General features: G+C 37.6%; 6 protein-coding genes, 1 long non-coding RNA gene and 1 other non-coding gene across 10 annotated transcripts; 5 read left to right on the plus strand and 3 right to left on the minus strand.

The window, feature by feature from the left end:
• The first annotated feature begins 1,252 nt into the window (after positions 1–1,252).
• On the plus strand, positions 1,253–7,120 carry LOC116113291 (ras-related protein Rab11D). Of its 2 annotated transcripts, none has more exons than XM_031399435.1 (2): positions 1,253–1,763; positions 6,442–7,120. In XM_031399435.1, exons 1-2 carry the CDS (start codon positions 1,543–1,545, stop codon positions 6,875–6,877), a joined length of 657 nt encoding a protein of 218 aa, XP_031255295.1. In that variant the 5' UTR covers positions 1,253–1,542; the 3' UTR covers positions 6,878–7,120. The 2 variants fall into 2 exon arrangements, with proteins under 2 accessions (XP_031255295.1, XP_031255294.1); XM_031399434.1 differs by lacking the exon at positions 1,253–1,763 and adding an exon at positions 4,027–4,537.
• Positions 7,121–10,073: 2,953 nt separating this feature from the next.
• LOC116113384 lies at positions 10,074–10,931 on the plus strand. The gene has a single exon (XM_031399536.1). The coding sequence runs from the start codon at positions 10,089–10,091 to the stop codon at positions 10,830–10,832; it is 744 nt and encodes a 247-aa protein (XP_031255396.1). The 5' UTR covers positions 10,074–10,088; the 3' UTR covers positions 10,833–10,931.
• Positions 10,932–16,887: 5,956 nt separating this feature from the next.
• LOC116113344 (secreted RxLR effector protein 161-like) lies at positions 16,888–17,292 on the plus strand. The gene has a single exon (XM_031399493.1). The coding sequence runs from the start codon at positions 16,888–16,890 to the stop codon at positions 17,290–17,292; it is 405 nt and encodes a 134-aa protein (XP_031255353.1).
• Positions 17,293–18,915: 1,623 nt separating this feature from the next.
• Positions 18,916–22,428, minus strand: LOC116113373 (chaperone protein dnaJ C76, chloroplastic-like). Its single transcript, XM_031399529.1, has 9 exons — positions 21,991–22,428; positions 21,595–21,723; positions 21,380–21,509; positions 21,113–21,233; positions 20,669–20,750; positions 20,214–20,267; positions 19,846–19,884; positions 19,425–19,524; positions 18,916–19,046 (listed from the first exon to the last, which is right to left on the minus strand). Exons 1-9 carry the CDS (start codon positions 22,243–22,245, stop codon positions 18,916–18,918), a joined length of 1,041 nt encoding a protein of 346 aa, XP_031255389.1. The 5' UTR covers positions 22,246–22,428.
• A 213-nt stretch (positions 22,429–22,641) lies between these two features.
• On the plus strand, positions 22,642–24,360 carry LOC116113379. 2 transcript variants are annotated; one of them, XR_004125397.1, is made up of 4 exons: positions 22,642–23,076; positions 23,198–23,302; positions 23,448–23,529; positions 23,826–24,360. It is a non-coding gene; the product is annotated as an uncharacterized LOC116113379 (long non-coding RNA). The 2 variants fall into 2 exon arrangements; XR_004125396.1 differs by lacking the exon at positions 23,826–24,360 and having other exon boundaries at positions 23,448–23,586.
• A 1,069-nt stretch (positions 24,361–25,429) lies between these two features.
• LOC116113375 (60S ribosomal protein L11-like) lies at positions 25,430–27,994 on the minus strand. Its single transcript, XM_031399531.1, has 5 exons — positions 27,906–27,994; positions 27,682–27,789; positions 27,562–27,604; positions 26,640–26,835; positions 25,430–25,865 (listed from the first exon to the last, which is right to left on the minus strand). Exons 1-5 carry the CDS (start codon positions 27,906–27,908, stop codon positions 25,670–25,672), a joined length of 546 nt encoding a protein of 181 aa, XP_031255391.1. The 5' UTR covers positions 27,909–27,994; the 3' UTR covers positions 25,430–25,669.
• A 21,261-nt stretch (positions 27,995–49,255) lies between these two features.
• Positions 49,256–49,362, minus strand: LOC116113385. The gene has a single exon (XR_004125398.1). It is a non-coding gene; the product is annotated as a small nucleolar RNA R71 (small nucleolar RNA).
• A 676-nt stretch (positions 49,363–50,038) lies between these two features.
• LOC116113346 lies at positions 50,039–51,343 on the plus strand. The gene has a single exon (XM_031399494.1). The coding sequence runs from the start codon at positions 50,039–50,041 to the stop codon at positions 51,341–51,343; it is 1,305 nt and encodes a 434-aa protein (XP_031255354.1).
• Positions 51,344–71,279: the final 19,936 nt, after the last annotated feature.

The raw sequence follows: 71,279 nt of genomic DNA on the forward strand, positions 1-71,279 counted from the left end.
GAGTATGTCTACCTTTCGTTTACTTAAAATTGGTGCAGGATAAGACAAGAGGAAGGGCGACTGACATTATGCACAATTCAGATAAAGATGAGAAATGCAAAATCATAGAGAAGAAATGGTAAGAATTATGAAAATTGGAGCCTGTTGTTTACAGGATGATCCTAGTAACACACCGGCCATCCATGTCAACTGTGATGAAAGTTCTTGAATCTTTGAGGGAGTAATATTGAAGGTAGATGAAAACATCAAGCATGGTCATGTATTGCCATTGCCATATGCTCCTTCTGCAAATCACCATCCATGTTTCTGCCCCACTTCCACCTGTGGAATCTATACTTCCTAATCCAAGATGACTTTTTTCTGGTAAATTCATCTTTTAAGTGTAGAAGAAATACGTTAAGTCTCTGATTTATTGTACAGTACAAAACTACTTGGATATTGTGTGGTGTAACCTCCTTGAACAGTGAACACATTGGTTTTTTTTTTTTTTTTTTTTTTTGGTGAAAAAAGGGGCCTAAGCCCAGAACACATTGGTTTATTTTAAGAAGCCTGATATGCTTCCAATTTCTTTTCTATCTGCTTATAACTTAATTGGAAGAAGAATCAATATGATTGCTTTCATAGTCATCCTTTTATGACTAGTCAAAATCTGCAACAATGAGAAAGAACGGATTGGGGGAAAGAAGCAAAAACTGAGAGAAAAGAGGAAAATTATGTACCTCCTTCGGAAAAATATAGTTAACAACAGTTGGAATCAGATTCTGCATTTATTGTGCATAAATAAATCAAGGGCCCTGCTTGTTGCAAGAAACACAGAACAAAAATAAATTAAGGAATAACAGAAAGGGAACTTTCTGCACCCCGCATAACAGAAAGATTTCATATATGTATAAAGTAATTAAACAAATAAGCTTAATTTTAAATATTTTCTCTGATTATCAATGATTCTAATACATTGTTATTTCTATTTTCTCAAAAGAAAATAATAGTATATTTAGAATTAATTTTTTGATATTCTTAAATAGGGGAAAATACCCAAAAGTCCATGTTTTCACAATACATTCTCGTACGGGCATATCATTCATTCAGCATAGGGATTTTGATAATCTCTATGCTAAGAATTAACAGTAGCACTAAATTCATTATTTTGAAATATAACATTATTATATATTTTTAATTATAGTGTAAAAAAAGAAGAAGAAAGAAAGAACAGATGGGGAATAAGGGGAGTTTGAAACTAATAATAGAGATTTGGTAGCTTTCTAGCTTGAGTTGGTTGGGACCAAGGAAGTTAAACAGTGTCATAAGTTTAGGCAAAACCTGTTGGGTTCCTAGATTCTTGTCAAAACCAGGCAAAGTTTTCACTCCAAAACGAAATAAAAGCTGGGAAAAGTTTCACTTTCAGACTCTTACATGAAACTTCGAGCCATATCTCTTTCACCGCTTTAGTTTATAGTCTCAAACACTTTTCTTTATATAACTGACACAACAAGAACAACAAAACTCCTGTCTCTTCACAACTCTTCTGTGTATAATATTAATATGTCTGGGTACAGGCCTGATGATGAGTATGATTACTTGTTCAAGCTGGTTTTGATTGGTGATTCAGGTGTGGGTAAGTCCAACTTGCTTTCCCGGTTTACCAAAAACGAGTTTAATCTCGAGTCTAAGTCTACTATTGGTGTTGAGTTTGCTACCAAAAGTTTGAATATCGATGGTAAGGTCGTCAAGGCTCAGATTTGGGACACTGCTGGCCAAGAAAGGTGACCTTTTTATGGTTTAACATTGTCGCCTCTTCTTTTTCTCCTACCCATTCTTCTTCTTCTCCTTTTTTCCTTTTTTCTTTCTTCTTCTCTTCCTCCTACTTTCTTTCTTCTTCCCTCTTCTCCCTGCTCGGAATAGGCTCCAAGGTAACTTGATTTGGCTATCGTAAGACCATCATGTTGAGGCCACCACCCATCTACCCCAAATCGCTAGCATACCTCGCTCCCCTAGACCGTTGTCGCTTTGTACGAACCCACTGCAAGCTGCCGCCGTCGTCCCTTAGAAACCCACCACAAACCATAATCATTGTTACCCCCTGCCTACGGTTGTAATTTCACATCACTTAACTTTTTCATTTTTCTTTGTTTAATCAATTAGGTGGTGTAATTAATAATCTAGGTTGTATGAAATGAAATGAGAGTAGGGTTTTGACGATCAAGTGCAAGCAAATTAAAAAGCAGAGGGAATGTTCCAATGTGTTTGTGGTTGTTTTTGGTTAGGTTTGTAGGCAGGTTTGTAGTTGAGTTTGTGTCGGTTTTTGGGTGGGTTTGTGGTTGAATTTGAGTGGTTGTTTGGTGGTGGCGGCTGGGTGACTTTAGGGTTTAGAGGGATAGCGATGATGGTGGTGGTGGTGACTTTGGATTTCGATCGTGGTGTTGAAAGGTGGTGGTGGGGGCTAGATGGTGGTGAAATCAAAAGTGAAGGGTAGTATAGTAATAGAATCCTCTACATCTGTGCCAAAGTTAAAATTTACTAACAAAGTTAATTTAAGGGTGAGAATTTGAAATAAATAAAATCAAGGGCAAAAACCTGCCATTTCACTAACCTTTGGGTGGGAACATGTCCTTTACTCTTTAAAAAAATATTTGATAAAACTTTATATCGCATTGAATCTCTTTTAAGATTGTGAACTGACAGGCAACATAGACGCAATTGTGTGCCGGCCAAAGCGTAATATAGTTTGTTTAATGCGTTGTTAGGTACGGATAACTTTGGATAGTTGGCGGTCCGAGTATGTCTACCTTTCGTTTACTTAAAATTGGTGCAGGATAAGACAAGAGGAAGGGCGACTGACATTATGCACAATTCAGATAAAGATGAGAAATGCAAAATCATAGAGAAGAAATGGTAAGAATTATGAAAATTGGAGCCTGTTGTTTACAGGATGATCCTAGTAACACACCGGCCATCCATGTCAACTGTGATGAAAGTTCTTGAATCTTTGAGGGAGTAATATTGAAGGTAGATGAAAACATCAAGCATGGTCATGTATTGCCATTGCCATATGCTCCTTCTGCAAATCACCATCCATGTTTCTGCCCCACTTCCACCTGTGGAATCTATACTTCCTAATCCAAGATGACTTTTTTCTGGTAAATTCATCTTTTAAGTGTAGAAGAAATACGTTAAGTCTCTGATTTATTGTACAGTACAAAACTACTTGGATATTGTGTGGTGTAACCTCCTTGAACAGTGAACACATTGGTTTTTTTTTTTTTTTTTTTTTTTGGTGAAAAAAGGGGCCTAAGCCCAGAACACATTGGTTTATTTTAAGAAGCCTGATATGCTTCCAATTTCTTTTCTATCTGCTTATAACTTAATTGGAAGAAGAATCAATATGATTGCTTTCATAGTCATCCTTTTATGACTAGTCAAAATCTGCAACAATGAGAAAGAACGGATTGGGGGAAAGAAGCAAAAACTGAGAGAAAAGAGGAAAATTATGTACCTCCTTCGGAAAAATATAGTTAACAACAGTTGGAATCAGATTCTGCATTTATTGTGCATAAATAAATCAAGGGCCCTGCTTGTTGCAAGAAACACAGAACAAAAATAAATTAAGGAATAACAGAAAGGGAACTTTCTGCACCCCGCATAACAGAAAGATTTCATATATGTATAAAGTAATTAAACAAATAAGCTTAATTTTAAATATTTTCTCTGATTATCAATGATTCTAATACATTGTTATTTCTATTTTCTCAAAAGAAAATAATAGTATATTTAGAATTAATTTTTTGATATTCTTAAATAGGGGAAAATACCCAAAAGTCCATGTTTTCACAATACATTCTCGTACGGGCATATCATTCATTCAGCATAGGGATTTTGATAATCTCTATGCTAAGAATTAACAGTAGCACTAAATTCATTATTTTGAAATATAACATTATTATATATTTTTAATTATAGTGTAAAAAAAGAAGAAGAAAGAAAGAACAGATGGGGAATAAGGGGAGTTTGAAACTAATAATAGAGATTTGGTAGCTTTCTAGCTTGAGTTGGTTGGGACCAAGGAAGTTAAACAGTGTCATAAGTTTAGGCAAAACCTGTTGGGTTCCTAGATTCTTGTCAAAACCAGGCAAAGTTTTCACTCCAAAACGAAATAAAAGCTGGGAAAAGTTTCACTTTCAGACTCTTACATGAAACTTCGAGCCATATCTCTTTCACCGCTTTAGTTTATAGTCTCAAACACTTTTCTTTATATAACTGACACAACAAGAACAACAAAACTCCTGTCTCTTCACAACTCTTCTGTGTATAATATTAATATGTCTGGGTACAGGCCTGATGATGAGTATGATTACTTGTTCAAGCTGGTTTTGATTGGTGATTCAGGTGTGGGTAAGTCCAACTTGCTTTCCCGGTTTACCAAAAACGAGTTTAATCTCGAGTCTAAGTCTACTATTGGTGTTGAGTTTGCTACCAAAAGTTTGAATATCGATGGTAAGGTCGTCAAGGCTCAGATTTGGGACACTGCTGGCCAAGAAAGGTGACCTTTTTATGGTTTCTTTCCTTTAAAGTTTTAAGCTTTTTGCTTAAATTTGGTGTTTTTGTTTATGAATTGGGTTTTGATATTTTTGTCTACAACTTGAATTGGGTTTTGATATTGTTGTCTATAGCTTGATGGGTTTGTGAAGTTTTCTTTGTTTAGCTGCAAATTTTTTGTTATGCGTTTCGATACGTTTGCTTTGGAACCTGGAATTCAAGGATCTGTGCTGATTTTCTTTTTCTTCATATTTTCGTTATTGAGATGAAAAAATTTAGTTATGTTATCTGGAATATTATGGGTTTCTGGATTTTTAGTTGTTTTTTTCCTTTTTTTGGGAGTTGTTTGTTGTTTGCTTTCTGAAGTGATTTGGATTTCGGTTCAAGGATCCTGGTATTTCCACTTGTTTGTTTTTCTTCTGTTTGAAGGAACTTGTGTTTGTGCTATTAAAAAAATCAATATTTGATTTGTATGCTCATACTTTCCTATGGATTTAAATGGTTGAAATGTCTTACATGGAGCTCGCAGCTGGCAGTGAGTCACAAAATAGTCGCCTACTGTTGGTTGTCAAGTGATGATTTTGACAACCTCATTGATATACCCGCAGATTTTTGGTTTACATGGATTTCTTATTATTGATGATATGGGCTGTGGCATTTCATTCTGATTAAGCTATATGCATGCCGCTACATGTTCCTTTTGCACAGAGACATAAAGCCTCAATTTTCTTTACTATGAGTTGCTCCGGGTTGTTGGGGTTTTTCCCAATCCAGATGGCTGGAACATTTCCTTGTATGTTGCTGGTAAACTTTTGAAATAGGAAGAATCATTGAAAGACAATTTGGCATATCTATACTTGTTTTCCATTGGTTGGGCAAAGTGTTTGGTTGTGTTTCATAATTACTGTGAAGTTGGAGTTTCAGAGTGGATATCAGTGGTGGACGCTACTGTCAATGATCATTAATGCATTTTCAACTCTAGAGTTGTCTGTGACATGCTTCGAAATCTAGTAAAATAAGTGTCCAGAGATAGTCTTGCCTGTCTTACATGGAGTCACAATTTGTTAACATTGCGAGCGTAATGTTATATAGAGAACCTAAGAAAAATGAGAAAAGAAATGTCTAGTTGTTTTTACCCCAATGAAGTGTCTGATTGTAAGATTTTGTGGAATGCAGTATTGGAAAGAATTCTACTTGTTATCCATAAAGCAGATGTCTTTAGAAAAAGAATCAGAATTTCTTCAGTCTGAACTTCACCTTGCTGAAGTGTGAAACTCTGTAGGACTCTTCTTCTCTTGTTTTTGTTTATTTCTTTTAATTATGTACTCTGTGAAAACATGTGCAATACTCTTAGCTTTCCTCTTATAACATTATAAGTTTATGCATATAATCATTGTTATTGGTTTCTATGAGAATGCATGAATTAATGAACACCATTAAGTGCAGATGCTGTTTCTCTTGGGCAATAGATAGCTTGGGATACTCTCTTGAAGTGGAAAGTGTTGTCAATGATTAATTTAAGAACCAATGAGGACTTGGTTTCTTGCCCTGCTTATGTAATTATTTTTTAGCACATGGCTTGCACATACAACCATCTTGGTTAGCTCTCTAATATCATGGCATCCTGTACTTGGTGTTTGATATTGACAATTGCTATAATAGTTTTCTCTTATTTTCTTGCATAGTTTTTGTAATATTTTTTATTATGATTATCTACAGTGCGTAGAGATGTCATCATAATGCTCCATTTCATGACCTAATTTTTAATTGGTAATGGTTGTCACAGTGATATCTTTAATCACTTGGCTGTTTTAGTACTATGCAAGCATTAATTAAAGGAGCTGGGGTCTTTAAATAAAAATAATACACAAGTTTCCAACCTCTCAGTTTGCTTCTTTGTTCATATAGGTACCGTGCCATTACAAGTGCTTATTACCGTGGTGCTGTTGGGGCTTTGCTTGTATATGATGTAACACAAGTTTCCACCTTTGGGAATGTTGGGAGGTGGTTGAAGGAGTTGAGAGAGCACACTGACCCCAATATTGTTGTCATGCTGATCGGCAACAAGTCAGATCTTCGACACCTTGTAGCCGTCTCTATTGAGGATGGTAAAGCTTTTGCTGAGAAGGAGTCTGTATATTTCATGGAAACATCAGCATTAGAAGCAACCAATGTGGAAAATGCTTTTATAGAAGTTATTAATCAGATATACAAGGTTGTTAGCAAGAGGGCAGTTGAGGCAGGCAGCGATGGACCTGCTTCCACACTTCCATCAAAAGGAGAGACGATAAACGTCAAAGAGGAAGCTTCCATTCTAAAGAGAATCGGATGCTGCTCGAACTAGGGACAATGTTGTTGTTACATTGCCAGATTTTACAGCATTGTGCAATTTCCTTGTACGTGATCAAGGTAATCTTCATGTAGAAAGAAAAACTAGTTTGTCTGGTACATGGTTTGAAAAATTTCCTGAGAACATGGTCCAAATTGTCTCAAAATAATCTAATATTTTGGTGGAATACATTTCCTACCTGAAACTTTTATACTGTAACTATTTTACTCAGGGTATTAAATTATGAAGTTTGCTTTAGTTGCTCTAGCTACACTGCCGCGTTGTATGAGTACTTGAACAAGTTTTATGTTTTAGTTCATTGGTTTCCTCTAATGAGTTTGTAATCTTACGTTGTTTACGTTGATGTATCGTTACAGAAGTATACTGTTACAGAGATATATTGCAGCGAAACCATTTCTGACAATATTATTCTTAAAAGATTAAACATTTTAACTATTTTATTTTTAGAAAATTTACTGGATTTTCTTTTTTCCCACAAAAGCAGAAGATGATATTTGTGAATGTGCAGCCCAGAAAGTGAAGAAATCCTTGCCCAGTACTATTATGAGCAAACGACAAGTTCCCACCCAATGTTTAGCAAACTAATAAGTGGATACCTCTGGTTTCATTTATTTTAGTTCTCATCCTTAAAGTAATATTGTTTCCTTTATTTTATTTATTTTAGTTCTCATCCTTAAAGTAATATTGTTTCCTTTATTTTAACTGTTGAAGGTTAAAATGATAATTTTATTATTTTTTTCTTTTCCCTCCCCATTTCTTCCAACTTTTCACTATAGTATGGCTCACGTTAGCATGCTAACATGGTGCTCATTTTGGCTAAAGTTGGGCTCACCTTAGTAAGAAGCGGCTCATGGAGCATCGCCCAAGCCGCTGGTTTTTTGCTTTTTTCCGATCGATCCCGAACTCTAAAATAACTTTCGAGACCATTGTTGGACTCCCCATAACCTCCTCTACAAAACCCATACCTCCAATTGTTGTCATCACTCACTTTTCCGGCTACTCCCAAAGTTGCCATCTTGCGATTTTGGGTATCTTCTCGATCGTTTTTTGTTCAATTGGAGAGCAACCGACATCATCAGACTACACCAACAGGCTCTCCTTGTGTTGTATTTTGCGTGGGTATGTTTTTTTGCCATTGCCGACTTCTCATTTGTCGAAAATTGAAGCCCGAAGTTGCGCTCACCACCTGCTCGATAAAAGGCCCAAGTTAGTATGTTTTTTGCAGTTTGTTTGGATTGAAAGAAAATCCAGAGGGTTGGGTGTGTTTGGATTGAAGAGAGTGTTGGGTGGATTTTCCTAGAATTTTATTAATTTGGTTGGGTGGCGGTGACGACAGTGACGCGATGGCAGCAGTGGCTAGGTTGTGGTGGTAGTGGTAATGACTGAGTGGTAGGAGATGGGGATGATGTGAATGATGAAGAAAAACGTGTTTTTGAAATAAATTTGGAAGGTAAATGGTTATTTTTCTAATTCTTTTAATTTAGGGGTAAAAAAAGTAATTTATTTATTTATTTATCAAGAGGAGTTTAATAATAATATCCTTTGTACCTTTGTCAAAACCTAAAAGTCATTGACGGTATTCAATTAAGAGTGAGAATCTAGAATAAATAAAATCAAAGATAACAAGATACTATTTCATTAAACTTCGGTTCGGAACATGTCACTCACTCGTGTCATTATTAGTGAATAGTGAATGACATATTTGGGTAAGAGTAATGCTATGTGTATTAATCAAATTATACTAATCTAAGTACTAAGAATTTTGAATTTTTTTTTTTATAGTTTTTGGGGGTAGTTGACGTGACAAAAAGAAAGGTCTACCACGTCAGTTAGTACTTGGGTTAATAAGATTTTTGTTAGTGCACCTAATATTATTAATTTGGATAGTTATTGGTGTGCATGGCCTTCAACTTGCAAATTTAATATTAATATCAATATAAAAAGAAAAAAGGAAAAAAAAAAGCCTAAACTGCGGATTTGGTGCTCCATACACATCATGATTTGATGTTGACCAGATGGACCTTATGTGGCTCCTTATTCAGGATAAGTTCTAACATTTTTATTTTCCTAAATCTAGGTTATTTAATATTCAATATCCAATAATGAAAGTAATTATTGTCAGAAAATTATTGCTAGAATTTGGTTGCCTTATTTTTTTGAAAAATATGTAGATAAAAATGTCTTCCAAAATGACAAGGTAGAAAGACAATTTTGTGCCGGCCATAGTTTGTGCAATTAATTAAATTGATGTCATTAATTAATAAAATTAAATAATGATAAGGGCGGTCCAACTGTCGAAGAAAAAAGCCAAATATCATGATGATTCGTCAACTTTAAGCATTGTGTTTGTAGCAAGCCCCCTCCAAATTATGAGTATCGGAACATTAGGCGCTATTACAATTCTATTTTTACCTAAAATACCCTCTTACCTTACATATTTTTACTTTGTCGGGACAATTTCCTATTTTCTTTCCAGACTACCCAACAATAAGAAAGGCAAGTTTGTCAGACTCCATAATTGGGCATGAAAAAGGTAAAAGGTGAACTAGCCATTAATGCATAATTGAATTTTATTATTTTTTATGTGAAATAATATCATACGAAATACATAGAAAATACACAAAAATCTATTTTTTTCTTTAATATTGATAGAGTTTATATTTGTGACATTTATTATGATAAGTATAATGTTTTATTTGGGATATCATAAAAAGGAAAAAAAAAATTAACCATAAAGAATTAGTTTGATGGTTAAAGAAATTTGCTCTTTTCGTTGAGACGTAGGTTCAAATCTTGGGATTACCTATTCCTTTGTGACTTATAATCTTTTGAGTTTATAAAGTGTTTAATAAACTTTATAAATTAATTGAGGTACATATGCAAAAATTGGGATACATGCAAATTCAGCTTAAGTACCTCCCTTAAAAAAATATATATGTTAAAAAATAGATAGATATGTGTGCATTAAATAGGCGAATTTGTTTGTTGACAATGATGATTCCTTATCAACTACTTTCTCGTTTCTAGCAAGTCTAAGACAACCATGAAACATATCACATGTGGTAATAGTTTACATCAATTCCGCAATATTGGCTTGAAACCAGGGGCATTATTGTCAAGTAACTACTATGTATATAATTTTAAATTTGGTAACTTTACACCTCTCACAGGCTCCAGTCTGCAGACTGAACTTTTTTTCACAGCAATGGCTGCAGAGGAAATTTTTGAGCTCTTGGATTCTTACTGGTTTGAACATGGAATCTTCTCCAAGAAGCCACTTTCGTCTCTCCACCAAACAAACCCAGTTCTTGAAATTCAGAAACAACCTCAAGAACCGATTGTTTCACGCTTACCAACTCTCCATATCAGATCTCTCAGTGACCAGGCTTTGAGCTCCAAAACGAGTTTGTCCCCTGATTCTTACTCTCCGGACTCCTTACTTAGAACAACGAAGCTCGAAACTATTCTATCTGGGAAAGAAGTTTTGAACTTTTCGAGTGAAGATGTTAAACAGGAAGAGGAGGTTGTGGAGGTAGGGAATCTAGAAACAGTTGTGAGGCCACAAGTATTGAGTGAAAAAAGAAAAAGGAGAAAAAAGGAAAACAGTAAGAGCTTATCAGACCTTGAGTTTAAGGAGCTAAAAGGGTTTATGGATCTGGGTTTTGTGTTCTCTGAGGAAGATAAAGATTCGAGTTTGGTCTCTATACTTCCTGGGCTGCAAAGATTGAGAAAAAGCAATGGAGAAAATGTAAATACTCATCAAGAAGAATGGAGTGACAAAACTATTGTGTCCAGGCCTTATTTATCCGAAGCATGGGATGTTTTGGGGCATCAAAGAAAGATAGAGAATCCATTGATGAATTGGAGAATTCCATCTCTTAGAAGTGAAGTCAACATGAAAGATCATCTCAAGTTTTGGGCTCATACTGTTGCATCAACAGTAAGATAACGAGTACAAATTTTGTTTCTTTTTTTTAAATGGTAATTCAGGGTTGCTTTTGTGACTTGTGATGTTTTTGTTAGGTCAATTTTGTGGCTTTCTCTGCACTGCAACATTTGTTAATGTAAATAATGAAACATTTATCTGAGTCAGGCTATATGATGATTTCACCAAATTTTGGCAACAGTTTCTCTTCTTCTTCCTCTTGAAAGATTCTGTAAAAGACGATTTGGGTTGATTATGCCAATCCGGTAATCATATTAACATTCATATGATAATATAAACAACGTATTACTGCATTGCCAAGTTCCATTATTGAATAGGTCAACAATATTAGCAGGCTCATTATATTAGTGGCACCTTTTAATTTATTACCCCCAGTTAAGAAATAGAAAAATATATAACAAAAGAAGCAATTATAATTTGATTTAAATACTTGAGTATTGGTTTGCCAATAATGAAAGTGGAACTCCAACGAGATAGGCACTTCTTTGCTGACAATACAGAATATTTAGGAGCTGCAAGAGAACCACTTTTGCAAAACACCCATTGACAAGGGAGATCACTCCGATGTCTTATTCACACCCACTTATTGTTAATTTTAAAAGACTTGCAATTATAATATTTTAAGTTTAAACTATTGATATTTGATAATCCATTCTAGTGTAAGCAGTGGCCCTTTGGCTCATTTTTTTCTTAGTTTAATTAAGTTTTAGTGATGTATTAGGGCTCTAAATACAGTATATACAAAGACATAATCTAATAAGATATTTAATAAATTTCAGTTAAATTCAAACTACTCCGTCACGTTGTAGTTTTTCATTTGTCAGAAGAAAAAAATATACTCAGTTATATGAAAAGACTTGTTAATTTAAATTTCATGATCATCCAAGCCAACTATCATGGGACTAAAATCATTCAAGTTTATTTACCAACTAAGAGAGAAAAAAGAAGAGTGTTCTAACAATGTTGAAAATCAGATGTTGACCATAGTGGTGGCGTCACGGCTGGCCTGTATGAATGAACCATGATATGCTGGCAAAGGTTGGGTATGGCAGAGAAGGAATGGCGTTCATGTTGCTTATCCTGACCTAGGTGTGGTATGACAAATGTTAAATGTGTGAATGAAGCCCCAAACGCTAACGTTTCTGCACATAGTTGTCAAATCGCGTATCGTATCGTGTATCGAAAACTTAATTTTTTGAATCATGTATCGCGTATCGTAGGATATGCTTTTTTTCAAAAAATTAATATAATAATAAATAAATAATCAAAATTTTCTAAAAATTAATATTATTCCCAAAATTAATTAAAGAATTTTGTGGTATTATTAGCTTTAAATTATGATATTACACAATCAAAATTAAGAATTTATATTATTTTCTCTCAACCATTTATATCATTTCTAAGATCAATGTCAATATCTATATCTCCACTTGTATTATTATTATCATGCAAAATGGACAACACATGTTCTTCTTCACTTTCTTCATGCAAAATGGGCAAATTTTAGTGAACTGGGTTGGGTGACCCGATTCTAACCCGAATTTTTTTTGGGCATTTGGCCCAAATTAATAAAGTCGTATCGATATTTTTAAAGATACGAACGGATACGTATCATATCGTAGGATACATATCAACGTATCAAAAAGTTTACACTCTTTGATACGTATCGTTGACGACCTATATCAAATCGTATCGTATAATACATAACGAGTATCGTAGGATACTAATAACCATGTTCTGCATACAACACTTAACAACATGCTACCGTTTTTTATACTCATATGAGACAATCCTAGCCGTTGAAGCAATCAACATCCAATGACCAGAATTTATCCAGCAAGTCAACCCTATATAAGCAAGCTTCTTTGCAGATTCTTAGAGCTCTCTCTCGTGTGTGCGAATTAGGATTCTTGGTGCTTTGGTTAGGGTTCTTCAATCTTGTCTCAAGTATGTGTAATCGGTGTTACAATCTGGAATTGTACTGTGAGGGTAGTATTTCTTTCAGGATTAGAAAGGCTGGTTCAGGTTTCTCTATAGATTAACGGTTTGGGGGGTTTGTTCAAGATTGAGAGTTGTGCATGTCTTTGAGAATTGTTGTAAGTTGTAAAGAACTCTTTATTCCTAGAGCAGTGAGCCCAAAAATTCTTGGAGCTCAAAGTAGACATAGTCTTTCCAGTTTTGGAAAGGTGAATCACGGTAAATTTGATTGTTCTTGTGTTCTTGATCTTGTATGTGTGTTGATATGTTAGTTTGTGTGTGATTTGCGGTTGATTGATCACAAATTGGTATAACAGTGGTATTAGAGCACAGTGAGGGTTGTCAATCCTTAGGGTTTCTTGATTTCGAAATCTAAGGTTTTGTCAAAATTGGGGATTTCTTGATTAATAGTCTCGATGGAGTCTAGGGTTAGAAATTCTCTCAATTCGTGTTGTCAATTCGGGAAAAAAATCAGAAATCAATCTTGATTTCTAGGGTTTCGTCTAGTAATCACCAAACACAATCACCTCGATCCAATCATGAGTACAACTAGGGTTGAGATCACCCAATATGACGGAAAGATCGATTTTACTAATTGGAAAAAGAAGATGAAGGCTTTGTTGTCCCACAACAAAGTGGCTATCGCACTAGAGAAGGACCCCACCAAATGGCCAGAGGAGAAGCTAAAGAAGAAGGTCGAAGTAGATGATGAGGCCTATAATTTGATCATTATGAATCTCTCCGACAATGTGCTATGTAAGGTTGATGGGTTTGAAATCCCAATCAGCCTCTAGGGTAAGCTTGAATCTCTTTACTCTTTACAATCAGCGCCTAATCTTGCATATTTAAAGGGTGCTCTTTTTTCTTATAAAATGGATAGTAATAGGACTATTAAGGAGAACCTTAATGAGTTCTTGAAAATGACCCTGGTTCTTAAGGGCATTGATCAAGAACTCAATGACTCCAACCTTGCCATAATTCTTTTAAATTCATTGACTGAGGAGTATCAGGTGGTAAAGAATGCTCTACAGTACACGGGTACTATACCTAGTGTAGAATTGATAGTTGCTAGGTTAAAAGCTAGGGAGTTAGAACTCAGGGCTCAAAAGAAGAGCAATAATAGTCTGTTTGTTAAGGGTAAGGGAGAAACAGGTCATGTGGGTAGTAACTCTTATCATGTTAATGGCCCTAGGAACAGGTCATGTGGGTAGTAACTCTTATCATGTTAATGGCCCTAGGAACAAAAAAAAAAAAAAAAAAAAAAGGGTAAAAACACACATAAGTCTAAAGGGGAAACCTGAAAATGTTTCAACTGTAATAAAACTGAACATCTAAAAAAGAATTGTTTTGAGTGGATTAAAAAACACAAGAATGCTAACACTGAGAGTAATCTAGCTACCACCAAACACAGTATTGAAGAATCAAAGGTCCTGACAATGTCTAAGTCTGACATTATAGGGGAATGGGTGTTGGATTCTAGTTGCTCATTCCATATGAGTCCGAATAAGAATTGGATCCAAGATTTTAAGCCTAGTGACCTTGAAACAGTGTTCATGGGTAACAATAATGCCTGTAGAGTTTAGGACGTTGTTAGTATAACTTTGAGGTTGGATAATGGAAAACTAGTCAAACTGACTAAGGTTAGATACATTTCAGAACTTATGAGAAATCTGATCTCACTAGGAACCCTAGATGAAATCGAGTGTTGTTATAAGGCTGAAAATGGATGCTTAAATGTCTATAAGTAGTATAACTTTGAGGTTGGATAATGGAAAATTAGTCAAACTGACTAAGGTTAGATACATTTCAGAACTTAAGAGAAATCTGATCTCACGAGAAACCCTAGATGAGTCCGAGTGTTGTTATAAGGCTGAAAATGGGTGCTTAAATGTCTATAAGGGCAACAACATAGTTCTAGTGGGGTAAAAAGGAATGGGCTGTAAATCTTGTGTGGGAATCATTATTCTGATTGTTTGAATATTGTACTGCTTACTACTAATTTGTCTGTTACTGAGAAATGACACTTAAGGTTAAGCCATATGAGCAAAAAAGGCATAGATACTCTAAGTAAACAGGGTCTGTTTGGCAGGGATGTCATTAGTTATATGAATTTTTGCAAAATTTGTATAATGGGAAAGCAACATAGGCTGAGCTTTCATAAGGGGACACACCAAGCCACTAATTGCCTAGAATACTTACATGCTAATCTTTGGAGGCCTGAAAGGGTAAAATCTCATGGGGTCAGTAGCTATTTTTTGTCTATAGTTGATGACTACAGTAAGAAAGTTTGGGTATTCTTATTTAGGACTAAAGATGAGGCCTTAGATAGGTTTAAGAGTTGGCAAACCCTTGTAGAGAATCAGGTGGACAGAAAAGTTAAAGCCCTTAGGACTGATAATGGGCTAGAGTTTTGCAATTCAGAGTTTGACAGATACTGTAGTGATCATGGCATATTGAGACATAGAACAGTAAGGGATACTCCTCAGCAAAATGGAGTGGTTGAGAGAATGAATATGACTCTGTTGGAGAAGATGAGATGTTTACTGTTCACATCAGGATTACCGAAGACCTTTTGGGGAGAAGCCCTCAACAAAGCAACCTATTTAGTTAACCGGAGTCCCTCTAGTGAAATAAGTTTCACCTATCTTGAAGAGAGATGGTCTAAAAGAAAGCCAAATTTAAGCCACCTTAGGGTCTTTTGGTGTGCAGCCTATGCACACACAAATGAAGGGAATCTTGAACCTAGGTCGCTCAAGTATGTATTTCTTGGATATTAGGAAGGGATTAAGGGGTGTAGGTTATAGGAGAGGAATGCACCAGGGGTTAAAACAATCATTAGTAGGGATGCTATTTTTAATGAAAATATATTTCCTTGCAAAATTACTAACCGTGATGCATGTACTTCTAGCATTGACTCTGAGTCAAGAACCAAGTGCAAGGACACAAATTCAGGTGGAGCCCTCAAGTGCACAAACTGATGAAGGAGATACATATGAAGAAATTGAAGTGGCAGCCTTGGATCATGACCATGAGGGTGAACCAACTAAGAACCTTGAACCAACTCAAGAAGAGTCTTTGGCACAATATCAACTAACCAGAGATAGGACCCGCAAAGAGATCAGACCTCCAACAAGATATTCTTATGTTGATCTGATCTATACTGCATTGGGGGCCTGAGCTAAAGTATTTAGAACTAAACCTGATAGCTATGATAAAGCAATCAGGTCAAAAGACAAGGACAAGTGGTAGGTTGCAATGGAAGAAGAAATGCAGTCACTGAAAGTCAACAGAACCTGGTCCTTGGTCCCAACTCCAAAAGATCAGAAACTAGTTGAATGTCAATGGTTATTCAAGGTAAACGAAGGTATAAATCTTTCTGACTCTCTTAGGTATAAGGCTAGACTTGTAGCTAAAGGTTACAGATAAAGGGAAGACAGACTTTAATGAAATTTTCTCACCAATATTTAAGTATAAAACAATTAGGCTTATGTTGTCTGTAGTTGTACATTATGACCTAGAACTAGAGCAACTAGATGTTAGGACTGTCTTTCTACATGGTAATTTAGAAGAGAAGATATGTATGAGGCAACCTACTGGATTTGTTGATAAAAAACTTCCCAATCATGTGTGTTTGCTACATAAGTCCTTGTATGGACTGAAACGGTCCCCTAGGCAATGGTACAAAAGGTTTGACGTATTCATTTTAAGCATTGGGTTTAACAGGAGCAAATATGATAGTTGCTTTTATTTTGCTTTGGATAATGATATACCTTTGTATTTATTCTTATATGTGGATGACAAGCTTTTGATTACCAAATCTAAGTCTAGAATAGATGAGTTAAAAGGTAAACTTAAGGCTAAGTTTGACATGAAAGACTTAAGATGTACTAAAAAGATATTAGGAATGGTAATACATAGAAATAGAAAATGCCATGAATTAAGATTAACTCAAAGTTCATACTTGCAAAAACTAGTTTCTAAGTTTAACATGGTTGACTCTAAGGTTGTGTCCATGCCTTTAGCTAGTCATTTTACACTTAGTAAACACTAATGTCCTAAAATAGATGTTGAGTTAATAAAGATGGAAAATGTCTCTTATGCCAATGTAATAGGGTCAGTCATGTATGCCATGATTAGCACCAAGCCTGACCTCTCCTTTGCCATGTCTTTGCTGAGTTGTTTTATGACCAATCTTGAGTCAAAACACTGGTTTGCTCTTAAATGGGTCCTAAGGTATATTAATGATACTTCACATGTTGGTTTGGAATACTGTAAAAGATATAATTCACTTGATCTTGTAAGCTTTGTAGACTCTGACTTTGCAGATGATAAAGACACAAGGAAGTCAACCACCTCTTATTTCTTCACGTTAGGAAGGAATTGTGTGAGCTGGAAATCCCAACTTCAGCCTATTGTAACACTCTCCTCAACTGAGGCAGAGTCTGTGGCCATCGCTAATGTGTTCAAGGAAGCACTATGGCTTTAAGGAATTTTGTCTGAAGTAGATTTGATCGATGAAGTAGCCACCATTTATTCAGACAGCCAAAACGCCATTCACCTAAGCAAGAATCCTGTCTATCATGATAGGACCAACCATATGGATGTAAAATTTCATTTTGTCAGAGATCTAATTGCCCAATGACTGATTATCTTGAAGAAAGTCTCAATTAAAGATAATCCTGCTGATATGGGTACCAAGATTGTAATTGTTGCCAAGTTCAATCATTGCTTGAACCTGCTGTTTGTGAAATAATGGGTGGCAACTAAGCTGTGAAGGGAATTTTGGATGGTTTGCTGCACTTAGGAAATCTGGAGTTGCAAGGTTTTGAGCTTCAAGGTGGAGAATTGTCAAATGTGTGAAGCCCAAAACGCTAACGTTTCTACATACAACACTTAACAACACGCTGCCGTTTTTTATACTCATATGAGACAATCCTAACTATTGAAGCAATCAACATCCAATGGCAAGAATTTATCCAGCAAGTCAACCCTATATAAGCAAGCTTCTTTGTAGATTCCTAGAGCTCTCTCTCGTGTGTACGAATTAGGATTCTTGGTGCTTTGGTTAGGGTTCTTCAATCTTGTCTCAAATCTGTGTAATCGGTTTTACAATCTGGAATTGTATTGTGAGGGTAGTATTTCCTTCAGGATTAGTGAAGCTGGTCTAGGTTTCTCTATAGATTAACGGTTTGGGGGGTTTGTTCAAGATTGAGAGTTGTGCGTGTCTTTGAGAATCGTTGTAAGTTGTAAAGAACTCTTTATTCCTAGTGCAGTGAGCCCAAAAATTCTTGGAACTCAACGTGGATGTAGTCTTTCTAGTTTTGGAAAGGTGAATCACGATAAATCTAGTTGCTCTTATGTGTGTGTTGATATGTTAGTTTGTGTGTGATTTGCGATTGATTGATCACGAATTGGTATAACAACAGAACTTTGCCATAAGGCATGAATGTCTAACCATAACTGTTATTAATAACACATGTATATTGTGTACAGGGAAAAGCTGGAAATGAGTCGATATGTTTGTATACTGCAAATATGACTGCTAGAGAGGTCACACTCACAGGAAGAGGGCAAAAAGAAATTACCAACAGAAGAGGCGGCTCTTACAGTCACATTCAAAGGATTTTTCTAACATTTCTTTCAAAGTTTGTTAAGTGGTTCTGCTACGTTTTCCAATTCTGTTCATATGTTCTCCAAATACTAAATGAAAACAGCTAAATAGTTAGCTGTGGAAAGGAAAATAATATTACAGAAAAAAGGGTATATGATAGTCATATGCCAACAATAATGTCAAATGATCAGCAAATCAACACAGGTTTTCTTGTGATGAAAGATTCTGAAAAAGCTATATAGTCATACTTGGTAGCAACTCACAACCATGAGGCTTATCCACCAAAAAGACAAAAAGAGGTAGCATTTCATTCTATATATATATATTATTTCTGAATTTAATTCTATATAGACAATCTTATTTACACCGTTAAACTATTGATATGGGTTCCACATGAATGAATGAGGAACAAGACTCTGGAGTCATAAAATAAGACCTATAACTAAATTGGTTACATTTTAATTGTAAGAATATGATGGTGTATCAGAATTTACCAGTTCAGTTCTCCTTGCCGGAGGTTGCCTTTGGAAGTTTAAAGGTGGGAGGTTTGTCAACACCTCTCCTTGAGTACTCCCTCCATCTCCTTGCGGCCTCCGCTGCCCTCCTTGCTCTCTCTTTGACTTCCTCTTCTGCAACAACACATATGAAGCTTCATTAATATTTGGTAGAAGCAGAGCTAGCCAAACACAGATTACAACAGAGGCCACACAAGAAATAATAAAAATGTACAGCAGACATGAAAATTTGTTTTATGACCTTTATAACTATCACATTAAATTATAAATCACAATGCCTATTCTCATTAGAAACCCACATCTTTTTCTTGCATTGTTTTAGAGAGTAAAGCTGCTGTAAGTCCAGTTGTGCACTTGTGCTTCTATAATCAGATACTTAAATGCATAAAAAATACAAAAATATAACCTAGAAGCAGTAAAATTCAAAATATTAAGGAAAGACCTACCCAAGAAGAGAAGATATTAGTAATCCCTTAATGAAAGTCCTCTCACCTGAATTTTGATACTCTTTTGGGTTGCCCCATAGATTGCTCCAGTATGCTTCAGTTTTCGCAGAACCTTTCTCCTTCATCATCCTTATTTTAGCTTGCTCCTGCAAATAGTTAGGAATCATCATCAAAATAGTCAGAGTATTTTAGAATGTAATTGCCCAAAACCAACTTGAATGTTTCTGCCAGGAAGAGCAGTAATAAAAGACATCTCTTCGAATCAAAGCATTTAGAAGATTATAGGAAAACTGAGAAACTCCTTGCTTCAAAATAGTTTGCTTTCAGCAGCTCAAACCAATCCACAGTATCAAAATTCTCATAATCCATATGGCTCAATAGACTATGAGTTACGAAATGTTTCATACACAAATGAAGAAAATTGTTGAAACCAAAGATTAAATTGACTTAAGATGTAGATTTCATACCAACACTTTTGCTTGCCTCTTCTCCCATCGAGAACTTGCCTGCCAGGGCAAAAGACTATTTAAAATTGCTACAGCATCAAAAATAATGCACGAAAAAAAAAAAAAAAAAAAGGCTAGAATACTGTATCTCTATTAAATACACACATAAATAATCAGGCAATAGTATTAATATCCAATACTCTGAACACTATATCAATATTAGAACCCTATTTCCAAACACAGATTGTTTGATTACAAAATGGAGAAAAATTATTTCTCTTTTGCAAAACCATAAGAACACTGACGTGAGAGCTGCAAATCCAACCAAGTGGAGGAACTGATAACATTATTAAGATTTAAAAATGATGAAGAAAATGTAACAGACTTACCATCCTAAAAACATCCATTGATCCAGATCCCATTCCTGAAAGCATCAGGGCCACCTGATCATCATTTAAAAGTCACACAAGTGTCATTGAAGAATTAATTTCTCTCTCTTTTTTTTTTTTTTTTTAATAGGAAAAACATCAATGTCTTTTCTCCTTTGCTTTAGAAAGTAAATTGAAGAAGATATTCCAGAGGTTGAAGAATATGATCAAGGACACAAAAGATTACAGAGGACCCACATCATAGATTTAGGAGACATGAACCAACAACTTGAGTGATTCTTAAACCACAAAATACTACTAAAAATAGATGTAAATCCACTAAGGTCAGACAGCTACTGGTGAAGTATAACTGCCCCACAAATACATATCATTTACCATCTAAATCTGAAATGAAGTATCAGAAAAATTTTGCATAGTATATCAACAAGGCAGAAATTGTCAATAGTAAATCTTACATTTACTCTTTCTACCCTGCGCATTTCATCTTCGAGCAAAGATAGTTGAGCAGCTGAAGTCCAGTGAATGCAATCCACTGGGCTGAAACACAGAACATCTGTTAACTAAGTTCTCTGATTTCATTTAATCTAGAAACTTCCTAACATGCAATAGATGCTAAAATAAGAGTTTACTTATATAATGTGTGGGTGAGTGTGTGTATGACATCATTCTGAAAGAACTCAATTCACACTACAACAGAAGGATGTGAAGCTAATAGGAGACAATCAGCAATGAAATGAATTCACAACAATCTACATATATATTGGCATCAAGCTAGATAGAAACAGATGAATGAATGATGGATTACCGATGCTTTCCTCATAGCTATGCTAAAAATAGATAAAAATCACGAAACTAAAGCATCTTATAGTGTTGCAAATATCCACAAAGCAGGAATTTACCAACTCTCAATTGCTTGTTGAACTAATTCAGGGTTCCCACACTGGCTATAAACTCTGGCCCTTCCAAAGTCTTCCTCAATTCCAAACACATCTGGGGCCACATTGGCACAATTTTTGCAGCCTGTGAAGAAAAGATGCCAGCTTACTGTAACTCTTATAAATTTTTTTCTAGGAACCTAACAACATGTTCTGTAATGCATGCACTCCCAACCACCTGTCATCTTCAATTCTTGATCACATAACATGTAGAGGAGCAAGTTCACATACCTATGCAGCTAAACTCGTCAACGAATGCAAGATCCTTCGGGCTAGAATCATCCAAGAAAGGGTTGATTGCACTCAATGCATACCCATGAATTTCATCATAAACCATGCGCTGTACAGGGTCGCTGAGAACCTGTACTGCAATAATCTATTTATAGTAAAAGCAAAAGAAAGGCTTAAATCAAACTAAAACCACTACATTTCAAATGGTAACCCACCGCGTAGACCTCATTAATGAACATGCAAAAATTTGTTGTCTCTGGATCGTTGCCACTCAAGTCTGGATGGCAAGCTTTCATGCAATTATAATAAGCTTTCTTAATCTGCTCTGGTGTGGCATCTGGCAGCTATTAACACATAACAGTCAACAATCAGATGTATTGAATCGGGCCAAGCACTGTACAATAATGGAATTTTATGCAGAATAATCCTACAATCTAAAATCTTAAATGAATTAAATTTTTTTAATGTAAAGTGATTCCAACAAAATTCAAACTTTTAGGAAGATTCAAACACTTGAAGTTATGAATCTTGTCCCCAAATAGTTTAACACATTACAACGTTTCTACATAACATTTTCTCAATAACCAAACAGAAAAAAATCCAAAAATTACCAGACCCAGAACAGCGTAATAGTCATCAGCGATGGCATCCGTGGAAGCTGAACCGTCTATGGCAACTTTAATTCTGCCACAGCCTCTTCTCTTTCTGCCACCACTACGAACGATCAAGCTCCAACTAGTACTACCATTCGCCGAGGAGGACCAAGACCCTCTTGAGCTAAAACTATGCAATAATGGGTTGTGAAATTTGAGAGCATCAGTGCAGACAGGAGTCATTAACTGGGCAGCCATAGCCGAAGCATGCATGCAAAAGCAAAACCAACTGCAAATCAGAGAAAAGAAAATAATGACGTCCAAGAGAGTTAGATTTTATAGGGGTTATAATAGAATATCTGAAAATTTTGAGGAGGAAGAAATCTTGGCATGAAATGGTTGAATGCTGACATGGCGACATGACAGCCATACGCCATCCTTACAATCTGGACGAAATGAAGAAGAATCCAGTGGGAGGGAGTTTAGCGTAGATGTTGCACGTGTCACCTCGTGGATAATTGTTGCCTCACGCTTCAAACAATTGCTTGCTTGCACTCTTTTGTTTTGTAGAATCTACGACAAGAGTCCCTACAGTATTTGGATTCTATCCAATTATCAAATTATTATAAATATAATATGGTTTTAAATTTTGATAATGGCGGGCCTAATCCTAATGGGCTTCTCAAATTCAGGAGAATCCCTCCCTGAGAAAAGGCATTTTCCCTCCCGCTTAAGGAACACACTCGCGCGTGAAAACCGCGCGCGTGCTCATTTAAACAGACAGCATTTTGATTCGAGTCTGAACGATCACCTCGTCTGTCTGAATTTGAATCCCTAATCTAACCAAACGTCTTCGATTTATCACTCAACCAAACCCCGATGTCGAGCCCGCGCGGTGCTTCCAAAGACGGCAATGGAGTCGGTAGAGAAGCCGCCGTCGCCAAAACGGCGGGGTTTGTGGTCTTCTCGGGCATTGCAATCAGCATCCTCAAAACGTTAAACCCACTCTACAAAAATAAAAATGATACCAGTCAGCCACTCGCCGAGTCCACTCAGCCCAGCCCACCTCTTCCCCAACCGCAACCGCAACTGCCCGTCGCCAAGGTATGTTACACTGATAAATTTATTTATAAATTTTGGTTCTTTTCTTGTAGGTTTTATAAAAATATTTTAGAATTTTTTACTGTTTGCTTTATTTATTTATAGATTTATCTTTTGGTGGTAGAAACCTAGTAGTTGTGCGGATCAAAGTTAACCCGAGTCAAGATCATGCAGAACAATTGACATAGTGAAGGGAGATACGCTTTGGGGTCTCTCTAGAAAATATGCGGTATCTTTTCCTTTCATTTGCTTCCAGTTTGCAGAATAATTTATCGGCTTTTTCATAGAAATAATGTTCAAAATGCGCTTTAATTTTTTTTTTTTTTTTTTTTTTTTTTTTTTTTTTTTTTGTTTTGTTGCGTGAAATTGCTTAGGTGTCCATTGATGCTATCAAAGAGGCTAATGGACTTTCAGGGGACACCATCTATGCTGGCAAGAAACTCGTGATTCCATGAAGTAATTTCTAGCTCTTTATATCTGTTTTTAACATTTCTTTTTCTCATGATTTGAGACTTGTATTTGGCACACGCCGAGTGGTAGCTTGTACCTATTTTGTTTGTAATTTTGACATGAGAAAGACTGAATCGGCTGAAGTAGAATGGAAAATGTTTCGCATGAAGTTTTTCCCAAAAAATTGTCCGTGGAAGCCTATTGATAATTTCTATTCACTCTAAAATATCCATGGCTGTTCATCTGGTTTTCTTTTTTTTAGGCTTTGCCTTTTGCTGTTTTAATTCTTTGTTTGAAGACAGGGATGTAAATGGAAAGGTTTGTTTGGGAGGGCGGTTGGTTGATTTAGGGTATGGAAGGTAAACTCGTGAATAATAGATCAATCTTCGGATTTTCTCTTGGTGATATTCAGTGCACCAAACTGCCGATTTTATTGAATTGCATGGTTTGCCGCTATGGTTTTTGTTGTTTTGAACTAAACAGTATGTATTCGTGATACATTGGTACCTATGTTTTTGTCAGCCCCTGGTTTCTATCTTTTGCTGTAAAATATTGATGCCTTTTAAGAAATTCTTGATACTTATGCTCCTTTGAAAGCAAAAAAAGCATGATCTTCTTGAAGAATGCTATGGTTGTATTTAATTTAATTTGTTCTTCTTCCATCTTTTTTATAGCTGAAGGTAAACCGGAATATAGAACCAGAATTGCCCAAAATACTCATTGAATCTCTACTTTACCTTTGTTATGAAATTAAAATTCTACTATTGTTGTCTGGATAGAACAAGTGAAAGAGAATCTGATCTTAAATTTAGAATTTGATTAAGTTGGGCGTCTCCAACTGATGGAGTTCGAGGCTGTCGTTTCAGAAAGATTAATGAATGTTATCTCCAACATAACTCAGTTCTATTTCTAATTCTTTGATCCTAGCTGAAAGACCTAACATTATCTACTTTTGCTTGCTTACTTGCTTCTCACTAAATATCATGTATTTATGAAACGTAGATGATAAATGTCACTGCTTGTGAAAAACATTTTGAATTTATTCATAATATGTATCCTTGAGGCAAGCCAGGTTTTCGAGTAATTGAGATGGCTACGATGAAATTTTTAACTATTTCAGTCTTTCCGAGTGTCATAAATTGTGTCAGCTGATATATACTTTTACGTTCAAGTAGATGCTTATTTAAGAATCAAAGTGTAGATGCCAACGGACTGATCATTATAAAATAATTGTGAACAAAAACGAAGGGATAGTTTGGGTTTTCATATTCATATTATGCAAACATCTCTACTTCAAAATCAGGGACTCGGGCACGGACACCTTGTAAATTATATCAAGAGTGGGTTAATTTGGCTGGCTGTGTCACCGCAAATTTGGATACTATAAGCTGAAAATACATGGGAAATATTCAAATGAATTGACTCCACGTAATAAATTTACACTACCAGCTTTGATGCGCTGCTCCTCAAACTCAGATTTACCTCGAACCCAGAGGATCTGGAACGTTCAAATCAGGAATTCTGCAGAGGGGATTCGACATTAAAAGTGACTCATTATGTATAAGGTGCCTTAATCCATCATCTAAACACTTTAATTTTTTTAAGCATGCCAATCGGCCTCACACAACATAATACCTGCTCAAATTCCTCAGCAGCATACCATTAAACCCATAATGTCATTGTCAAACATATAGGAATAAATAAATTAGAGTTGCGCCAATTAAGAACGGAAAATAATACAATATGAAAAGAAGTGCACCGAATTCATACACCGAATGACGTAACACAATCTTAACCATTGATTAATTATGAATTAATATTAATCGATGGTCAAGATTACACTACATCATTCAGTGCATGAATTCGATACAATCCTTTCAATAACTGTAACATTACTCATTAAGAATAGTGAAAGAGAATGAAATTTGCATACTCGCAAGGTAAATCAATGTCCAAACAAAGTAACAAAATCTTAAGAGTGCATCTGAATCATATAAATCTAGGATAATATTGAGAAAAGAGCAAAATATATCTTGGTCTATTAAATGCATTAACCAGATCGAAAAATGTAAGAAATAACCATTGTCTACAAAATGTCAATCTATGAACGCAAAATCTCATTCGGTTCTAAAGATCTGTTGATTGCTTAAGATATATTCTGGGCCTTGTTAAGGATCACTCCTTCATATTTGACCTGGAACCATTTCATAGCATCCTCTTTTGTAACCCTGTGCTGGATCCCAACACGAGACTTGCACCGACGGCGACGGCCTACACGGTAACCCGGGCGCTCAAGAACAACATAGAAGTCCATCCCATAAATACCAGTTGAAGGGTCATACCTGAAATTTGAAAGAGATGGTAAAAACATAATAATATTAGATGTAATACAAACCGAGAATGCATCAGATGCAGGGCAGGGAGGGCAATAAAAAGTCACCAGTGAAACCAATTTTAATGACAATTAAACAAGCAAACAAAATTTAGTAAGGAAAGAACCAATGCAACTCAAAAACACAGGTATATCATCAACAGCTATGTTGGAAAAACCAATCACATCATGTATTCCAGAAAACCCTACAGTTATTTATAAAACAATTAACCTTAACACTATGCCAGACCATCAATGGAATGAATGTATATCAACCTTTGAATTGACACATCACATATACAAAACAGAACATCAACAATTATGAGCTTATTTTACTAACTCGCCCCCATCAATACCTCCTAGTTTTTTGCAGTCCGCAAAAAGGAGGATTTACAATGAACTCTATAAAAAGAATTTGGAAACAAATAAAACAAATGCACAGAACCAAAAGACGATGTACAGGTGATTAAATATTCCAGTCCTACCATCACAATAAGTAAACACCAAACACACTATTCATCTATTCTCAAACAACATGCACTGAGCACCTATTCTTGATAACTAATGAAGCACGAATTTATGTGAAAAAATCAACCAAAGAGCCAATAAGCAGTTCTATTAAACTAAACAAACTTAAGCCAACTAAATACCAAAACCAAAAAAAATTGAAGCCTAATTAGCAAAATGACACACTCAGGGCTAACATAGACAGCATGTAAAAAATTCTATGAAAAGATAAGCTTACTTGATTCCAAGATCAATGTGCTCCTGGATACCAAATCCAAAACAGCCGGTTTCACTGAAGTTCCTTCGCAGCAGCTCATATTCCTTCACTTTTAATCCACTCTCCAAAAGCTGCATTGCCTTGTCACCCCTTACTGTGACATAGCAAGCGATCTTTTCATTCCTTCTGATTCCAAAGGAACGGACAGTGTACCTTGCTATTCCCACAAAAAGGAATAAAATCATTATAGCTACTGAGTACATTAGAGCAAAGTAAAATAAAATAGCCACATTAATTTACTGCAAGCTCTGCACTCAATTTATTGGTTTAGCCACATTCATTTTCTTTTCACTTGTGCAACATATTAAACTAGGAGCATTTGCCACTCTCCAAGACCAAAAAGCCGGAGCACATAAACTTCAAACTACAGTTCCTAATAATTGGCATTTATAACACTAAAAAATACCTGAACTTTCATTTGAAAACGAACTGGAAGATGCATGTAAACCTTTTGAAATGACCTACCTAAGATTTACTGCAACCTGCCTATCTCTTATGAAACCAGCTAAAAAAATGCAAGCCAAAACTCAAACATTCGCATCCCAGTTAAGATACTTAAAAAGCAAACAGTTGACTTTCTCAAATTTTATACAGATTATTGTCATTACAATTTTGGAAATTTTCATTCATGAATTATAATGTAGTATCAGGAAATAGCAATGACAAAATCCCAAACTTATGCAAATTACTAAAAAGCCCAACTCAAGCAGCCCATCATATAGTTTCACTATGCTCAGTTTATGTTGAAATAACCATTAACTTTATTACACATCAAATGCATAGAGATCTAAGATCCATACTTTTATAGCTTCTACAACCCATCCATATTTTCCGACAATTTTTTATGACCATACGATCAATAAAACACAAATAAACCAATTACCTTTCGAGAAAACGGGAGTTTGGCCACTGAGTTGTTCTAGCACCTGGAATAACAAATCCCGTTAAGCTCCAAACAAAAGAATCAAAACAAATAAATAGTGAAAACAAATATATATATAACCTTGGCAGCTCTGGTGAGACGATCTCCACTTTCACCAACAGAGATGTTGAGAACCAGCTTCTGCACTTTAATTTCCCTCATTGGGTTCTGCAATTTCTTCTCTGAAGCCTGCTTTGCCATTTTCAATTCAATCGTTAAAGCTAAAAAAAAAATAGCATAAATCAATTCAATTGAACTAAGTGGAATTATAAAACAAATCTAGAACTACAAAGAGAGAAAAAGACCATTTCGGTTTAGGGTTTGCTGAAGTTGCAGCCGCTGTTCGGTGAAGATGGAGTGGAACCAAACCCTAATATGAAGAGCTAAAACGAAGTGGATTATACTAGGGTTTTTGAGGGCATTCCCTGAGATCTAATGACAATAATGCCCCCAATGTTATTCCTTTTTTCATATATGATTTAAATTTGAGAATAACGGCCCACGGGCTTCAAGCACACTAGCGTGGCCCAAATGAAGCCAGCATTGGGCCTGCCCATCATGGGCTTGAGAAGAATGAAGTCATGGGCTCTCAAGTCCATATCGTGAAAAAAATTACATGTGTACAATGCAGGAAAGAAATTCTTAATTGAAAATCATTATTTACTGGAAATGAAATATTTTTTATTAATATATTTATTTATCACATTTAATGATAAAAAATTAATTTTACTATTTTTAACTTTATAAGCATAACAGTCAATTAATATTATTAAATGAATGTTATATTTGCCTACCTGAATTGTCTTTTAATTAACATAACACTTCAACCTGACAATACTACATTTATCACTTAATCTCACAAACTTTTTCTCACAACCTTTAATGTGGTCAACTCATAAATAGATAATGCCTGCTTGCTATGGGTCTCGTCTGTCCAATTACGAGCTATCACGTCGAGGTTGTAAAAGAAAGTTTATAAGATTGAATTGTGAGTCAATTTTTATTGATTTTTTATAGTTGCAAACTTGAACTCAAAATTATAAAACATATAAGGAGAATAGCAATTAATAATAATTAATAATCTTTATTATCATTAAAAGATTAAGTTGTTGTATACTTAATAAAAGACCATACGTATTATTGACACCAACTAACATAACTTATAAACAATTAACAAAAGACCAGACATATTGTTAACACCAACTAATATATTGCTATTAATAGTAATTAATAATCTTTATTATCATTAAAAGATTAACTGTCGTATACTTAACAAAAGACCAGACATATTGTTGACACCAACTAATATATTGCGATAATACATAAGTGAATATACACCCCTTTTATAACCCCTTATTTAGACCTTTCGAATGCCAACACAATTAAATACGAATTGAATACTTAACAAAAAAAAATATGAAGAAAGGTTTGCAATATCAATACAATGCACATATATAATTATTAATAAACAGGTATGTTTTTACTACTAATCCAATGCACCCAAGGGTGCAGTCGAACCAAGTAGCTCGTGACCTACTCGGATTCGACTCATGACGAGCTCGGACTCGACTCGTCGGAGAACAAGTATTTCACGAGTCTGAGCTCAACTTCAAGCTCGTGAAAAATGTTGAGCTTTTCGGGCTCGATTCGAACTGTTCGCGAGCTATTTGAAGAACTCGTTTCGTCATTTGAGTAGGAGAGCTCGTGAGATCGATCAGTAAGGTTTCAGCTCGTGAGTCAAGGCCACTGACGCAGGTGCCGCAGGAGAGGAGGTCGGAGGTAAAGCTGAGATCTGACTAGTTCGATGACGGTGGGGTAGACTCAGATGGTGGTGAGTAGTTTCCTCATGACGTAGATCAACTGAAGATTATGACTGGGTGGAGATGAGGAGTTGGATTTTGGTCTCAGCAGATTCGATTGAGAAGTTAGTGGGAGGGGCAGTGGAAGAAGAAGAAGAAGAAGAAGAAGAGGGGTTCAAAACGACATCGTTTTGTTAAATCCTTATAAACAGCCGAGTCGAGCTCGAGCTGTTTATTTTTTAAACGAGCTGAGCTCGAGCTTGAGCTGTTTATTTTTTTAAACGAGCCGAGCTTGAGCTCGTGTGCCAGAGCTCGTCGAGCTCGTGCGCCAGAGCTTGTCGAGCTCGAGCCTGCTCCTAATACATTCGAGCCGAGCTCGAGCCAGCCACTACTCAGTTCGGCTCGGCTCGGCTCGTATGCACCCCTAAATGCACCTATGTAATCCAATCTTTATGTCTATTAATTTAGACTTTAAAATACCAATGCAGCAATTAATATTGTCTACATCATCACCAATAAAATTCAACCACATGGCAATCACAAATCCAAGTTGTCATTATGGTTAGACCTTTATAACGTTAATGCAATGCAATGCAATGCACTTGTATTATTATTATTAATACAGATCTCATTTTTCTAATTAATTAATAATTATAGATAGAGCAATAAACATCAACCCAAACGTATCAAGATAGAGCAATTTGATTGGTTTGTCAATCCAATATATCAAAATGGAGCAATTCTAGAGCTTCCAAAATGTGACACGTGGCGATCAACCCATATGGGTGTGTGTGTGTATATATATACACACACACACATATGTCATATTTGCCTACCTGAATTGTATCTTAATTAAAGTAACACTTCAACCCGATAATACTACATTTATCGCCCAATCTCACAAACTTTTTCTCACAACCCTTGATATGGTTAACTCGCAAATAGATCCTGCCTGCTTGCTATGGGTCTCGTCTGTCCAGTTACGAGTTGCCACATCGAGGTTGTACGAGAGAGTTTATAAGATTGAGTTGTAAGCCAATTTTTATTTATTTTTTATAGTTGCAGACTTGAACTCAAAATTATAAAACATATAAGAAGAATAGCAATTAATAATAATTAATAATCTTTATTATCATTAAAAGATTAAGTTGTCGTATACTTATTATAATCTTTATATTTACTCTATCAAAAATAAAACAAGAAAGATGTAATAAAAAATTATTGCCCACATAAGTGTAGCCTAGTTGTCACTTTATTAATTGATTAATCCAACATCATATATAATAAACACACCCCTAATTCTATTTAGAAACAATATAACTTTCAAATTTCTTGCTCTGTAAAATCAAGCATGTGTGAATTCAACGAAGTGACCCGGATTTTGTTACCGAAGCTACTAATAATGTCAAATATGATGAGAGTATGCAACTCTCTAAGTTCACACAGAAATGTAGAGGTTTATATAGTCAATGATTTGCAGGTTAACTTGGAGCTTACCGTTCATTGTAAATCGGATGATGATGATGATGATCTTGGTATACACATAAGTTCCTTTTTTTATTGACCATGATTTTCATTTTAAGAAAAAAAAATTCTGGGAACTCTATATTGTAGGTTCAAATGGAGAGGAATTCCCACTAGTTTGATATATATGATCAGAACCAAGATTCTTGTGAAAAATGTGTGGAGAAAATAACATAAGTCGGTCCCTGTAGGCTAGGTGATGTTGATGATCTAAATTCTAAGTATGAGTGATTGGAATAATTCTTAATCGATTTCTGCTTCATGTAAGAGTTGTTTGCTCATGTTGATGCTTGATTTTGACACCAACTACTCGTACGTGTAAAATGCTAAAAAGCCTTAGAAGTCACATGTGATATGAGGGGATTGAATTAAATAAAAGGTGAAGAGCAATATTTAAAGTAGTTCGGATGCTCAAAAGTGAATCCTACGTCCACTGCTATTGTATTAATAAAAGAGAGAGGCCGGGTCACGTTCAGTGAGCTGAGTTACAATTTAGAGAGAGAATACAAGAGAGAGAGAGAGAGCGCACTATTTCAGCGTAAAATTAGCTAATCCCCTTACAAATGAGAGGGAAGTCCTCTATTTATAGTGGGAGAGTTCAAGGTAATGATTATAAAAGCTGCAAGTGGGTAGGTGTCGTGCAAATCCTTCATTTGCATCCCATTGGTGACCTGCCCGAGGGATTTCCTCGACTAAAGCAGAGCTTTGACACGTGGGCGATCTCCAGCCACTTGCTGGCCTGGCACTCACCTATTACACTGATAGGAGCCATACTAGGCGCGACATGGCCACACCTGGATGACATAGAACCCTTTTGAGCTCTAACCATCATTTACTGACGAGACTCCACATCAGCCCTACTTTTTTCAGACATAATAGAAGTCCCCCAGTTTTTAAAGTTTAAGGATCGAACCTTGAGAACTTCATAAATATGCCATGATTTGACATATCCCAAATGACGTCTAGTCGAGTCGACCTGGCTACAAGGAGGTCGCAGAGCATTTTTCTATAAGCGACCTAAAATGGTCTTCTTCAGTAAAGTCAATGACCTAGATTAGACCTCACTCAGTGCTATATCGATGCGCCTCTTATCTTAACCGAGGTTCGCGACTTGATTACACTTAGCATATTTCTACTGGAGGCAAGGAATCACATTGCTCTGCAACCGACATGTGACGAAGAATGTTCTATTCCAATGACCTCTTCAGATGTTATCCATTGCGCTTGACAGCTAATCCATTAATGAAATATCCTTTATTCTGAAAAACGTGTCCTGTGTGCAATAAGTGCCAACCATGTGCATTAAATGCAAGCCATACTGAAACGACATTCTTTATCAAGGCATTAAATGCAATGAGAGCACATTTAATGTGAAGGAGAGAATCGAGCCGTCGCTCTATTATTTCAACGAAGAGAAGCAACGATTGAATTTCTCCAAGCGTGGCGGTTATTCCTTCTCGCCGATTGATGACACGTGATCGCAATCAATGGTGAGAGACGTATTCCGCCCAAACGTCGCTTGGCTTTGGGAAGACCAATCGCCATTTCCTCCACTATAAAACCCTAGGCTCGCCTTAAGCAATGTCACAACACTTATACTTAAAAAAAGCAAAAAGCTCTCGTGAGACCAGATTTTCAATCCTTCAAGTGGGTGCGCAGTTTCCGTTCATAGTAAGAAGTTCACCCTCCATAGCCAAGAGGTAAGGAGGATCCTTCTGTTACTTATCTTTTTTTTGCTTCGAATGTAGCTTATTCAGGCGATGATGGTGGGTGTTTATGGCTAGTCTTCTGTAAGGAATATGTTTTTAGGGTACGAATCATTAGGGGTGGTCCCCAAGGATTTTTTAGGGTTTTTAGAAGATACATTAGGGTTTTGTTCTTCCACGCGTCGTACAAAATTCTGTACGGAGACTGAGTAATCTCTACATGTCCCCCTTTTTCAGACCGTAGAAGAGATGGACCCTACAGTGACCAGAACAAATGAGGGGACGAGCTCGCAGGCACAGGATGCCCCAGCGGGTTCTTCGCAGGATATTATGTCAGTGGCCACCCTGGAGGAGATACAGAGGGTGGTAGACCAGTATGCACTTAGCATAAACGTATTCCGATACAGGTCATACAAACTCGAAATCCCTCAGAGGGAATGGTCACGGTCTCCGAGTCCATTTTCAAATACGGGGCATTAATTCCTTTCCACCCTTTCATCAAGTCGATCCTGGATTACTTCGAGGTCGCACCTCTGCAGTTGACGCCGAACGTATATATGATATCCGTGACTATGTATATCACATGCGCCGAGAACGGCCTCGGCCAGTTGACTACGCTGGAGCTCACTTGCTCGTATTACTTGAAGAAGAGCAAGGAGAAGGATTCTTATTACCTCTCAAAACGATCTTCGATCGAGGGAAGCATCTTTAATTACCCCAGTAATGTCAGGGCGTATGAGACTAAGTTTTTCTTTTTTCGTTACGACGGCGTCTGCCAATTTAGGGAACCGAGTAGGTCTTCCCTTCTTATACTTAATGAATTTTTTCTGTTCTTTTGGCTTTGCTTTCTAACAATCTTTCTTGTCTCTTCGCAGGAAACAAGTCGACTAGGTTGACAAATCTCACTAACTTCAACCGAATAGTATCATTCGATAACCTGCCAGATTATTGTTGTGACGTGAAATTGCTCATAATAACTGCAAATTTGAGGAAGTATGACTTCTTCAATTCGGAAGCGACTTTGGAAACCTTAACTCGTAAGTGTCCGCAGTCTTAGAAAATTTTTGCTTTTGCATGTAGCAAACTTTTTTTACTAACAGTGCCTACACGTAGTGAATATGCCACCCAAAGTGCCAAGGTCGTTGAGAGAGAGGGGGTTCATTTTTCCCCAGGTCGACGCCATGAAACCAACCAAGGAAGGCCCTAGCGACACCCCCGTCAGAGGATCACAGGTGGAGGCGCAGCTGGTGGGAAGGAGCTCGCGGTATGTTAGCGAATCGCTGGCACCTGTCACACTTTTTTACAAAGTTGAAGGTATCCTCTTGAAGTAGAGGTCAGTAGTACCCTTGACGAACAACTTTGTTAACAAAGGATTGCACGACAGTGTGATTACCGTAGATCCCTTCATGTATCTCCCTCATGATATAGTCTACTTCCTCACTGGTTACACATCGGAGGAGAGGGGTGCTAAACCCTCGCTTGTACAACTGATCTCCTATAAATGTATAACAAGCAGCTCTGGTTCACAAGGTTCTTGCCTCAATCTTGTCATTGGGCAATGTCTCATCTCGGAGATACTAAATAACTGGGGTCATCCAGGAAACTGATTCTGTCGTAACCACGACCTGTTCGGGCGAGCTGATACTAAGGATCTCTATATACCGAACAGGAATACTTTCTGGGGCATCCGAGTCCAGTGACGAGGCTATTCTTGCCAAGGCATCCACGATAGAATTATTGTCTCTAAGAATCTGCATGATCGCGAAGTGCTTGAAAGACTCGAGTGTGGCTTAGCTTTCTTCAGGTAACTAATCATGTTTTCTTCCTTGGCTTGATACTCTCCCAAAATCTGATTAACAACCAGCATGGAGTCGCTGTGAATACTGATCGCAGTTGACCCCATGTCTTTTGCCAACCATAGACCAGCGAACAGTGTTTCATACTCAGCCTCATTGTTGGTAGCTTTGAACCCAAACTGAAGAATACTGTAGATGCGAGTCCCTTCGGGACTAAGGAGGAAAAGGCATGCCCTAGCCTTTTTCCTATTCGAGGATCCATCGACATAGAGGTTCCAGGTCGATAGATTCTGAATAGTTTCTTGGGTGACTTCGCTGGACTGTTGCTCAGATTCCTGAATCGGTTGGTGTGAAAACTAGGAAATGAAATCAGCAACAGCCTACCCTTTAATGGTTGCTTTCTATCTGTACTATAGATCGAACTGCCTTAGTTACATCGCCCACTTGAGCAACTTACCTGAATCCTCTAGCTTTTGGAGGACTTGCCTGAGTGGGTAGTTGGTCAATATATGGATAGTGTAGGCATGGAAATAAGGTCACAACTTTCTGGAGGCGGCCAACAAGGCATAAGCTAATTGCTCAATTTCTAGATATCGCATTTAGGCGTCCAACAGACTCCTGCTCTCATAATATACCTACCATTGGACTCTGTCTTCTTCCCAAATTAGAGCTACTTTGACCGCATGCTAAGAGACGGACAGATATAGGAGAAGAATTTCTTGAGGGAGAGGCTTGGACAAAAAAGATGGCTTTCCGAGGTGCTCTTTAATGCTTTGAAAAGCCTGTTCACAGTTCGGAGTCCATTTAAACTTTTTGTTGGCTTTAAGTATATTGAAAAATGGCAAGCAGTGATCTGTTGCTCTTGATATGAAGCGACTAAGAGCCGTCATTCGCCCAATAAGACTCTGAACCTGTTTTCGGTTGGTCGGGCTTCTCATATCAAGGAGAGCTTGGATCTTTTCAGGGTTGATTTCTATTCCCTTCTGGTTAACCATATACCCTAGGAATTTTACCGAGGATACCTCGAAAGAACACTTGAGAGGATTGAGCTTCATTTTGTATCTTCGGAGTATGCTAAACATTTTAGCGAGATGCGCTATATGATCTGAAGCGACATGCGATTTGACCAACATGTCATCAACATAGACTTCCATCAATCTTTCCATCTGCTCAAAAAATATCTAGTTAACCAGTCGCTAGTAAGTCGCCTTAGTGTTTTTTAGGCCGAAGGGCATAACCTTATAGCAATACAGCCCCCGATCTGTAACAAAGGAGGGATGATCTTCGTCCAGCATGTACATCAGAATCTGATTGTATCTCGAGTAGGCGTCTATAAAACTCAATAGCTCGTGCCAGAAGGTGGCATTGACAAGCTGGTTAATTCTTGGCAAGGGAAAGCTGTCCTTCGGACAAGCCTTGTTAAGGTCAGTGAAGTTAACTCTGGTCTGCCATTTTCCGTTAGACTTCTTTACTAAGACTAGGTTGGTAACCCAGCTCGGGTAAAGTGACTTCTGGATGGACCCGTTCAAGAGGAGGTTATCTACGTCAACTTTTAAAGTGGCATACCGCTTGGGTTCCATTGCTCTCCTCTTTTGGCGAACTGGCCTGACCGCACTATCAATATTCAAGGCATGTCATATAACATTCGGGTTGATCCCGACCATGTCAGTATGAGTCCATGCAAATACGTCGACATTTTCCTTGAGGAAGCATGTTAGGTCGTTGGCGAGCTGAGGGTTGAGATTACTCCCGATTCTCAACACTCAAGTTGGCTTGCTGTGATCGACCGATACCTTAGATAGGTCCTCGATCGGCCCACTATGAGGGCATTCTTGGATGCGAGGATCCATGTTCTCCTCAACCGGGCTAGGCTGTGGCTTGAACTTGCCGATCACCATTGCCTGCTCAGGGATGCCAACTAGTGTTCCCTTTCCCTTGCATGCCATCTGCACTGCCCTTACATAACAGTCGCGAGATGCGCGTTGGGATCCACTTACTTCCCGTATCCCCGTCGGGGTAAGGAACTTCATCTTCAGATGGTAGATTGAAGTGACTGCCTTGAAGATTCGTAGTAGAGGTCGTCTTAAAATGCCATTGAAAGCGGACATATAGTCTACTACTAAAAACTCAGTCATCTTGGTCATCTCGTTGGTTTCCCCCAACATGACTTGGAGCGAGATCGTCCCCTAGGGAATCAAATGATCCCTGGTGAAACCGTACAGAGGGATATAGGCAGGCTTCAGATCTGCCTCGTCTAGTTTCATCTTCTCAAAGGCTCACTGAAATAAGATATTCATGGTGCTTCCATTGTCTACCAGTATCCTGTGGACTTCGCACAGACCTATTTCAGACGTGATGATGAGAGCATCGTCATGGGGATGATGCAATCGCACCGTGTCTTTCTCGGAGAAGATGATTTCCTCCTCTCTGTGAACCTTGGTGAGTCGCGGCGTCGTGCTCATGACACTTATGGGGTCATGACAGGCTTCCTAAGCATACCTTTCCTGGGCACCTCAAGAGTTCCCCACGAGGTGTGGTCCTCTAAAGATGATCCCCACACAGTAGAGACCTTTGCGACCACTACGCCTCTTCCTTGGTTCCTTTTGGTTTTTCCCTTGAGCAGGAGCTGAGTCATCAACATACTTTTTGAAGTGCCCCTATTTAATGAGGTCCTCAATTGCCTGCTTGAGGGCTCAACACTCATCGGTGTGATGCCCATTATCCCGATGATAGCGACAGTATTTTTTATTGTTTCTGGCTAAAGGGGGATTTTTTATGGGCTCGGGCTCTACGAGCAAATCGGCCTCCTCTGATTTATCCAGAATAGCCGATACCGTGGCATTCAGAGGAGTGTATTGACTCTTGTCGCGATTGCGACGAGGAACTGGAGTAGATTTCTTGGGCTCGTACCACTACTTCTTTCCTTTTCGCTGATCATCATTAGCCCATCTACAATTAGCCCTCCTATTCTCCCCCCGGTTGGGAGCACTGCCCAAAGGACCGGGGTCGTGGCGACTAAGAGCTGCCATAGAACTTTCTGAGGTACTTTTCAATAAGGATGTAGAAGCGAGTGAAGGAAACATCATCCTCAGATTGCAGTTCCTTCCACAAGTCTATCTGCGGGCAAACTTTCGCAATGGTGAGAGTCCGAACAAACTCTTCGGGAGTTTGAGCCACTTTGTGGAGCTCCTTGTGGAACCTGTCTATATAAGATTAGAGGGGTTCATCACTTTCCTATCGTATATTGCTTAGGTAGCTTAGCGACATTGAGAACTTCATGTTCGCCTGGAAATGCCTCAGAAATGTCGAGGTCATTTGAGGCCATGAGCCGACTGATCTTGCTAGAAGCGACCTAAACCAGCGCTTGACATGGGCGGTAAGGGTTACTGCCAAGCAACGACATTTTGTCAAGTCAGAGACTTGGTGGAGTTCAATAAGGTCGCTGTACTCGTATAAATGATCATATGGATCGGAATTCCCATCGAATGCTCGCATGTCGGGCATTCTGAATCTCGATGGGAGAGGGGCAGCTAACATTGCCGGAGAAAAGGGAGACACCTCTGCGACCTGCCCTTGCTCATTTTGTTGAGCCTTAAGCTGATCTAGAGCTCGCCGTAGCTCCTCAATCTGAGGTAGCGGAGCTACTTTGGGATCACTTTTCGCAACTTGGGTTTGACCCTCACAGTTGTGGTTGAGGAAAGACCGCAAATCGGACTCTTCCTCACCTTGGTTGGAAGCTCCAGCCAATCTCGACACACGCTGGCTGGAGCCATGTGATGACATTAAGTGATTCGGGGAGTCTTCCTGGCCTCCTCGATGGTACGAACTGACCCGCGGACGATGGGAATCCCCTGCACGATGACGATCAAAGTCGTCATTCTAGCGATATTGGGAATCTCCTCGACTTGCACTTTTATGGGAGCGCCCGTGCGACGTGGCGCAGGACGGCTTATGCTGTGACATATCGCCGAGTCGCAATGCCACGAGTATTCTACCCGGGGCGCAGTCGGTGTTCACTAGTCCCTTAGAGCCCTTGGATCTGTTGTGCGCCACTTGCTTTCCCTTTTTCTGACGCGCTGCAATGCGCGCGGTATGAGCTTTCGCGCTTTCATGCGACCTGCAGGCATTTTTGGCGGTGGCACCACCTCATTGGATTCAGGTGGCACAACCCGATCCAATCGGTCTAGCCTTTGGCTGATCGTTTGAAGAGTGTTATTGAACCTCTCCAAGTAACTCATGACGGCTGGGTCGAGCCACGAGCTTGAAGGAATATCCCTCATGATATTCTGTTGGACTAGAGGCATTTCGGGAGAAGTGTCCTCCTGTACCTAGGGCATTTCTTCATTGCCATAATTGGTTCGCTCAAATTCGAAACCGTGAACCATTTGCTGTTGTGGGACCGATTAGTCAGAGATTTTTCTAAAAAGAGTAGGTACTAAATCATGCCATTTTTCTAGCACCAAACTGTTGATGCTTGATTTTGACACCAACTACTCACACGTGTAAAATGCTAAAATGACTTAGAAGTCACACATGATATGAGGGGATTGAGTTAAATAAAAGGTGAAGAGCAATATTTAAAGTGGTTCGGATGCTCAAAAGCGAATCGTACGTCCACTGTTAGAGGTGGAACAAATGAGCCGGGTTAGGCGGGTCAACCATAACCCGGCTTGCATTAAAGAGGATTCAACCCGAACCGCATGCAACCCCTGGGCGGGCTGGGTTGTTATATGGCAACTCGGCGACCCGGCGAGTTGCTTTATTTTTTTTTAAAAGAACCCGCCAACCCGCCGAGTTGGCCCAAAAAAATACAAAATTTTTTTTTTTTTCACAACCAAGTCCCAGGTTCTGTAACATTTTTTTAACACCATAGGTGTTTTTTTTTGCAAACTTAAACCTTTTGGTATCACCTCATTCAACAGTGTAAGCAACATATCAAGTGACTTGTTGCTCCAAAGGCTGAGAACCTTCAAATGCATTAGCCTAACCACAAAAGTTAAAGTAGATAATTTACAACCTGGATACAACTTCTTCCCTGCCTCACTATATAAATGATCAAAAGGTTCATGCTCATTGTTACTATTTTCCTCATCAATTGCATCTGCTTCTACATTAATGTTATCTTGGTTGAAACTAGTGGAGGTAGCAGGGCGACAAACATCATTTAACACATTTAACATATCATCATTAATGTCTACACCATTAGAAGTTGGTTGGTCCATGTCAGTAGAATGCATTGGATCGGTTGGCTCTCTTACAGCGTCAAATAGACTATCTCCATGAAAAATCCAATTTTCATATGTCCTCGAAAATCCATTCATAAAAAGATGTTTCTTAACAACACTAATTGACTCAAAAAAGGCATTAAGACACTTACGACATGGACAACGTGTGTTCTCATCACTATCAACATGATTTCGAGCAATTTCAATAAATGAGCGCACACCGTTGGCATATTTAGTTGACAACCTATTAGGATGATGAATCCAACTCTTATCCATCTACATCATACAATTAGAAAGATTATGAACTATCCACCATACATAGAGACAAACTTGATCAACTTGATTAGAAAATATAAGACACGAAATAGAATAAACATTCGCACATTGGGAGAGAAGACTGAAATAATATTTGGGGAATTTAAAGAACAATAAAGACATCTACTAATAGTGATTAAATTAATTAATGTTTAATTCCTACTGGAGGAAATTTATTAAGTTATTATATAATCCACCATTGAAAAATACAAGACATAAACAAAAGCTAGCCTATTTTGTATGATAAGACTTTTGTTTATTTTGTGTAATACCAGCATTTATAATGTACTGCAAGAATGTTTTTGTTTGGTGACTTTTCCAAAGGGAGATTCACACTAGTCTACTTGTCATTTTGCCCCAATTCATTTTACATTAAATAAACAAAAGTTAGAAATTTGGACCGAAATTTTCCAATTTGATTCTTAGTCTATTGGCAATAATCAAGGCAAATGAGAATAAGTGATGTACTTCTGCATATACAGATTGGTAGTTCATCTAACAATCCCATGTTTGGTTTGTCGCCAGATTTAGCAACAAAATTTAACAAATTGTCACCTAAAATCAAGCGCGACATGCCTACCACGATGATCGTGGCGACAATTTTCTTCCGTTGCTAAACATATACTACAACAATTTCTAGGTTTTTAGCAACAAAAAAATTCGTAGCTTAAAGCCTTTTTGTTGTAGTACGTCCTTCCTACTGTGTTTGCTTGTGTTGATATCACATGATGTTTAATTTTTTTTTTATTTTAAAACAAGTGAAACATGTAGGCAGGAAGCATCATTTGGCAAATAGGTAGGTTTCATGAGTTGCTTAGACGATAAATTTGTAAAATAAGCAGGTTTTAAGAGCCATTTAGATGATAAATATCAGAGTCAAATTTTGGGATATGTTTATGAGTATTTAAAAGGTTAGAAGAGTTTAATTTGTTGACTAATTCAAGCATAACCTAGTTGTATCTCCACGTGTTTGTCAACATGTTGAATATTTTTGTGTGTGTGCACATTGAAGTCAGACATATGCAAATTGCATTTCATTTTGCATTTTACTTCGTGTGTGCGCACACTTCCTTTCTGTACTAATATCGCATGTTTGACTCACTTTGCATAAGTTACGTTTTTATCTTTATCAGCTAAGATATTTTATGTCCATTTGTTGTGCTGTCATGAGGATCACCTAAGGTGTCTCAATATCCTCTTGTGGTCCTGGGAAATCACTTTTTTCCCATTTTGGTTGTGGTCCCAAAAGATGGATGAAATATTTTCTATTTTGGACCAACATATGTTAGCCCTTGTTTGTTGACCTGACATAAATTGTTGAGCACCAAATTTGTCTATATCATCTTCATTGTTGCTCATTTGTAAAGTGAACCTTTGATATCATATTTGCTTGTGCTCTAAATTTTTCAGAGAGTATTTTTCCTGAAAGGTTCTTACTATGTTTTTGTGCCAAACACTCACCATCTTTTATCCCTGTTGAATGGCGGCTGGAGCTTGGTTCCATTGTTGATGTTAGAGAGTGGCTTTGATGTGTGAAGCTTGGTGGAGCTCAAGTGTTCTTTGGGTGTGTTCTCGACATGAAGAGATCTTAGAAGCAATAAAACATTAGAGATTCAGAGGGTGGTGTTTACTGTAACTAGAATAGGGAGTTCTCTTTGCTATAGCTAAAATCAACTTTGAACTATATCTTGTAATGTTTATTGTTTAGTGGATTTGTTTCGATCTGGATGAATTCCCATGGATGTAGGCTAAGAGTAGAGGTGGAGCAAATGGGTCGGGTTAGGCAGGTCAACCCTAACCCAGCCCACATTAAAGAGGGTTCAACCCAGATGCAACCCCCGGGTGGGCCGGGTTGTTATATGGCAACCCAGAGACTCGACGGATTGCCTTTTTGTTTTTTTTTTTTAAAAGAACCCGCCAACCTGTCGGGTTGAAAATTTCAACCCCGTGGGTTGGCCCAAAAAAAATAAAAATAAAATACAATTTTTTTTCAAATACCCCTTTTACCCTTGAAATATAACCGTTTTATAGTAGTTGGAGGGGTCTTTTCGTCATTTTCTTTTCCCATTTTTTTCTATAAATAGGCCATAAACTCTCATATTTTCTCACATCCTAAATTCTCTCATTTTCTCTAATCTCTATTGAAATCTCTCAATTATTCTCTTTGTTGTCCATTTGCTCTCATTTTAATTTTTATTAGTTTTTGCAATTTTCAATTCATATTTCCAAATTCCAATTCTCCTTCTTTAATTTTTGTATTTCTTCTATATCAATTTTTTTTTAACTATAATGGATGGATATTTTCATCCCGTCAATTCCGATGATGAAGGAAACTACTATCCTAGTCCCCCTGAATTTACTAACATAAATGCAGTAGATTCAAATAGTCCCGCTTTCCCAGTCTCAGAATCTGATACACCTCATAATAATTCCCCGATTCATCTCCATGCTGCTACAGCTCCTGGTGGTTCTAGAAGTCGTCCTTGTAATCGTCGTCCTCATCCAACTTCATCTCAAGCTGAAGCGGGTTCATCAACTGCTATCGAAATCAACGACAGACACATATCAGATGTTTGGGTGCATTTCGATAAGTTTTACGAGACAGAAAATGGAGTTCAAGTGAAGAAAGCAAGATGCAAGTATTCTGGAAATATTTTATAAAGCTGATTCAGGTAATGGTACTAGTACTTTAAAAAGGCATGCTAATAAACATATTGCTCAACATGGAAATAGAGAAACCAATCAAACTCAAATAACTAATATGGATACTACTTGGTGTTATAATTCTGATGTATATAGAGAACAATTAGCTTTATATATTGCTGCAACTGATCAACCTATTAATATGACTGAAGATAAATATTTTGAAAGATTTATTAAAAATTCATTTTTTCCAAGATTTAAAAGTTATTCTAAAACTGCAACTAGAAATGATTTAATAAAATTGTTAGGGAAAATGAAATTAGAATTAAAAAATAAAATACATAGTTTTCATGTTAGTGTGACTCTAACTGCCAATATTTGGAGTGGTAGAGCTAAACAAGTTTATATTTGTGTGACTAGTCATTATTTTAATAACGAATGTAAATTAAATAAATCTTTATTAGGATGTAGATTAATGGATGTGGATCATAGTGATCAACAAATTTATAATAAAATTGTTGAAGTTTTAGAAGATTATGATGTTATTAATAAAGTGATAAGTTTAACTTTATATAATGCAAGTGCTAATAGTACACTTATAGATTTTTTTAAAATCAATTATCCTTTTATAACAATTTGAAGTTTTTTCACCAACGTTGTACATGTCACATTATTAATTTAATTGTGAAAAGTGGTATGAAAATAATTAGAAATAATATTGATAGAATTATGAATTCTTTAGCTTGAATTACTAGTAGTAATAAAAGAAATGCTAAATTTCAAGATGCTTGTATAAAATCAAATATGTCTCTTAGAACTTTTGCATTAGACATGCCTGTTAGATGAAATAGTACTTATTTAATGCTTGATTCATGTTTACCTTATGCAAATTTAATTAGTTATTTTGTAGCGAATAATAGAGGTCCTTATTATTTGGTAGAAAATGATTGGCATATAGCTAAAATATTTCATTCTTTTCTTAAAATTTTTTACCAATCCACTTTACAACTTTGTGGTGTGTATTATCTTACTAGTCCATCGGTAATACATACAATTATAAAAATTTTAGAGTTATTTACAAAAAACAAAAACAATGAAATTTTAGGGGGACCAACAAAGGCAATGAATTTTTTTTTTTTTTTTAAATATTGGAAACCCATTCCTTTTCTTTATTGTTTAGGTGCTATATTTGATCCTAAAATTAAATTAGTAGGTTTAGAAAATGGTTTAGACACATTAACTGAAAATTTACAAAACGAAGCATATGCCAATCAACTAGGAGAGGTAAGAGATTGTCTTGCAGAGGTATATTTCCAATATGAAAACAGGTATGGGAACCCGCAAAGTGGCGAAATACCCAGGGAAGTTGCATCAGAAGAAACAAATGAAGACTTATACTCCTGGAGTGCACTTAATAGGCCAAAGAGGACTCGAATCCGAAGCACAACCTACTCTTCAGAAGCACCAACAATGAATATACTGTCCTCCATGCAGTCACAGAGTAATGAGCTTCAATAATATTTGGGAACCCCCGAAATATTACCAGCAGATCCACAACAAAGAGCCAACTTTGATGTCTTAGAATATTGGAATACCAGAAAATGTATTTTTCCGGTATTATCGAGACTTGCCTTGGATGTTTTTGCTATTCCTATCTCAACCGTCTCATCCGAACAAACATTTAGTGCAAGTGGAAGAATTTTAAATGAAAGGAGGACTAAACTTTCACAAAAAATGATTGAAGTCCTCAGATGTCTTCGAGATTGGGAACGGTCGCATCATCAAGATCAATATGAGGTTGTCGATGATATTTTAATAGAATCATTTCAATTTTGTAATATAGATGATACGGATGAGGGAGGTCCTAGTCAACCCCAAATTAGTTGTTTTGTAAATTGTAACTTGTAAATTAATTGTCAATTATTGCACTCTTTTTTCTTTATCAAGTTTTTGTCCCATTAAGTTTTTCTTGGTGAGGTTTTTAACGAGGCAATAATTATTGTAATTTCTTATTTTATTTTTTGATAAATGAATAAATCTAATTTTTCTTATATTACAATTTTATTGTATTAAAATTGAATTAATATTTGAAATGTTAACAAAAAAAAAAATTAATTTAATTGAATTATTGATATTTGAAAAGTTAATTAAAAACAATTACACAAAAGAAAAGAAAAGAAAAAATTAAATAAAAAAAAGGAGGGGCTAACCCGGCTTGGCCCGTAGCCTAACCCGCCGGGTTAGGGTTGGCAGGCCTAACTCATCGCAGGCCAGGCCGGGCGAGTTACTTTTCCAACATTAGCTAAGAGTGGTTTTAGCCAGACCATGTATATGCTGGTGTGTTTTATGTTTACTGCCTATGAATGTTGATTTATGGTTAAACTTGATAACCATTAATTAACTTGATAAAACCTTTCGTTGCACTTTAAAAATGGGTGTCCTAACGTTAACTAGAGTTCACCAACTCTAACACAACATGTATTCATGTTCAAGTTTGTTCATATTATTTAGATAGTAAGTGCTAGTATTTTGGTCAAAGTTAATAAGACATAATTTGTTTTTCATTCAGTATGTGTCTCCTATGTGTAAGGTCCAAAAGTCTATTTAAGGGCCTAGCTTTGATGTTTTAGTGTGTGAGAAAACTATTCAATAATATATTGAGTGTTTTTTGTTTTTCTATTTTCAAAAGTTAAAGTTTGCAATCTTGTCCCACATTCTTGTATCAGAGCGGGTTCTTTTATTAAGAGTTGATAATCCACCAAATAGAACAAGAATTGAGAGTTTACGATTACATGGCAACCAACAATAGTGCCCCTAAGGCCCAAAGCATTCCCATTGGTCCGTGAACGTTGTTTAAGTCTCAAGATTTATGGGACTTGGTGGAAATCTGATTTGAAGAATTTGCTAGTCTCTTCCTAATTGACAACAACCCAATGGAATGAATTGAAGGAAGAACAAAAGAGAGATGCCAAGGCTTTGTTCTTCATTCAGCAAGGAGTGGAGGATGCTTTGTTCCCACGAGTGATGGGAGCTAACACTTCAAAGGAAGCATGGGATTTTCTCCAAGAACACTACGTAGGGCAAGGTAAGTGTATAATGGTGAGGTTGCAAACTCTTCGTTGAGATTTTGAGAAGTTATCGATGAAACCCAATGATGCCATACAAGATTTTTCAGTAAGAGTTTCTGCACTTGTGAATCAAATTCGAGCTTTTGGTGAGGAGTTATCTGAACATAAGATCGTTGAGAAGGTTTTAAGAAGCCTTCCCCCTAAATTTGATCATGTTCTTGATGCGATTAAGGAATCAAAAGATTTATCTGATTACTCATTAGTAGAGCTAAAGGGTTCTCTTGAATCCCATGAAGCTCACTTGAATAGATCATTTGGGTCATCATTGGAGCAAGCTTTTCAAATGAAGGTTGATGTGAAAAAGAAATTTAATAGCTTAGGCAGAGGTGGCTTTAGTGGCAAGTGTGGACGTGGTCGTGGTCATTCAAGTCGTGGAAGAGCTCATGGTAGATCAAATAGGCAAGATAAAAACCATGGTAATGTTGCATGTTCTTACTATGGTAAGTTTAATCACTTGGAGAAAGATTGTTGGCATAAAGATCAAGATAAGAATGTTGTCCAGTGTTACAATTGCAAGAATTTTGGCCATACAACAAGAAATTGTCCAATAAAAGAGCAAGCTAACTTCCATGAAGAAAAAGATGATATAACATATAATTTATTTGTTGCTTTTTTGGCTTCTAATGTTGATATCTTCTGAAGTATGGTATTTGAATAGCAGATGTAGTAGTCACATGACTAGAAACAAGTATTATTTTGTGCAGATTGATGACTCTATGGATTCAAAAGTGACCATGGGCAACAATAGTCAAGTTTTAGGTGCGTGGTTTGGACGCAGTTGTCGTGGGTTGCAAAATTGGTAGAAAACTTATACATAATGTCATGTATGTACCTGGTTTAGCTTAAAATCTTTTGAGTTTGGGTCAAATACTGAAGAAATTTTTTTACACTATGTTTGACAATGGTAAATGCATGATTTATGATAAAAAGAATGTGTTTGGTGTATTCAGTACAAAATCACTGAAAACAAAATGTCTCCTATCATGTTTTCGCAACTCAATCTTAATGCATTCAAGGTTTCAACTGATGATTCAAGGCTTCAACTGATGATTCAAGGCTATGGCATATAAGGTTTTGCCATCTCAATTTTGGTGGGTTACAGTTACTGCACAAGCAAGAAATGGTGTCAGGTTTCTACGGTACAATATTACAACAACAATTGTGTAGCTTGCATTTATGGAAAACAACATCTAGAGAATTTCGTGATGGACAAGTCTTGTATAGCCACTAAACCTCTAATGCTTGTTCATGCGAACATTTGTGGACCTATGTAAACACCTTTATTAAATGAAAGTAAGTGTTTCTTGATTTTTGTTAATGATTTTTCAACGATGACATGGGTGTATTTTTTGGAGGGAAAATCTTAGCTTTTGAATCTCTAAAACAATGAAAGAGAAACTAACAACTATCGAAAAGAACCAAACCTGGACTTTGATAGATTTGCCTGACGAAAAAAATGCAATTGGTCTCAAATGGATTTACAAGTTCAAGTTCAATCTAGATGGTACCTTGAAGAGAAATATAGCTTGATTAGTGATAATCCTATGATTTTACTGTTTTATTTATGCTTTTTGGCTAGATTTTGGATACTTCTTCTTAAGTTTGTGCCTGAATTGCTACTTAATTTCATATATTTTATGTTTCAGGCTAAAACGTGCAATTAGACCTAGAATCAAGTAAATTTCAAGGATTCGGGAAATTTCTTATGTGGATTTGAAGCACTATGAAGCTTGTTCCTATTAGAGATCACTAAGACTGAAGATTCAAGCAAGGAAGCAAGTGGAGGGCAGTTTCGTAATTTCAAAAAAGTTCAGAAAAGTTCACTGCGGTGAGAAAGTCTCGGGTCAGATTGTTCAAAAAAATCCAACTCGATGCCGCAGCGAAGTTTATTCTTCGCCGTGGCGAAGTCTGCAATTTTTCAGTTATTAAAACTGTGCATTTTAATTGTATTGGAGGAGTCTTAGGGTTTTGGGGTCGACTATATAAGTGGGACTTATTTATTTTAGAAGAGGTTCGACACTTTTTGGAAGGAGAAGAGAAAATTGGAGATTGGGAGTCTTTGGATTCATCAAATAAGGAAGAATTTATTCTCTTTTCGTTATTCCAGCATGTTGAACTCTGTTTTTACAACTTTTCTTTTGATTTGCTTTATTTTTAGTATGAACTAACTCACTTTGGGTTAGGGTTTTGATGTAATTGGGATTTTAATGTCTAATCTATAAATTGATGTTGCTTTTACATTTTATTGCTTGGGTTATGTATTTACTCTTGTTCTAATTGCAACCAATTGTTGAGCATGATGAGACTGAGAAGTGATTCATGTATTAGCCTCTTAGGGTAAATATCATTGATTGATTGGACGTTGGAGATAGGTTCGGAGATCCATGAAATCAATTTAGGATTCCATTTAGCTTAACAGACTTGGAACTATTAATCTTCATTTTGTTGGGTGCGGAAGCTTAATAAGGATAAGTAGGAAAACATAGCCTGAGAAGGTATGTTTTACAGGTTAGGGTGTCCGATTTATAATCCTTGCATGTGAATTTAAAAGAAACAGAAATCGTAGATTAATTCATAAAATCAAAGTGAAGTCAAGACCCTAACCGCTTTGTCTTAATTGATATTCTCTTGAATTGATATTGTTGTCATTAATTAGCTTTTAAATTACGTAGTGGATTTTGTTTTAACTTTAGCTTGATTTTTCTCTTGCAAATCCCAACATCTTTCGTTTACTCCAAGTTGGTATAAAACTACGAAAATCAGTGCTTAACACGCAATCCTCGTGGGAATGATACTCTACTTATCACTTTATTACTTTTTGCGATTAGTGCACTTGCTACACATTGCATGTTGTAAAATCAACACATAAAGTTTTTGTCGCCGTTGCGTGGGATTGATTTCTTGTTGCTATTGAGTTTTCTGGTTTTAGCTTGATTGGAGTTTAATTTTAGTTTTAATTGTTTTCTAGCTTAATTGTGTTGTTTCTTTTCTGTTCGCTTGTGATCTCACGCTCTCTTTCTGTTTGTGTAGTTTATGCGAAGAGCTAGAAGTCATCCAGTGGTTCCTATTGATCCAAAGATTGAAAGAACCGCAAGAAGACTTAACAGAGAGAGAAGAGAACGAGAGGTGATAGTGATTGAGATGGCTAAAACTAGAACTTTGAGGGAATTCTCAGTACCCTCCGTTGATGGTAGTGGTCCAAGTATCACTAGACCACCGGTACAAGCCAAAGTTTTTGAACTAAAGCTGGCAATCGTCCAAATGATACAACAGTCGGTACAATTTAGGGCAGATCTGAAGGAAGATCCAAATTCACACATTGCAAACTTCTTAGAGATTTGCAATACCTTCAAGTCAAATGGAGTGTCAGATGATGCCATCAGATTAGGATTATTTCCTTTTTCATTAAGAGATAAATCAAAGGGATCGTTAATGGCACTACCAGCAGACACAATCACAACCTGGAATAAATTGGCACAAAAGTTCCTGACTAAATACTTTCCTCCAGCGAAATCTGCAAAGATGAGAAATGATATCACATCATTTCTACAGGAAGAGAATGAATCACTTTATGAAGCATGGGAGAGATATAAGGAATTGTTGAGAAAGTATCCACACCATGTTTTGCTTGTTTGGATGCAAGTCCAAACTTTCTATAATGGGTTGCTAACAAATGTGCAAACAATGGTGAATGCAACATCTGGAGGAGCATTGCAAAACAAGACACCTGAAGAAGCATATTAGTTACTTGAAGTCCTGACAAGTAATAACTATCAGAGACCTAATGAAAGAATTCATCCAAAGAAGTCTATGGGTATTCATGAAGTTGATGCTTACACGGCCATTTCAGCCCAATTGACAGCACTTTAGAAATAATTAGGAGGTATGCAAGTAAATTCAATTCAAACACCTCAAGTAACATGTGATTTTTGTGCAGGTAACCATGCGAGCATTGAATGCCAAGTGGGGAATAATTTTGCTTTAATATCTTCGTCATCTAAACAAGTCTATTATTTGGCTGGGAATCAAAGACAACAGAACAATCCTTTCTCCAACACATACAATCCTGGTTGGAGAAATCATCCACTTGTTTTGGGGCAATCAGAATCATCAGAATAACCAATGGAATCAAAGAACAGTGCCAAATAATCAAGTGGAGGTGAATAATCAACTAGGGATCAAAGAGTTTCGAAATTGAAGGATATGTTCAGAAAGTTCATGAAAGAGACCATAGGTTTTACGAGTGAGACGCGGGCAAATTTCAGAAACCAAGGGGCGTCCATTCGAAACTTAAAGATACAAATGGGGCAAATAGCTGAAAAGTTGAATGAGCGACCACAAGGTTCCCTATCAAGTAACACGGTGACAAATCCACTTGAACAAGTAAATGCAATAACTTTAAGAAGTGGAACAATCTTGGAAGAGGCTGAACAAAAAGGGAAGGATGAGAACCCACCAAGTAAAGCAAAGGAAGAATCCAATGAAGAAATCAAGGAAGAAGTCATGGTTGAAGAGAAGCCAACGAGTCCCAGAGAATCCAGAGAAGAAGAACCGAAGAAGGAAGAGAGGCCAAAGCAAAAGAAGGAAAAATTGTCATTTCCTGAGATACCACCGGAGTTAGCACATCACACGCCTCTTGTGCCCTTTTCTCAGAGGCTCAGAAAGCAAAATCAAGATAAGCAGTTCACGAAATTCCTTAATGTATTTAAAAAACTGCACATTAACATTCCTTTTGCAGATGCCTTGCAGCATATGTCGAGCTACACTAAGTTCCTCAAGGACATTCTAGCAAACAAGAGAAAGTTGGAAGATGAGGAAACAATGATGCTTACAGAGGAGTGTAGTGCCATCCTACAGAAGAAGCTACTGCCAAAACTCAAGGATCCAAGGAGTTTTACTATCCCTTATGTTATAGGAAATATTGCATTTGATAAAGTTTTGTGTGATCTGGGTGCAAGTATTAATCTAATACCTTTTTCTGTTGTCAGGAAACTGGGGATTGGTGAAGTGAAGCCTACAACCATATCCTTGCAGCTTGCAGATAGATCCATCAAGCATCCAAGGGGCATTATTGAAGATGTACTGGTTAAGGTGGATAAATTCATTTTTATGGCAGATTTTTTTGTGTTGGATATGGAAGAAGACAAGGAGATTCCTCTCATCTTGGGACAACCATTTCTTTCTACTGGAAGAGCCTTAATTGATGTACAAGAGGGGAAGTTGATCATGAGGGTGCAAGAGGAAGAAGTGACATTCAATGTCCTTGAGACTCTAAAAGTTCCATCGAAGCAAGATTCATGTTTCAAAATTGACTTGGTGGATCAGTCGGCAATTAAAACTTCCAAGATTGATGATCCTAAATCACCAATTAAGGGATGCATGGTCAAGTCAAGGCAAATCGAAGATGAAGACCATAACCTAGAAGTTTACACAACACACCTATATGGGCCACAATCGAGCAAATGTCTTCACAAGGGACGAACTTCTCAGTTCAAGAATGCTGATGGAAAGTTAAAAAATCAGAAAGTTGTCGATGAGAACGCTCAAACCCTAAAAGGAATGACCAAGGGATGGAAATGGATGATTAAGTTCTCAACAAAGACCTGATGTGACAAGAATCATCAACAATTGAAGCCTTAGTGTAGGGAAAATGTTCAGAAAGAGATGTATCTGGATAGTCCAGATTGATGAAGGACTAGAGAAAGTCGAGCTTCCGACTATAAACAAGCGCTTCTTGGGAGGCAACCCAAGTATTCTCATTTTTAGTTGTTTTAATTTTGTTTACGTGTTTTATGACTTATGAAATAGTTTAATTTCGTTTGTCTTTTGGTGTTCCAGGTGAATGATCAAAATGTAGCAAGTAATTGAATTTTCCAGACTTCGCCGTGACAAAGTAATAACTTCACCATGGCATTGTATACACTGCCAAATGAGTGCTCATGGAATTCTAGATTTTGCCATGGCGAAGTTTATTCTTTGCCGTGGCATTGTATACACTGCCAAAGTTGGACTTAAAGAGATTCAAGATTTCACCAAGGCGAAGTTTATTCTTTGCTGCGAAATTGTATGCACTGCCAAAATTCGCTGCGGTGAGAAAAATTCTTCGCCGCGACATCAAGCGTATCGCACAAATGATTCAAGAACTTCACCATGACGAAAACTGTTTTCTTTATAAATGCGCATTGACTCTTTATTTTTTGCAAGAGCTCCCAAAAATTTCCAAGAACCAAACACTTCTACCTTCAATCCAGAGTGTTTCCAGTGAAGATTCTTCCCACTACTCCACTCCTTTACCCTCATAAACACTAAATCATCTCCATTTTTCAAGGATTATGCAAGAATTTGCAGAAATCCTAGGTTGACAAAAAAATTGGGGATCTTTCAATTTGGGCAGCAATTTGCAAAATCAAGGGTGAATCTGAGGTGGGCAAGGTACGAATTGGTGTATCTAGCTTTGATTTTAATCAATTTTGGTTTGTACTTGCTTTATATTTAAGAATTTATAAAAGTGCTTGAGGTTGAATTGGTGCAAATTGTGTGTTGATTTTGGGTTGAAAATTGTGGAGTTTGAGTTGTGTGTATTGAGGAAGTGTGGGTTTGTGATTTCAAAGTTGGTTGATTGCGTTTAGAAGAGTGGTGATTTGGGGGATGTAAGTGTAAATTTTGAAACTTAAGGCGAATTGTGTAGTGATTTTGGGTTGTAGAAAGTGTGCTTTAGTGTTGAATTTTCGAGCTGAGTCACTAAGTTCGGGGGTAGATTTGAGTGAATATTATTGAAAGCCGAAATGCCGCTCAAAACGGTTGCCAAGGGTAAAGGAAAACAGGTCGATAATAGATTTGTGAATGAGAAGGCTAGGCAACGTTATGAAGGAGCTATTAAAAGAAAAGACAAATGTTTTATTGCCGAGAAAGGATTGACCAAGGTCAATGCAGAAGCTTGGATCCAAGGGAGAGGTTAGGATCTCTTTCTGCTTGAACCGAATCATTTAGCCGTAGAGCCAATTGTAAGAGAGTTTTATGCAAACTTCCCTGAATGTGAGCCCGGGCATGTACATGTGAGGGGTATTAAGGTTCCAATTAGTGCAAAGATTATCAATAAGTTCTACAAGATTGATCCAATTGACCGTGATGAGTATGTAGAATTCAAAAAAAGGAGATTAACCAGGATGAGATTCTTATGATTATTGCAAAGTTAGGTACCTCTTGGGAAATTTCAAAGAAGGGAAGGAGAAGCATAAAAGAGACTAATTTGATTCCCATAGCTAGAATTTGGCAGTACTTTGTCTGTGCATGGATGGTCCCAGAAACACACTAAAGTTCAGTGGCTTTTGAGTGAGCGGTTTGACTTTATGCCATTGCCATTGGAAAGAAGATGGATATGGGGAATATCATGATAGAGAGTATAAGGCATGTAGCCAAACCAGGGAGAGCGAGCTTTGCCTTCCCACATCTTATCATAGAAATTTGCATGAGAGCGAGAGTAAAGAAGGCAGAAGATGAACCATTTCTTCATCCTACCCCAATCTCAATCAAGCCTATTATTATAAGCTCCAAGAGCGTCCTACCAGAGAAGGAACCAACTCTAGCTCGAAAAGACTAAAAATCACAACAACGGCCACAACACCTAGTTCAACATCCACGACAAGGGAGCTATTGCAACAAATTTAGGAAAAAGTGAACAGAATGGAACGACATCAAGATTGGATGGCAGGGCATACCTGAATGTTGTATGAGATGCAATACAACTGCTGCACCAATCTAGGCATTGATGTATCAAACTTCCAATGGCAAGATTAGCAAGAGGAGGAAGAAGATGATGACATTGAATAAGAAGAGGAAGACGACGAATGAAGCCTGAAACACTTGTATTTGTATTTGTATTTTCTGTTTTCATTTCTTTTTGTTTTGTAAATTTGGAACCAATTTTCTTTTGTTAGTTTGTTAATTGTTGTTGTTTGAATTTTCTGGTTTAGTTTGATAAGGTTGAGATCAGGTTGTAATTTTTTCATATTAATCAGTGAAGATATCTAACATAATGGGCACCATAGATTTTCATTTTTTTTTAACAGATGATGATGATGAGGAAGCCAAGGAATGGGTGTGCATGATGTTGAACGAAAATCAGCCTTCACGAATTAATCAGGGAAATATCTCGTACCCTTTAATTCTGTTTTTCTATTCCTGAGATGTGCATAATGTGACATTGGGGACAATGTCATTTTAAGTTTGGGGGTAGGAAAATTTGAAAAAATTTGTTTTTAGTTTGTTTTTGTGTTTTGTATTGTTGTTGCCAATGATGAATTGCATAAGTCTATGATGAGAATATGATTGCTGAGATTTTATTTATGGAAAATGTTAAGCATTGTTTCAAGTTTAGGTTGGTTGATTAACTTTTCTTTTCTAGAGGTTTGTTGAGTGGTTCAACCACCATTTTCATTATTTCGGCATGCTTAGAAACATTTTATGTGGTGAGGTGAAGTCTTGATAATGTTGGTGGACTTTAAAACCTAGTTGAGAAGTGCTTGAGACGAAATTCTAGGAATAGACATTATTGAGGAAATAATTTAGACAATTTTTCGAAACGTTTGAGCCTTTCCAGTCGACCATGAATAAATTTTTCCCTAGTCACCCATTTAAGCCTTATGAGATTATCACTGTCCTATTCTTCTTGTGCAACCAAAAATACCTTTCACCCTAAACACGTTTCACGCCCTTTAAGAGAATTCTGGACCTAATGCAGGACACAAAAGAGCTTAGAGAGTTGTGTGAGAATTTGACGAACCAAAATCATAGGTTAGTGGGTCGCAAAAAGGGCAGGAAGAAGGGGTAATTGACCTCAATAAATTGATGTTGTTTTAAAAAAAGAAAAAAAAAAAGAAATAGAAATTTGAGAGTTTCAATTCAGAGTCAAAATTAAGAAATGCATATGTTTGAGGGTTATAAAATAGTTGACACCTTGATTGGTGGTTGAGAAAGATAGCGGAGATTGATGTAGCTCTTAGTGTTTGCATGAGGAAAACCAAGCTTTCTTACTTTGTTATTCTATCCTTTTCTGTGGAGCCCACTAATCGAGCCTAACGTTACAAGCTTGCAAATACCTTTTGATCCTTAGTGATGTCTAGTCCACATTAGTGGAGAGTAGTTTGATACTTGGGCTTATGGAGTCTACCACCATTTGATAAACTTTTCATTTCTGCATAAAATAATCCGGGAAGTCGGAAGGTGGACTGAAGTGGGGATTACCTACTCAGGAGGCCGATAGAGAAAGATAGTCAATCAACTTATAACTTCTTGGAGTGTTAAGCATTGTCTCGTAATAATGTTTCAACAACTTTTGAGACTTACATCAATTCTAGGCATATCTTTGTGTTTGATTTTGATTTCAAATTTTCATTTTCAATTTTGTTGTCTTTTTCTATTGGTTAGTTGTTCTTCTTTAGTCAAGTCTTGTGCCTGATACTCGAGGAGAAGCATACCTTAAGTTTGGGGGTATTTGATAATCCTAGGATTATACTGTTTTATTTATGCTTTTTGGCTGAATTTTGGATACTTCTTCTTAAGTTTGTGCTTGAATTGCTACTTAATTTCATATATTTTACGTTTTAAGCCAAAACGTGCAGTTAGAGCAAAACTGAGCGGAATTGAGTTTCTGGACCTAGAATCAAGCGAATTTCAAGGATTCGGGAAATTTCTGATGCAGATTCGAAGCACTATGAAGCTTGTTCCTATTGGAGATCACTAAGATTGAAGATTCAAGCAAGAAAGCAAACGGATGGCAGTTTCATAATTTCAAAAAAGTTCGTTGCAACGAGAAAGTCTCAGGTCAGATTGTTCAATAAAATCCAACTTGATGCCGCGGCGAAGTATGCAAATTTTCAGTTATTAAAACTGTGCGTTTTAATTGTATTAGAGGAGTCTTATGGTTTTGGGGTCGACTATATAAGTGGGACTTAGTTATTTTAGAAGAGGTTTGACACTTTTTGAAAGGAGAAGAGAAAATTGGAGATTGGGAGTCTTTGGATTCATCAAATAAGGAAGAATTTATTCTCTTTTCGTTATTCCAGCATGTTGAACTCTGTTTTTACAGCTTTTCTTTTGATTTGTTTTATTTTTAGTATGAACTAACTCACTTTGGGTTAGAGTTTTGATGTAATTGGGATTTTAATGTCTAATCTATAAATTGATGTTGCTTTTACATTCTATTGCTTGGATTATGTATTTACTCTTGTTCTAATTGCAACCAATTGTTGAGCATAATGAGACTGAGAAGTGATTCATGTATTAGCCTCTTAGGGTAAATATCATTGATTGATTGAACGCTAGAGATAGGTTCGGAGATCCATGAAATCAATTTAGGATTCCATTTAGCTTAACAGACTTGGAAATCTTCATTTTGTTGGGTGCGGAAGCTTAATAGGGATAAGTAGGAAAACATATCTTGAGAAGGTATGTTTTACAGGTTAGGGTGTCCGATTTATAATCCTTGCATGTGAATTTAGAAGTAACAGAAATCGTAGATTAATTCCTAAAATCCTAGTGAAGTCAAGACCTTAACTGCTTTGTCTTAATTGATATTCTCTTGAATTGATATTGTTGTCATTAATTAGCTTTTAAATTACGTAGTGGATTTTGTTTTAACTTTAGCTTGATTTTTCTCCTTCAAATCCAAACATCTTTTGTTTACTCCAACTTGATACAAAACTACGAAAATCAGTGCTTAACACGCAATCCTCATGGGAACGATACTCTACTTATCACTTTATTACTTTTTACGACTAGTGCACTTGCTATACATTGCATGTTGTAAAATCAACGCATCAAAGTCTAAGTTCAATCCAGATGGTACCTTGAACAGAAATAAAGCTCGATTAGTGGTGAAGGGTTATGCTCAAGTTCCAGGTACTGATTTTTTAGAAACGTTTGCTCTTGTTGCTCGTTTAGATACAATGAGACTGATTTTAGCAATGGCAGCCCATCATAGTTGGTATGTTTCTCAGTTAGACGTAAAATCAGCATTTCTTAATTGTGATTTGGTTGAAGATTTGTACATAGAACAATCAAAAGGTTTTGAAGTGAAAGATTCTAAACACAAAGTATACAAGTTCCACAAAGCACACTATGTGTCCGAACAAGCACCACGAGCCTGGTATAGCAAAATTGATTCTTATTTTGCTAAAAATAAATTTCAAAAGAGTGCTAGTGAACCCACTTTATATGTTAAAAGGTGAGGGAAATGAATTCTTATTAGTATGTTTATATGTGGATGATATAATATATGCTGGGAATTCTTTTGAGTTGATGAAAACTTTCAAAGAATTAATGATGGAGGATTTTGATATGACTGATTTGGGACAATTACATTATTTTTTGGGTTTAGAAATTGTGCAAGATGCAGGTAGAATTTCTTTTTGTCAAAGGAAGTATCCTATAGATCTTTTGAAGAAATTTGGTATGTCCAATTGCAAAGCTGTCAAGACTCCGCTTAATACAAATGACAAACTATCTTTGGAGGATGGAGTAGAGAGAGCAGATGAAAAGTATTTCAGAAGTATGGTGGGAGGCTTGATGTATCTCACATACACTAGACCATATCTCATGTTTGTCGTGAGTCTCATATTCTGATTTATACATAGTCCAAGCAAACATCATTTGACAGCAGTTAAAAGAATTTTGAGATATGTCCAAGGAACAATCAATTGTGGAATCAGGTACGTGAAAAGTGAAGGCAATGATCTTATAGCTTTCATTGATAGTGACTGGGTTGGGTGTACAGATGAAAAGAATATTACAACAGGCTATATTTTTTGTCTTGACTTCGGAGCTGTTTCATGGATGTCAAAGAAGTAGCAAGTCACTGCTTTGTCAAGCACAGAAGTAGAATACATAGCTGCTACGGCTACAGCCTGTCATGTAGTTTGGTTAAAAAAGATTTTGCAAGATTTGAAGCAAAAACAAGAGAGGCCAATAATGATTTATTGTGACAATAAATCCACCATTGATATCTCAAAGAATTTGGTTCATGCACCAAGGGAAGACCAAGCATATTGAGATTCGGTATGATTTCATTAGAGAGTTAGTTTCCAAAAGAGAAGTTGAATTACATCACTGCAGCACTGATAAGCAACTAGCAGACATTTTGACAAAGGCATTATGTGAGAGCAAGGTACAAAAACTTCGTAGTATGATTGGAGTTCTGTCCCTAACTTGAATTAAAGGAGGGAATGTTGACTAATTCAAGCATAAACCAACTATATGATGGGGGTGTTTTTGTTAATTTTTAAACTTTTTTCAGGGGGTATTTAATGAAATTAATAACCTTATGGGGTCTAAAAGTAATTAAAAAAATAGGGTAATATTTCTGGAATAATGTGCCAAACATTATTTGGAGAATAGGATCCAGAATATGGATAAAAATACTAAGCCAAACATAGCCTAGCTATCCCTAGCCCCAATTTATCTCAGCCTTCATTTATGCCTCTCTCACTTTCTAACCCAAGCCCACCAGACCCAAACCTACAGTTGCGGCAAAACCAAGGCCCAAATGATGCCTACCTATCAGCTTCATAAAATGACATTAACCCTCGGCCCAATAACCCTCCAAGTTCACCAAGCCCACTACAATCCACCTAACCCATCCCCCTTACTCACAATATTTACTCAAACGTCCTCCTCACGATACCCTTACATCCTTTTGTAGTGCTTCCACCACTATTGTCAATAGCTATTTGATGTCATATCTCGCCTATTCCTCTCTCTCTTAAATTCCACCTAAACTAACCGCCTATAAAGAAGCCCTCAAAGTCCAAGAATGGCAATTTCCATGGATGACAAGTATTCTACCTTGATACTTAACCAAACTTGGCCTTTGGTTCCTTTGCCCCTTGAAATGTAAATGGGTTTAGCGGGTCAAACAATAATAAATGGTGCAATTGATCAGTACAAAACAAGGAGGTTGTTACGTTATCTAAAAGATATAGTGCATTATGGTCTCATACTATCCAATTCATCTTCTCTTTCTCTTTCTACCTATACAAATGCGGATTAGGCTAGCAATTTAGATGGCCAAAAGTCGACTATGCAATATATCTTGGACCGAATCTGATTTTCTACAAAGCAACATGTTATTTCTTGCTTGAGCACTGAATCAATATACAAAACCATGGCTTCCGTTGTCACTAAGTTAACGTGGATACAATACATGAATTCTTAGAGACTTAGGCATGTCATAGTCATCTTTTTCAATTCTTTGGCCCAATAACTTAAGTGCTACTTTCTTGATAGTGAATTTCTATGGGCCAAATATCGTCTTAGACTCACAAGTGGCTTCTATTGTGTGGGCCCAAGGCCATGGCCCAATTCAGGTTGGGCCCATGTTAAGGTTCACGTCATGGGCCAGATCCACGGCCTAAGCCCAGCTTCTTTCCATATAAAGCATCATCATTAGCCCACCTAGGGCTAGACCCATTAGTCCATGATGATGTCTAAAGGGTTAGAATCCCACTAAAAGCCTAATACACCTACTTCATATTTGGGTTTTATCCTAATTTACCTAAGATCTTGTATCTTATGTGAATTAGGACTCTTAATCCAACTAAGGCAAGTGAACCAGGATCTTTCCTCTTTATTAGAACTCTGTCAATATGGATTCCAAGTCCTACTAGGATTCAAAGATCCTATGACCATTATAAAAAGAGAAGTCTTACCCCTCATTAGGCATTCAATCTCAATATCCTATGTTCTTGCTCCCAAGACTTATACACCTACGTTGTAGTTCTAGTCTCCGACTAAACTTCTAGTAACCTTTCCTTCCCTTAGCCCTCACTAAATAGCCTCATTTAGCCTTACTGACTTGAGCGTCGGAGTGCCTATGGCAGACATCACACCGATGTTTTACGTAAGCTTCGCACTTGTGTTCTTTGTGTGTAGATTTAGTGGATTGTTAGTAGTCTCAACCTCACAAGATTAGACCTCATTCTGTAACTGTAGATTTTTAATGTCTACAGATTGGGACCTATTGTGGCGTATCTGGCAATCAACTTCCATTCAACAACTTGCTCTACAAAGAATTGCGTCATGATGAAAACCGCAAATAATGCTTCAACAGACCTCACGGCTAAGGTCGAAGCTCTCACTGCATTAATGCAGTTTCACACTGACAAGGTCACGACATTGAAAGTCAAGAACATCAACATCTGAGCTGAGAACACCAACATCCGGGCCGAGAATTAGAACTTATGGGAAAAGGTAACTCAATTTTACTCTCTTGACTTCCCATTCAACTAGATATCAAAGAACCGTTTCTACGTCCTTGTGAACTCCATGCAACCCTTTATGACCCTAGACACTAGATCCTCAGCCTCAGACCCTTAGTTTCCCTAGCTCCAGTCATCCATAACGGATGGCTTGGCTCTCGCCATTACAAACACAGCTAACCCAGTCATGCAAACACGACCCTTATAAATCGACCCACCAATCACTCATGACCAACCAACTCAAACTATCCCTAACTAGCAGCAAAAAAAATATCACCACCATCAACCATCCCATCAGTATGAATGATCCACCCTATATCCAAAACCCATCCAACTCGGCTTTTCCTCATGAGTTGAGCAGTCACCCTTACCAAACACCACTCGACCCAACTCATCCTCATGGGTCGAGTAGCCCCCAAATCACACTTCTCACCATCCACGTTGGTAGAAGCACTCGAACCGTTATACTCAAGATGACTCATCTTGAAGGGATGAATGGAGACCCTAACACCTAATCAACGAACCACCAAGCTACAACCTATGACTCAGCTCACCCCAACACGCCGAGTGGGAAACATACCTATCATCAAGCCATCAATGTAGACTTACTATCCACCACCAACCCCCTTGAGCAAATATTGGCAAAGAAGTTAGCCAACATAGAAGCCATGATGAGGTGCATACATGGAGTCCCCACCCCAACCAAGAAAAGCCTTCCCTACAGTTATGTCGACTCACCCTTCATAGACTCCATAGCCTTAACCCTAGCCCTAGCCAAAACGCCTCACAAGTTCTTCATCCCAAACATGAGGTCCTATGATGACACAACCGACACAGATGATCACATTGCACCTACAAACAATAGATGTTTTCCGTTTCCATACCCTGAGATCTCAAGGAAGCATGTATGTGTAAAAGCTTTGGCTCCAGTCTCTCAGGATAAGCTCTTCAACAATATACAAACCTCCCTAATGACTCCATAAGTTCATTCGCCCAGCTCACTGATACCTTTGTTGAGTAGTTCACCATCAGTGAGAAACTTGAAAAGCTATTAATTGACCTATACAGACTCTACCAGAATAGAGGAGAGTTGCTGTGAGAGTATGTCAGTCACTTCAACAAGGATAAAATATCCATCCTATCCCTGAAACAACAGTGGACGCTTTCGGGAAGAGGCTTCTCCTTGATAGAAAACTTTACAAAGACCTCACCAAGCTCAGTTGTAACACCATGAAGGATACTTTAGCTCGAGTGATCATCCAGACTAGATGGGAGGAGGATGAAATGAACCGTAGGAGATAAACACCTTATGACGATTGCCGACAAAATAAAAGTAACAAACACCTTGAACCTCAGCAGTATGAAACAACCCATCCACCTTTATCACATGGCTCCAATAGAAACAATCGGACATCGTATGATCGCCCACCAACACGGCCCTTTGCTTCTACTCCATTCATAGTCCCAGAATACAACTTCAATTTCGAGTTAGACCAAGTAGTAGCAGTAATGAAGGGGATGGATCCAACAGTCAAATGATCGGCCAAGCTAAACCTTGACGTTAAAAGGGACACATCCAAGTGGTGCGAATTCTACCATGACCATAGGCATAATATAACTGATTGCATCGTTTTAAAGTTAGAGGTTGTAGCTTTACTTAGGAGAGGACATCTTTGGGACCTATTGACAAACAAAGGCAAAAGTATAATGAACAACAGATTTGACAAAAATCGAGCCTCTCCTCCTATAGACCCAAAACCCGCAGGCTTTTGCAACATAAAATCTGGCAAGTCAGAAGGTAGTAGAGTGAGTTACTCCTCAGCCAAAAGACATGCCCAAGCCAAATATCACCCCAAAGCGTGCTATTCCTATCCACCAACGCAAAATAAGAAGTAGCGAGTTTGCATAGACTTCATGGATCTGAACAAATCATGCCCCAAAGATTCCTTCCCACTCCCTCACATCGACATGCTGTAGCTAGTCATGAGTTGCTCAGCTTCATAAACGCCTTTTCGAGCTACAATCAGATCCTCATCCAAGTGACCAAAAGAAGACAACTTTCATTGTAAAGAATGGCACTTATTGTTACAAAGTGATGTCATTCGACCTCAAGAATGCCAAGGTTACCTACCAACGGCTTATAAACAAAATGTTCACAGAACATTGGGGGGACACAATGGAAGTATACATCGACGATATGCTCATCATGTCTCTCATAGCTTAGAAGTGCCTTGAGCACCTCAGTCAAGCCTTCGCAATATTCAGGAAGTATAACATGAAGCTTAACCTAGCCAAGTGCTCATTCGAGGTCTCCTCTAGTAAGTTTTTGAGATACATGTTGACTCAATGCAAGATAGAGGCTAACCTAGATCATATTCGAGTTGTCCTGAACATTCCCTCACCCACATGCATCAAGGACATCTAGCGTCTCTCTAGAAGAGTGTCAATAGTTTGAATGGACCCCAACCTGTGAAGAAGCCCTACAACAGCTAAAAAGGCACTTGACTTCTCCTCTTCTACTTTTCAAGCCACTAACCAGGGAAAAATATTATACCTACTTGACAGTCTCAAAGTCAACAATTTTAATCATCCTGATCATAGAGGATAATAGAAAACAATTACTGGTCTACTATATAAGCAAGTTGTTCCTCAATGTTGAGACTTTATACAACAAGTTAGAAAAGTTGGCACTTGTACTCATCCATGCATCTAGGAAGCTCTGACCTTATTTCCAGTTACACTCCATAATCATCCTCACCACCTTCCCGCTCAAGAAGATCCTGCACAAACTAGAACTCTCGGGTCGTCTCACCCAAGGGACAGTTGAGCTGAGTAAGTTTGACATCTCCTTCCAACCTCGCACCGCCATCAAGTCTCAAGTGTTAGCAAACTTCATTCCTAACACTTCCATTTAGGCAAAGAGAGGACTATTATGCTTGACTAGCGAGGCACCTTTTAAGTGGACTCCCTTGATCGATGGGTCAAGCAATGTGAATGGAAGTGAGTTAGGAATAGTATCGATCGCGCCAGATGGAGAAGTCATCCAACGAGCCATCTGATGCGGGTTCAAGTATACAAACAATGAGGTCGAGTGTGAATCTCTGATAGTTGGTCTTTCTCTCACCAAAAAGATAGGGATAACATAGTTGGAAGTCAAATTTGACTCTCAACTCTTAGTCAACCAATTTCAAGGCACCTATTAGGCCCGAGACTCAAATATGACAACCTATTTGAACCTAGTCAATTAGTTTCAGTTGACCTTCGAGGAATTCACCATCACCCAAGTCTTGAGGATTGAAAACAACTATGCAGATGCACTCGCCAACCTTAGCTCAACTCTTCAAGGATCTTTTGAGGCCTCCATCCCATTCCTGTTTCTCCAATGGCTGGCCAATTGGAAATAACCCCAGTTTGAAATAGTGCTCATCCTCAAAGAGCCCTCGAAAATAATGGACATCGACTCAACTGACACATGGATGACACCCATCCTTTAGTACTTAAAAAATGATGAACTCTCCTCTGATAAGAATAAAGCCCGCCGACTAAGAGCAAAGGCTGCCAAGTTCACCATCTATGAAGGTCAACTTCTCAAGAAGTCATTCTCTGGTCCTTACCTCAAATGCATCACTCTAGAAGAAGCCTAGTATATACTCACAAAACTCCGTGAGGACGAGTGTGAGAACCACTCTAGGGGACGCAACCTAGCCCAACGAGTGATCACCTCTAGATTTTATTAGCCCATTATGCAATTGGACTCAGTCTCATACATCAAGAAGTGTGACGATTGCCAACAATTTGCTCACGTCTCGCACCTACCTCCTAAATTATTCAACTTCATCCTCATCCTTGGCCATTTATGAAGTGAAGGATGGACATCATTAGTAAGCTTCTAACTGCACTCAGATAACAGGTATAAATGCTAGCAATCACCAACTATTTCACCAAGTGGATTGTAGCAGAGGCATTCGCCTAAATCCAAGACCAAGGTAAAAGGGTTCATTTGGAAGAACGTCATCTGTTGACTCAGGATTATGAAAGAGATAGTTACCAATAATGGGTCTCAGTTCATCATCTTTGGCTTTAGAGACTTTTGTGAAATATGAAAAATCAAGCTCAACTTCTCAACACCTCGTAACCTTTAGTCGAACGGCCAAGCCAAGTCATCCAACAAAACAATGATGCAGATAATGAAAAAGCACCTTTAGACAGCGAAGGGCGCATAGGCGAATGAACTACTAGGAGTGTTATAGTCTTACAGAACCACCACCCACTTATCCACTGGTGAGACACCCTACTCCCTTGCATACAACTCAAAAGCAATCATCCCAGCCAAGGTGTCGTTCCCCTCACCTAGACTCTAGTGGATAGATGAAGAGTCAAACAACCAAACCTGTGCCACAACTTGGACATTGTCGATGAACTCTGGGAATAAGCCCAAATCAAAAACGCCTTCTACCAGTAACGAGTCATTCGGCATTACATTCAAAGAGTGTGACTAATTATTCTGCAAAGTATTCCAAAACACCAAAGATATCAATTCTTGCAAACTCGATCCTACTTGGGAGGAACCATACAAGATCACCAAATCAATTGGCAAGGACACCTATAGACTTCAATCTCCAAAGAGAAAAGACATCAGTTATAGCTAGAACGCCATCCACCTCCAATACTATCACTTCTGATAGACCACGGCTCAACTCTATTTTTGTGTTTTTCAAAGGGATGAGTGGGCCTGTCCACCTCCCTACCTTCAATCGGTTCAGCCGAATGAGGCCTTAGGGCATTTATGTTTTAATACATCAATAAAACGTATTATTCAGAAAAAAAAAAATTCAAGTGTTCACCATACTTTCACCTTCAATTGGTTGCGCTGACTTGGCCTCAAGGCATATGTTTTATTGCTTTACAATGTTTCACCTTTTGTCGATCACGTCGACTTGACCTTAGGGCACATGTTTTATTAATTTTCACACCTTAATCAGTCACACCGACTCAACCTTAGGGCATCAATGTTTATTTCTTTCTAAGTCTTCACAAGGTTTTCACCTTCAGTTGGTCACACAGACTTGGCTTCAAGATATTACCGAAGTGTTCAATATGTACTAAGTTTAGTCGTCCCACACTGACTCAGCCTCCACAACACTTAGTTTTTATGTTTTATTGCTAATGTTCAAATATGCATTCACATTCAGTCGGTCATGCCGACTTGGCCTCAAGGTACTTACGTTACATTGAAATACACATTTGGTCGGCCATACCTACTCGATCACTCAGCACTTACATTAATTGATCTACAACCCTTAACCTTTGATCGGTCACCCGACTCAGCCTCAAGGCATCAGTATTTATAAAAATCCTAAGTGTTCACAATCCATACATCGACGAGAAGAAAATCATCACGTAACAACAAACCGAATCAAAATACGAAAGAAATCAACATCTATTAAAAGCCTCAAACGGCTGAGAGTTAAGGTACAAATCAAAAGGGCATCATGTGCCTCAGAGTTTATAAAAACAAAAAATAAATTAAGGAGAACCATACCCCGACACATCATCCTAAGCCGACTAACCATCAGTCAATCCAACATCATTCTCCTTCCCGGTTGACTCCCCCTTAGCCGCCACATCTTAAAGAGAAGCTTTAGTCGACCTGGCTAGAAAGCCTTCTAGATCCTTAGCGAATTCTTTCATCAAGTCTTTCGGATCTGGCTCAGCTTAGTCATCCTCCACTCAACCATTCCCCTTGACCGACTCAGCCTTGATCTCCTCCCAAAGTTTGATGTATTTGTCGAGATTTCAATAAACAATGTTCCTGGTCTTGTATTCTCTGATCGGTTTGGCACAGGCTTTAATCATGGCATCTGTGGCTATAGACTTGCATCGTTCTCTAAGAGCGAACAACTCCTCTTCCTGCTCGACTAACTCCAACTCAACTGGCCACAATTTGTTGGAGTTCTCCTTCGCCAACTTTAATGCAACGGCCTCCCAGTTCTTCAAATCGGTATTAGACTTGGTCAGCTCCTGGATTTTTGCATCTTGGGCCACCATAGTCTTTTTCAAGTAAAGTCTCTTGCACAAAGCCTACACAAAAGCATACAATTAGGAAACTATTAACTGAATGAAAGTATCAAGTCGAGATATACCTGAAGTTGCCGAGATACTGCCCACTTGGTTGCAACTATCATCCCCATTTGAATCAGTCGACTTTCATCCGCGAGGAGTAGAAAGAAGTCTGTTAGATTTCCTATCCCAGTTGTGTCAGAGTAGACATAGGCCATTGTTGGAAGGGTGAGGATCAACTTCTTGCCCTCCTCGTCGATTTGGACACTTTTTGACGACCCAGCCCTAGTCGATGACTGCTCAACTGGTGGAGTTGACTCGGTTCGCTCCACTCAAACATTCTTTCTCGGTACCAAATCTCTCTTCCTTTTGGCTCAATGCTGTGTAGCTTCTTCACTTGCACTCGGTATGTCCATGTTGATGTTTTTCATCAGCCTCTCTACAAGGACACACTTTTCAGGTGTTAGAGGGTGAAGAAACAAATGCCGATACAAGATATGGTTGTAGTAGCGAATCAACAACATGTGCCACACTTGCTTCAATGAAGGGAAATGGGTACTTCTCTTAACAGCAACTACTTTGTCCCAAAGGTGACTCGCCTTTAGGTTCGACTCCTGAAGCACCACTCTCCAATCTCTTTGTTCCTTCGGTATGGTGAGAACTTCCTAAGTCGTCTCGTCCAGTCCCTCACCACTCTACCCGACCTTCTTGAACGAGAGATCTGGAAAATAATGGAAGATAAAACTTACTAATCAAAGTACAAATGACAAGTAAATATGTCAGTCATTCGTGGCTCTCCAAGTGAATGGCATATGATGTCGCCCTGTCCCCTCTTGCTAAAGATACTATCTTCCTTCATGAAAAAAGAATTTTTCCTTCCAGTTCTTATCACTCGACTTGAGACATGTCACCGGGTGGAGTCGATCATGCTTCAAGGTGATGGCGTACCTCCCATTGTCTTTGTCATGCTCCTTCAAGTAGTAGGAGTAAAGGAGTTCGTGCAACCCAAACCTCACTCAGTTCATTGTGCAAATGACTCCAACGCCATCAACAAACTCCACCCATTTGGCATAATTTGAGTCGACACGATCATAAAATGATTTAGCACCTCCCAGACCAATAGAGGAATCGATAATCTAAGCCTATCATAAAAATAGATGTTGTACATGCCGATTCATCTTGGCACGTCCTAGTCGACTCTCTCGTAAGGCCTTGACATCCTTATCTTCACCGAGTTAAGTACGTAGTACATCGATTTTATGCTCCACTCGTTTTCTTACGTGAGCTTAGAAGAGTAATCCATGGGTAGGATACGACTGCCTGGTCGGCTTGGCTCACCCCCGGAACTCTCACTCATCGAGGGCTTGGCCTTTGGACTACTGCTTGTCTCTTCATCGATCTCTTCCCCACTCTTCCCTTGCCCATCAGTCTCACTGCTGCTCGACTTGATAGAAGCCAGTTTGGCCACAGCTACACTTAACCCTTTAGGCATCCCCACTGGTACGTTACCTTCCTCTGGCATTACCACCATAATATGAGCACGCTCATACTCGTCTCCCATTTCTATCTCTATCTCTATCTGACTCTCCTCACCTGAATCAGTATGCGACATTGAGAAACCTTCACAACACTTCAAACTCCCTTCACTCATCTTGGTCTAGTTGACTAACTGAATGACCAAAGCTACCTTAACCTCAACCAATCCCCAAAACTGCACTAGTTCTGAAGATTATCACTCGACTCGATCAAGCACATTGAAACAAGCCGAATGGAGACAGTGGGTAACTTGGTCTTTTCCTTCAAAACCCCAAACTCCCAAAATTTCTAGATCTGCTTCAGCTCTCCTCTCATTTTGAATAAAAATTATCTCCAAAAACCATTCGAAATCTCCACAGCCCAACCAAAATCACCCCAAACAACCTAGTCCTTACCCTAGAATAAAACCAAACCCAGAAAAATTCAGAAGAAGCTGTAGAAACTTCAAGAAAAACCCAAGGAAAATGAAAAAAACACCAAACCACTTCAAGAAATTATCATAATCTCACCAAAACTGCTCTAAAGATGTGAAGACCACAAAAACAAGGAAAAAGGTAGAGATTCGTAAAGAAATGAAATTTTTACCGTGCATAATGGCAACAAATGTCTGCAAACCACCACTGCAACTAAGAAAGTTTTGAAAGAAAAAGAAAAAGGAGAAAGAAGGAATAATGAAGATGTATAGTCACCCTAAGGGTTTTCCTCCGTTTCTACTCACCCAACCTGCCAGGGCTCACACGTGGCAGCAGCCAAATGGTCGTGACACTTCAAATTCCCGCTCAAAAGGGAGACAAAATCCTAGCCCTACACATGTCTTGCGATAAGCTCACCTCGGGAGTTGCAATCTCTCATTTATCTCTCAAAATCTGCGAAACCCTACCTTACATGCGTCACATTCTCCTGACATCACCGACTTTCACTTAGACAAAAATCGACTCGCCTAGTTAAGCTGACTCGTGGGTTAGTTTTGGGAATGTTGAAATTCTCCATTCACAGCTCACGAAAGCAAGCTACGCTTGCATCCAACCCAATTAGCCAAGTGGAAACATCTACCCAGGGGCGCATCTCGCATCCTCCCACTCAGCTCGATCAATCAAACGAGAACAATTACAAATGATGCACCTGACATCCTCCCACTTAGCTCGATCAGTCGAGTGGGGACATCTACAAAGAATGTACCTCACATCCTCCTACTCAACTCGATCGGCCGAGTGGGGCCTCTACAAAGGATGCACCATGCATCTTCCTACTCGGCTTAGCTAATCGAGTGGGGACATCTACGGTAGAGGCACTTTGCATCATTCCTCATAACAAAACACCTTCACTCAGCCGAGTGTACACTCGCTCGACCCAGGACACTATCATCCAGCCTGGTTAACCTCCAGTTGGATTGTTTACTCTCAAAGCTAAGAACTTCTTAACTTAGAGAGTGGGGGGCTAACTGTATGGGCCAAAATTGTCTTGAGCCTTGTCGAGCCCATGCAAGTGGCTTTTGTTGTATGGACCCAAGGTTGTGGCCTAATTGAGGTTGGACCCACATTAAGGTTCACGTCATGGGCCAGATCCATGGCCTAAGCCCAACTTCTCTCTATATTGGGCATTACCATTAGCCCACCTAGGGTTAGGCCCATTGTTCCATGATGACGTCTAAGGGGTAAGAATCCCACTAAAAGCCCTAATACACTTACTTTCTATTTAGGTTTTATCCTAATTCACCCAAGATCTTGTATCTTATATGAATTAGGATCTTAATCCTACTAAGGCAAGTGAATCAGGATCTTTCCTATTAACTAGAACTCTGTCAATACAGATTCCAAGTCCTACTAGGATTCGAAGATCTTATGACCACTATAAAAAGAGAGGTCTTGCCTCTCATTAGGCATTCAATCTCAATACCATCTACTTACTCCTAAGCTCTGTCTCTCAAGAGTTATACACCTATGTTATAGTTCTAGTCTCCGACTAAACTTCTGGTAACCCTTCCTTCCCTTAGCCCTTACTAAATAGCCTCATTCAGCCTTATTGACTTGAGCGTTGGAGTGCTCATGACAGACACCACATCGGTGTTTTACGTAAACTTCAGGCTTGTGTTCTTTATGTGCAGGTTCAACAGATTGTCAATAGCCTCAACCTCACAAGATCAGACCTTATTCCGAAACTATAGATTTTTACCGTCTACAGAATCCAATTCTTTATTCCAATGAAGCATGTTGAAATTGATTTTAGTGTATTCAAGAAAGAGTTTTATAGAGACACTTACAGGTTCAACGTGTTTCTACATGCGACCATATAGTTGACATTTTAATAAAGGAGCAGCAAACAACATTTTGAATGTACTTGATAACATTTTTAATTTCTCAAAGACATGTTTATTCTATACTTCACTCTATTTCGCTTGTGGGAGCATGAAAAGGATAATTCCAAAGTTAAATCTTAAAAGAATATTGAAGATAAAGCCTTATTTGTAACTTAATAGACACTCCTGAGGTTTAGTGAAAAAAGAAGGGGATCCACAAGTTTCAGAATGAAATACTTAGGGTCCATTTGGTTCACTCTTTAAAATATTATTCTAGTTTTCCCAATAAAAGTAAACAGTAAAATTGCTCTTTGTTTCACATATCAATCCAAAAGATTCAAATACAACTTAACTCAATTTTTTTTCAAAAAACTATTCTAAAAAGTGTAAAAATAGTGAACCAAACGGACGCTTACATTCTTTTAATTGAATGATGTTTATAAAAAGATACTATTATAATAATAAAATATATAACAAAATAAAAATAAAAAACAAGTTTTTTTATTGAGTAATGTTATGTTTACTCATTATCTTACTAACCATCTTGCTATCTTTTGTTAAAATTACATATGGTACCCGTGCTATGCATATGGTACCCATACTATGCTTTATATTTATACATGATAGTAAGATAGTTAGTAAAATGGTGAGTAAACATAGTATTATTGTTTTTATTTCCTAAATGTTTTATCGAATTGTCAAAGTTTAATCATTTTAAATCATTTAACATAATTAATATTTTGATTATGTGACAAATGTCAAATATTAGTTCCTTTTTATTGTAGGAGAAAACACAAAATAAGGGAATTTTAGCCATTGTACCAAGATTTTATGTTCAAATTAATTTTTGACAGTGTCTGTCAACTATAAGGGTATAAGTGTTTCATTCTAAAACTACAAAGATGTAAGTATTCCTTTCTGAAACCTATAAATCTCTTTGTTTCTTTAACTGAAGCTTAGGAATGTCCATATAAAATCATCGTAGATTGGTTACCCACCTTTTAGAGCTGAAGAATAACATTGATTTTGAAAAATTGAAGATAAGAACCGGGAAACTAAACGGGTAGCCCAACCAAACTCAAGTCAGTTTTTGGAAACTTTATTCGACCCGAATTATCCTATCCAAAGTGTCTGCTTTCGGACACCACCCACTCCATCGGTACAGTGATAATTCAACCATGCTTTATTGATCATAAATACGTACAATAATAAAATTTAAAAGCAAATTAATTACACTTTATATGACATGAGTTTTTATAAGATATAGCTTGATTTACAAACTTATTAGAATTATGAATTTACACGTAGATTTGTTTTAAACACTTCTACAATGACAGAAGCCATGAATAATCTAATTACAAGTGTCACAGCGTGGTCAATCTTTTATACTTTTGGAAAT

Source organism: Pistacia vera, unplaced genomic scaffold (assembly GCF_008641045.1).
Source record: "Pistacia vera cultivar Batoury unplaced genomic scaffold, PisVer_v2 Contig678, whole genome shotgun sequence".
NCBI classification, from domain to species: domain Eukaryota; kingdom Viridiplantae; phylum Streptophyta; class Magnoliopsida; order Sapindales; family Anacardiaceae; genus Pistacia; species Pistacia vera.

Excerpts from the sequence above, each read along its gene's own strand:
- LOC116113346 (XM_031399494.1), top strand. The coding sequence starts at position 50,039 with ATGGGGCAAATAGCTGAAAAGTTGAATGAGCGACCACAAGGTTCCCTA.
- LOC116113384 (XM_031399536.1), top strand. The coding sequence starts at position 10,089 with ATGGCTGCAGAGGAAATTTTTGAGCTCTTGGATTCTTACTGGTTTGAA.
- LOC116113375 (XM_031399531.1), bottom strand. Across the intron at positions 27,605-27,681 it reads GTCTCACCAGAGCTGCCAAG|GTGCTAGAACAACTCAGTGG; the intron begins GTTATATATATA and ends TTGTTATTCCAG. Across the intron at positions 25,866-26,639 it reads CACATTGATCTTGGAATCAA|GTATGACCCTTCAACTGGTA; the intron begins GTAAGCTTATCT and ends TTCAAATTTCAG.
- LOC116113344 (XM_031399493.1), top strand. The coding sequence starts at position 16,888 with ATGGAAAATGTCTCTTATGCCAATGTAATAGGGTCAGTCATGTATGCC.
- LOC116113291 (XM_031399435.1), top strand. The coding sequence starts at position 1,543 with ATGTCTGGGTACAGGCCTGATGATGAGTATGATTACTTGTTCAAGCTG. Across the intron at positions 1,764-6,441 it reads GACACTGCTGGCCAAGAAAG|GTACCGTGCCATTACAAGTG; the intron begins GTGACCTTTTTA and ends TTGTTCATATAG.
- LOC116113373 (XM_031399529.1), bottom strand. The coding sequence starts at position 22,245 with ATGCATGCTTCGGCTATGGCTGCCCAGTTAATGACTCCTGTCTGCACT. Across the intron at positions 21,510-21,594 it reads TCATTAATGAGGTCTACGCG|GTTCTCAGCGACCCTGTACA; the intron begins GTGGGTTACCAT and ends ATTGCAGTACAG. Across the intron at positions 20,268-20,668 it reads GCAGGGTAGAAAGAGTAAAT|GTGGCCCTGATGCTTTCAGG; the intron begins GTAAGATTTACT and ends AATGATGATCAG.